Source organism: Epinephelus lanceolatus, chromosome 3 (genome assembly GCF_041903045.1).
Source record: "Epinephelus lanceolatus isolate andai-2023 chromosome 3, ASM4190304v1, whole genome shotgun sequence".
In the NCBI taxonomy this organism is placed as follows: Eukaryota; Metazoa; Chordata; class Actinopteri; order Perciformes; family Serranidae; genus Epinephelus; species Epinephelus lanceolatus.
In genome coordinates, this window is record NC_135736.1 from 10705302 (window position 1) to 10776619 (window position 71318).

Sequence of the window (71318 nt, forward strand, 5' to 3'; positions counted from 1 at the left end):
AAAATAAATGTAGAAGAAATGTCATCACTTTTACAGTCAAAAGAATTCACAAGATGTTCTCGTTGAAATGGACCAGCACTGAGATCAGTGTTTACACTAAAGCAATCGGCCGAAAGAGACTGTGGTTCACAATGATTTTAGAACAGCTAAGGGGTGTTGTTAGGCACGACATGGAGTAATACTGTAATTGAAATGCAGTCACAACTGTGTGTTTACAGAATGTTTCACAGTGGTTTTGAACTGAGCTCAGCCAGTCATAATCAATTACTGGAACTGTCTGTATCACAGTATTATGATACAAAACGTTTTCTGGAAACTCGGTTGAGATTATTTAGATAAAACAAGCAGACATTTTATAATCCAGTGAATTAAATAAATAACAAATCAAGATATTTAATCACACTGATGCAAGAACTCCTGTAAGTACAATAATGTCATTAAACAATGGTGGCCTAATTCAACCTTAGATATTAAGCTACAAAATCTCTCCACAAGTCTTTTAAGGCCCTGACACATCAAGCCGACAGTCAGCCGTCGGTTAGCATCTGTCACCCTAGTCTTTGCAGTGTGTCCTGCACTGTATTGTACTTGAATATTTCTATTTTATGGTACTTTATTCTTATTTTACTATAGTTGTACTTTTTACTCCACTACATTTATGTGACAATATTTGATGCTCTAAGCAATGGTCGTGGTATAAAAAGCAAGAAAGTCCATGTATGGAGGTGGTGGACGGGACAGACAAACACAGGACTTTCCCCCAGGAGACCACTGTTTGTGTTCTGTGTGAAAACAAAAGTCATTGTTGACTTATTTTAATGTAATGTTAAGTATGCTACATAGATACATCACATAATTATGTTGTGTCATGTTACACCCATAGACTGTATAAAAATAATGGAGGCAGCCACTGTGACATCACCCACTGGTTTGTGGACTCCCGTTTTAAAGCCTTTTGGCTGTTACCATCTTGGGTAGCCAGAGGTGACAATATTTGGACAAGAGGTTGCAGCTGTAGAGAAGCAAAGAATGGATCTGACTCACAGACTATGGTGAAGCCTCGCAGACAGCCTGTTACTCAAAGCAGCCTGCCCTAAATTATGCAAAGCTTTAATAAAATGGAAACGGGTGAGTTATATAAAGATTCACCTGTCGCACAGTTGTCATAAATGTTCAAGTTAGCCATCAAGACGGTAACTGTTTTTGTACCAGGCTGTAAACATGTTTACTTCTGCTGTAAAGTTGGACATTTTAACATGGGGGTCTATGGGGAGTGACTCACTCTTGGAGCCAGCCTCGTGGCCATTAGAGGAACTGCAGTTTTGGGTACTTAGGTACTGTATTCCAAAATGTTTGCTGAATTTTCGAGTCCGGCTTCAGACTTCAGTGTTCGTTTGAATTTTCCCAGTGAGCAATTGGAGATTATGCCAACACCACATTAATGCAGGGTTAATAGGAAAACAAGACCAACAGTATACAGCCATGCCAGCAGGTCTGTAATGCTGTGCTTAGACACAACAGTGCTTTATGCTATGTAAAATTATATTATTTTTTAATTTACAAAGTATACATTATTTATACGTATCTTAAAATATTTGATTTCATTATATATTGAATAAAATAACATTGAGTCCATTTTCTTGTGTTTAAATCTCTGAAGTTACTTGACTGACCCTGCGTACACCCAGAGCACTGTATAGCTCCTTTGCATACACCTGTTTGTTTCTCAGGCAGGAGAAAAAGTGTGACTGCTGCTGAGCTGGCTGACTTTAAAAAGCAGGTCGAGTGTCTGAACTTACCAGCACCTGCTGTCCTGGACTCAGAAAAAGGTATGAACATTCACACATAATCAAGCTGCAAGGCCGTAAAACCAAAGCTACATATGTTATTCAGCAGTATGTCCCCTGAGGTTGTGAATATGCTCAGTTTTCACTTTTTTTTATGAAGAAATGTTGAATGCTTAATGTTTTATCCTCTGAGCTGTGAGTTAAAGTCTATGGGCTCTAGTTTTGCAGACTGGGTGCGGCAGAGGCGCAGCGCACCTGCGCTTTGCCAACTGGGTGTGGCCAGGCGGATTTTGCAAGTTTGACACGCCCTGCGCCCTGGCACAGCTACTCCTCTATCCCACCTCCGTCCCTCCTACCGGCGCAAGTCGGAAAGAGGGATGAGAGAAGGCGTGGAGTGGGTTTTACACACATCACACCAATCAAATGAGCCCCTCTCCTCGCCCTTAAATGCGCTGCACGAAGGCGTAATGAGAGTTTACTCAATTCGCCATGGCAGAAGAGAGCGGCGGCGTCAGACGGCCAAACTTCTCCCAGGAGGAAACTGATGTCTTGGTCCGGGAGGTCCAAGCTCACAGTGTCCGAATATACGGAACTGCGAGCAGACCTCCACGGGCTGATGATGCAAAGGTAGCCTGGGAGGAGGTCACCACAATTGTAAATCAATGTTGCATTTCTCTTGTGCGCATGCGCGCTCTCTCTTTCTCTCTCGCAGTCTCACTCTGTTTCTTTTCTTTTGACTTTTCTAAGATGACAGATGCTGAATATATACTCCCTATCTGATGCTGTGGCTGTTTGTGGTTGGCTGAGAGGGATGTGAACTCATTAGTTTGCAGCTGTGTTAATCAAATCAGGTTGGAATTCCATTATGCGTGCCAAACGTACCAAACGGTGCCAATCCCCTTTGATCTGACATCAGATGTGACGGGACAGTCGATAGAGAGATACATTTATGTGCTGATTGCAGATAGTTGCACTGAATAGTGTTTTTGTGGGTATTTATGTTATTATTAATGTGCCTGACATTCTGGAAACCTGCCTGTGAGGTTTTGGTGACGTGTGCGCACTGTCCGCCGGTCAGCCAAACTTCGGCTTACACTGGCTGCGCTCCGCCTGCGCTGACAGTAGACCTGGTTTCAGCTGGCGAGCTTTTGGCGCACCTTCTGCGAAGCCTTTTGGCCGAAACTGTCGCCGCGCCAAGCTGGATCTGTCAACACCTCCCCCTGCTGCGCTGCCACACCCATCTCAGCGCACCTCGGTCTGCCAAACTACCAAACAGAGCGCACCTCAGGTTGCGCTGCTCGAAACTAGCTCTGCGCGGGGTTCGCACCCTGCGCCACCCTGCGCTGCGCCGGGAAACTAGAGCCCTATGTCTCTGCCTTTATTCTGTTCAGCAGCTACAATGGTCGAAAGGCTGTGCATTCATGAATCCTTCTACCCTGGAATAAATACTATTAATTCACAATTGCTTACCTCATAGGTTTTTGCCCAGATGAGTCTGCCTCCCCAGGGACAGAAACCACTGATCTAACCAGTGCCATGAAAAGCATAAATCCTCAGATTTTCAGCATGATTGAGAGAATCACTGACACTGAAGGTGGAATGCAGATGCTTTCCGATATTATCACCAGTAGCCTTACTGAAACAGACGACTATTAACATCTTCAAGAATGTGATGACATGCTCACATAATGAAGAGGCCATGTTGTCTGCAGAGAATTCAGCCAATAAAAATAATAATCACAAAGTATGACTGTTGTTCTTCTGTCTTTTACTATTTGTTTTAGAGTAATTATCAACAAAGTCATTTAGATTTCTTCTATTTTTCTGTATTGTAACTGACAGGTAAAATCGTATCTTTGTATTGTATTCTGAAATTGAACTCCCAGTTACCAAAAGGGGCCCCCGTTCAATTTGCATAATTCATCACCAGGAAAGTATTAAAGGTCCAGTGTGTAGGATTTAGGGTGAAATATTGGCAGAAGTGGAATATAATATAATATAATGAGTATATTTTCTTTAATGTAGTCATCTTGAAATAGGAATCTGCCAGTTTTTGTTACCTTAGCCCTTTCATGCATGAATTATTATAACATCAGTCAAGATTTTTTTCTCCAGTGTTTTATTCATCTTTAGGCAGGAAAAAAATAATTATGAAGTTCATTTTTTAAAACATGCATTTTTAAAGGAGTTTTTCACATGTCCACTCAGGTGGACAGCATGCGTTTAAAGTTTTTAACTGAAGAAATATAAACCAATGAAAAAAAAGATATATATATATATATATATATATATATATATATATATATGTATGTATATACATATATATATACACATATACCCATTTTCAGTGGGTGTTGGCATCCGCCAGGGTTGTCTCTTGTCACTGATTCTGTTTGTGATATTCATGGACAAGATCTCAAGGCACAGCTAGGGGGAGGAAGGGGTCCAGTTTGGTGACCTCAGAATTGCATCTCTGCTTTTTACAGATGATATGGTTCTGTTGGCTCCATCCCACCATGACCGTCAGCTGGCATTGGGCGGTTTGCAGCCTATTGTGAAGCGGTCAGGATGAGAGTCAGCAACCCCAAATCTGAGGCCATGGCTCTCTGCCGGAAACCAATGGATTGCCCCCTCTTGGTTGGGAGAGTTACTGCCTCAAGCAAGGGAGTTCAAATATCTCGGGGTGTTGTTCACAAGTGAGGGGTAAAATGGAGTGTGAGATGGATCGGCAGTTTGGTGCTGCTTCTGCAGTGATGCTGGCGCTGTACCGGATCGTCGTGGTGAAGAGGGAGCTGAGCCGGAAGGCAAAGTTTTTGATTTACTGGTCCATCTATGTCCCAACCCTCACCTATGGTCATGAGCTCTGGGTAGTGACTGAAAGAATGAGATAGTGGATACAAGCAGTGGAAATGACTTTTCTCCGTGGCTCAGCCTTAGAGATAGGGCAAGGAGCTCGGACATCTGGAGGGAGCTCAGAGTAGAGCTGCTGCTCCTTCACGTCAAAAGGGTTCAGTTGAGGTGGTTCGGGCATCTGATCAGGATGCCTCCTGGGCGACTCCCGCTGGTAGGAGGCCCTGTCCCTGCAACCTGGCTCTGGACAACCTGAATTAATGAATACCAGTCTCCTGGGTCAAAGTTGCGGTTTGTATACTATGTCCATTGCTCTGAATAACTTATAATGACACAGATGGGTTTACATTGGAATTGGTTGAAAGCCCGATGTGTTTCATGCAGACACACATCAGGATGTCGCTGTCATCATTATAGTGATGACAGGGACAATGTTCAAGCAACATATTTGGATGCCTTGGGTCTAAGATTGGCCACCCCCTCTGCCCCCTCATATAACCAGCTATAGCTTATGAGGCTATATGCTTATGGTTATATCTCCAAACTTTTTGTCATGATGGCAACAATAAGCTGCTGTAGGAAAGCAGGTGCCAACAATAGATTTAAACCCTGATCTTTGAGCATAGATTATATAAAATGTTGGCTGTAGTCACTGTGACATCACCCACTGGTTTGTGGACTCCCATTTTGAGGCCTCAAATTTGGCATTTTTGGCCGTTGCCATCTGGTTTTGTTTTTTTGGATGCAGAAGTGAGCATATTTGGACAAGAGGGTAGAGCTGTAGAGGAGTGAAAGGTGGATCTGACTGAGAGCATTCTGTCACTCAAAGCGACAAACCACTGATTATGTGTAACTTTAAGCCTTAATAAAATGTAAACAGGTGAGTTATAAAAAAATTCACCCCGCACAGTTGTCATGATTGTTGAAATTATCTATGTAAGCCAAAATCGTTTTTTGCTCTAGGCCGTAAATATGTTTATTTCTACTGCAGGGTCTATAAGGACTAGTCTGAGTGGGCAGAAGGTCGCTGCATAGATCAGCCTCTCATTGGGCGCAACAAGCCACCCGCTGAAGTCCCGCCCTACCACCTCCGGGTGTGTAGCAGTTTTCAAGTGCACCGTTGCTGTGGCACTGCCAAGAATGATTGTGATTGGTTGAAAGAAATAAAAACAGCCAGGGCGTTTTTTTCTCCAATCTTAAAGTGAGAGTCGGCGCAGCCAGACCTTTCTTTTCTTCGTCTGGTGAGCGAGACTAATAAGGACTGACTGGCTTTTGAAGCCTCGAGTGACCATTCAAGGAACTGCAGTTTTTGGCACTTCTGCTTTGGCTTCATTTTTCAGCCTCACAGATTGCCACTTGTCTTTGAGGCACATTGGGGAAATCCAAATTATTAGACTGAGCAAAGTGATGACCCTGATAATATCATTTAGGTTTGAATACAGGGGATTGAATTTTGTAAATTTAATGTTGATTTCTGTGAGTGAAAGCTTTAGCGTCCTTGATACAGCCGCAGCCAGCATGAACCTGAATCAAACCGACCAGCTAGGTGAGTACGGTAATTTATTATTGAAAATGCTGTGCAAATATTTTGTCTGGCATACTATGTTCAAACTTTGCTTCTAGCATTGCAACAGCACTGTGTGTGTGTGTGACCCATTAGTGCCCCTGCAGGCAAAAACACATGCGTGCAGCAGGGGCACTAATGGCTCTTCTCTTCCTGAGTAAGTTAATGTTCATTTGTGTGGCAGTTTTCAAAACTAATGTTATTAAGTATTCATAAACCATTATGAACTCCTCATTGTAAACACAGAAATGTATAGCTGCTTAAAAACAACATTAGAATGTGCTACAGGGTGTTATGAATAATTAATATATTGTTAATATTCTGTTTGTAAATACTAATTGGCAGGTTACAATAAAGTGTTACCAAGATTATGTTAAAATAGCTTTGGTGATGTCTGTTGAGACATAAACGAGTCAAGAGGCAGAACTATCACATACGAAGTCAACAGGAAGACACGATTAGATGCGAATTGATGCAAAGTGTAATAGAAAATGTTCCAACTTGAGCTACGAAAAAAAGTGTGTATTAAGTGCTTAAAGGAAAACTTAACCCCGTAAATGATCATATATCAATTACTCACATCGTGTTACATTGAATTCATAAATCAAACTTCTTGCATGATGCAAGGTGAATAAAGAATCCCAAAATTCTTCATCAACTGAGAAAACAAGGGGGACTGCGTTTAATGATAACAAAAAAATATCAAAACATTTATAAACTGTGACACAACTCCTGCAGTACAATCCAAGTCTCATTTATCCAGTCATATGCTCAGCACCTCCAATACACATTTCTTTTGTTACTAAAACTTAACAATTTAAAAGACCTCTGCATATTCACTCTCACACGTAGCCAGTAGCCCTATGTGTGTGAATGCCACACATATCTCCATGCTCAGGTGGTGTTAAATTTAAATGTGGGATATCTGAACAATTTAAATGATATACTGTGAAATTCAGTTATTCATATTTTTTTCATATTTTTCAGGCAGAGTGTCTTAATCTTCAACAACCTTTTAGCCTGAAACAGTAAGGAGGTATGGATATGCCTGCAGTATTTTGTACCTTAAATCATATAGAAGCTGAACTGTGGTAAGTATGCAGAATTATGTTAGAAATGATCTCCACAACATCTACTATAAGATTGATTGAATGCATTCACACTGTCCATGTCTTATAGATGTTTGCCCAGAGACTTACTCTACAGATCCAACATGCTTTTCCGTTGATGGAACGATGGCCAATCTTCTAAAATTAGCTGAGCAGATTACCAAAAGTGTAGGTGGATCAGACTATTTCCTAAAAAATGTCTCAGTTAGTTTCAAAAAAGGACTGACTCTACAGATTCTGTGTTTGAGAGAATTCTGTCAATAAAAAAGATATGACATGAATGGATATGCAGCATGACTGTAGCTTCAATTTGTGGAGGTGTCCTCCCTCCCACAGTTCTTTTGAAGAAAAAAAAAACACAAGCAAGTGGCTGCTCGTTTGGCTCAGTTGTCTGGCAGATCATCGCTCATTCAGCTGACAGCCAGTGGCAAACTTACGCTTTCATAGGGGCGTGGGCAAAAAAACATGAAAAGGGCAAAGGCACTTGGCTTGTGGTGCCCAAAGTGCCAGAAAACCCAAAACAAACATTTGATAAACTCAGCAGAAATACCACTTTCCAAATTACTGTACCTCAATGTAATCCACAGACCTTGCTGTGAGCAGTTTCATGTAGGAACTATTTTCTTTCTACCAAACTACACCTGCCAACAGAAACACTGCGCAGACAGAAGCATTTATCTACTTTGCATTATCTAAATGCACAGAGAACTGGATTCAATGTTGGAGGCAGGGCCCTGTTCAGTTCTATGAAAGTTGCTCAGTGGCACATGAAAATTACCCAGCTATTCTACATCACCAGGCCCAGAGTACCCAGAATGCAGAGACTTGGATAAATTGTTTACCTCCAGTTCAGCTGTATTTTTTGCTTTGTTGCTGTTAAGCAAATGATGCATGCTTGCATGCTAAACTGAGATGGAGATCATGGAAAACACCCTCTCTAAACATCAGCCTGTTAGCGTTGTCATTGTGAGCATGGTAACAAGTTGAAGTTAGCATTTCAGTGTAAATTGCCATTGTGCCAAAGTGCAGTGTCACAGAGACGCTTGCATGGCTGATGATAGACTTCTTGTTTTGGGCTATGAACTCAGTGTGTCACAAGTAGTTCCCCATCTATAGCTATGAGACCCTGATCGTGGGAACTGCTCACTTGTCAGAGTTGATGAAACCACTGTGCTTAACATCTTCCAGATTAAAACAGCAATGCCTTTGACTTAGTGCTTCTAGATTCTGTGACCTCACATGACTGATAATCTTCATGGAGACTTTATGTCAATAAGCAGGAAAAAAAAATCACACTGATGTACAGAGGAGGATGCCCATAGCCTTGTTTATTGGTAGTTTATTACTGTACATCTGCTCATGAGTCATATGTACATATATCTTTCTCTCCCTTGTACACACACACACACACACACGCAGACCACCCAAGATTATATAAAAAAGGACTCATTTTCTGTGCAGGGTTCAATCACAGTCTGAGATCTACGAAGAACATTTGCATTTGCATACACCGTGCACATACACACACACACACACACACACACACACGCACCCACACCACAAATATCTGCATATGGCCTTATGCCTCGACTTACACAGAACAGACCACAATCAAAAATATAGAAAAGTGACTGATGAACCAATAGGCAACCCAGTGATAATCAAGTGACTTTGGGTCTTTAAACATATAAACCAACACAACGTCTGAGCTTTGTGGGTCCATGGGATATGTGCTTCCTTTACCATCTTAACAGGAAGGGCAATTTTCAATTTCAAAACAAACTCCAAAAGCATCATTTTACAATTGATCTATAGTACACCTAACCCTCTGGTGTAACTTTGGGACATTTCCAATTCTACATTTAGTTTGTTTGAAGTATAATCCCCTGAGTACGACCCGTACAATCACTGGAGCTGAAATAAAATGACTTTGTTTGATCTCAGTCTCTGGATGATTTCATAAATCATAAGGTGTACTGAGCGGACAAAGCTAAATCTATACCATCGTCTTTGTGCTGGCAAGTGGTTGTATCATGTCTATCAAGTCATCATGTGACTTACAACATGTTGACAGTTTTAAAAAATAGTCTTATGCCTTGTTAGATAGCTAGATAACTGAACAAAGGAACAATCTGTTTGCAGTTGCCTTTTTGCACATCCAGAAGACACTGAGCAACACTAGCATTCCAAGGGCCCAGGCACCGAACGTTGCGAGGACCCTATTGAAACAGGAGGGGTTATTTATGCAGATGAATCAGATTTTTGAGGGGCTAGAGGTGCTCTTTGCAGACACATCAGAACCGGTGAAAATTTTGATATTTTATGGGTTTCGTTATCGGTTATGATAAAATATGATACAACGTTTCGCCTACATGTACGAAAATTGATACAAAAAAAGTCTTTCCCCCTTTCGCGATTCTGACTATCCTGTCATTTAAAGCCAAAAAGCCCCTGAAATAATCTTTACAAAAAAAAAAAAAAAAAGCCTTGAAGCCATACTGGACTCAGCAGGAAGTCTGTCACTTTGAAGTTAATATGCTAGTTTTGTGCATTTTTTTTTGGTTATTCCTAGAATTATAGTCCAACTGACTAAATTTTGTCTGCTCTGTCAAAAGACCCGTTACATAAGAACTTGTAAAAAGCTTGAGTTTTAGTCAAACCATGTGACTTTAAAGAGGCATCAATTTTCAATGTTCAGCTACGGAAAAGTAAGTGGTTTGTCACTCCTGTGTAGATGGTCTAATCTGCCCCTAACTTTATGTTTGATAAAAGTCACGGCCTGAAGACAGCTACATACCAACATGTAGTTACAGTCATGGTGTCACTGACTAGCAACAGGAAATAACATGTACAATACTTTTACGTATTCTTCCTAGCATGTTGACCAGATCCACCTCAAATTTGTTTTGAAAGACCTTGATGATGCTTTCTGAAAAAAAAAAAAAAAAGAAAAAAAAAGAAGGGAGTTTTCAATGAAAAGTGTTGCTGTGTTGTGGCAGCCATTTTGCATGTTTCACCATAAAACAGGAAGTTGTTTTACCTTATGCACACTTTGTCAAATCTGCCCAAAATTTGTCATGCTTGACAACAGTCCCAGCCTCAGGAAATAGACATGCCAATACTGAGTTATTGTTATAGCGCCACCTACAGGCAGCAGAAAATGACGTTTCATACTCTGATGTACTTCTATCGGGTTAACCACGTCAGCCTCAAGTGGGGTCAGATGAGCCTTAAGACTTTGATGATGCCATCTTGTGGAGATTGTGAGTTTTCATTGAACATGACAACGTATTATTCGTCATAAAAAAGGTTGTTTTAACTTCAGTGTACATTGTCCAATCTGAACCACATCTCATGTTTCATCAGGCCTGACGACATCAACATGTCAATAAGATGTCATAGTTATTGTGCCACCTACCGACAACAAAAAGTAAGCATTGTGTGACAATTTTCATTTACATGAAATTTACATGTGTGGTCTACAATAGATATACAGCTGTGTGTCTTCTCCTGCACCACATAGTTGTCACAAGAAGTGGTACAAAATTTGCAATAGGTCATGTCCACTTAGGAAATACGACTCCTGCGTGCAGTGTCTGACTTTCACAGAAATAAACAGCAGCATCAACGGTGTGCCACCTCTACCCTTGACATACACAAAGGTGCGAGGGCCCATTCATCGCTGCTTGCAGCTTTAATTTGGAGTTGTGTTTCCAGTTACCTGATGAATACAAGGTTAAGATTCGCTCACCCTGAAGTTCTTTCATTCATTTCTCTTAACTCTCGTGCGAATTACCTGGCTCTTTAGCTGCTAAATGCTCCACTATGTTCACCAGCTGGTTGCTCTGTGTCTGTCTGTCTGTCTGTGCTGAGCAGGTAGAGTACATTGAGTTTTTAACAGAGCCTTTTCTCTGAAAACATCTGCCTGCTGTTGCTGGATGCAGGCCAGAAAATTAAAACAAGCTGAAAGACACTAAAACACCCTGTAGAGCTGAGGGGAACTGCAGAGTCAAGTGCTAATTCTCTGAAGACACATTATTGTAAGTAACCCCTTTCACATTGCAGTTATTTTTCCATTGTTAATATAAAAATACTGATTAATGCAGCGTTAAGTCTGCGTTCCTGGTGTGGGAACACTCTGGTTTTACTCAGTAAAGTTATCAGGCTAACTTCAATGATGCTGTCTCATGATACCAAACTCTGGTATTACCTAACACCTAATAAAGAGGACCTAATACTCTTGGTCACCCCAGACCTCTGAAAGCAAGGAGTCAGATTATATCTAAAACAGAGGAATATTCTCAGAAGAACCACATCCTTAACTTGAGCACTCATTTAAGTAAGCCAAGGTCAGCAGATAAGGAAGAGAGGCCATGTGAAGGTGTTAAGGACAAAGCGATTGTGTGCTTTAGTGTTGACACATGACCATAAAAACAATGGGAAATAACCATGACATAACTTTGCAAAAAAAAAAAAAAAACCCACCAAGAAACAAAAATACCAACTGAGGCCTATTTCACGAATGCACAGATTTCATGCGCACTCAACCATTTATAAATTATTACAACAAAAGTAACAAAGATTGGTTATGGCAAAGAAATGTGTCAAAGACAGAACCCTGCATGACAGAGTAAAGAGTATCACTTCATGTCTGATTTGTCTTTTTTGCTTTTGTTCTCTCTCTCTCTCTCAGAAAGACACACACACACACACACACACACACAAACAGTGAAACATTTTGCAAGCATTAACTGCTTTTCTTTCACCAAAATAGTAAACAAAACTTGAAAAAAAGAAAGAAAAAAAGGTTCCTTCTCTTCATCACTAGTGGCTTTCTTTTCAGCTTACTTGTTCCACTGCGATTCAGAAGCAGTTGCTTGGCAGCCAGCCCATCACCTGGACTAACAAAATGTTGAAGACAAATTGTTCCAGGTAAACTGTGCAGCATGAAGACCCAATCATACTATGGAGAGTACAGTCAGAATGTGTGATTGTCACTGGGTTAGGGGTGACGCAGAGTGGAGTGTGCAGAGATATGAAAGGAGGCGAGAGGATGTCTGGTATTTGATAAGAAGAGTGACATTATTGAGTTCAGCTGTTCTGGCCACTGGCCCAGCATGCTCCTGTAAGACTAGTCTGTCTGCTACAGAGTTGATTTGGATAAAGTTTCCTTTGAAGTTCCATGTTCTGTTGCCTTCACAGCCTCTGGTGACGATCTAGAGCACCAAACCAACTGTTACAAAAGCACTGGGGTGTATTTTTTGCAGGTGAAGTTGGCGGTGTGACACTAGGTAACATGTTAAAGTGTTTCTTTTATCATGGTCTGACTGTGCCATGTGCTTAGGTTAGGGAAAATACAAGTGACAAAATTCCAGTCGTAGCTCAGAGAACTCAGTTTGAGAGTCCAGTCTCCAGCTGTAGCTCCAAAATCCATAGTGCTGCCCATGGCTGGTTCACTCTGACATTCCACAGGCTGGTGCCGGTTAGCGTGGCTCAACAGTGTGCCAGCTTGCCCCATAGGTTATAGTTCAATGGTGAATTCACTCCAAAAAAACAAGTGTTGGGATGCTGGATTTGTAAACAAGGGTGAAGAGAAGGTATGTGTGGGAGAGCGGGTCAAATAGACAGACAGGAGGATTGATGCTACCCTGTAAACAAAAATATTGGGGTATTTATTCAGCCATTGTGGTTCTGTGGCAGAGCTGGGCAGCAGTGGAGGTCTGAGATCTGCCGCAGTCAGGCTAGTCCGGTCTGAAGATGGGGATCTTAGGTAAGAACTCTATTAAGATTACCTGCAGGGGGAAAGAGGAAAAAGGTGTTACTGTGAGACAAAACAGATTTTTCAAGTGGTAGACATTTTGATACAGCCTTTTTTTGTTTTGTTTTGTTATTTTGTTTTTACCAAAGTAGCCCTTACTGTACTATCTAAGGACTGCTTCATGGCAATATTGGATTTATAGACTTTTTTTGCTTCGATGTGATGAAGTAGATTGATATGTCGCAACTTTTCCATCTGACGCTATTATCTTTAAACAGTTCCTGAATTTTAGTTCACATAACATACTCTGGCGCAATACACATCACAGTAGGGCTGCTCGATATTGGCAAAAATCTTAATTACAATTATTTCGGTCAAAATGTGATCATGGTTATGTTGTATAAAAACTCATTGACTTTGGAAACATCATGCATTTGGTGATCTTCAAAGTATGCAGTGTTCTTTTACTGTAACAGTGAAGGCACTCAAAAACGGACATATTGTCCATAAGAATAAATAAATAAAATAAATAACACAAATGTGAGTAATGTAATATAATTCTCCATCATAAGACTGACCTGTTAATAATTCCTGAACATTTACACAGAGCACGCACAATGGACAAATTGTGTATGTACACATGAAGATACATTGTAGCGTGGCTAAAACTCCTCAACCATATGCTTTAACATGCTATTACATATAGTATATGCGCGTGTTGTCAGACATCTGCAGCGATTAACACTGTATAGCATTAGTAATTACTCTGGCACGGCCTAAATCTGTAGTGAGAAGCCGCCTGAATGCCGTGGGGAGAAGGACTGTCCTTCTCGTCTGCTTTTTCTCATTTGGCTCATTGACACATTCAGGTGATGCCACTGTGAATGAAATATTGGCAGGTACCCTGAGAGCCCCAACTTAATATATATGAAAACTCAAAAGGCTGCATCTGCAGAGGTCACAGTAGCAGAGGGTGATTTATTGAAATTTAGTTAGTTAAGGATCTGAAAAGTCGCTAAATCTCGTGAAAAAGTTGCCAAGTCGGCAACACTGAGCACGGCTGTCAGGGACAGGGGGGCCCTGAATTTATAATACAAGACAAAACGAGAGCATTATTAAAAAACAGAATGTGACACAATTATCGTTTTGTCTCTTATCTTGTTTGCATAGTTTTTGGTAGCCAAAACTGAAAATAAAATTTGATTAGCCCTACATCACTGTCTGGATATAAAAACTCATACACTGTGATAAAAGATTCATCACCCACCCCTATGTTGAGTGAATCAGCAATGGTAAGAGTTTACTAACATTACCACTGTGGGATCAAGCAAAAAAACTAACGAGCTTAAACTAGCTTAACTTAACTGCACTGCATTAAACAGTAGGGATGTCCTGTGTTTTGGCGTCTGATAAGCCTTTAAACTCATCAATCAGCAATTCAATCCAGTATTCCTGTATTGTATATTATCAACAGATACTTACATATTCCATCATGTTGTTAGTTTCACACTTCCTTTTGCTCAGCCTCCAATGCAAACACAACTGCAGAAAGAGTGCAACAGTGATCAGACGGTTTTTATAACATGTCCTAGCAAGGTACACTATCAATACACACATATCCATTCATGCCTTCACTGCTCACCTTGTGGTAAAGTCTGCTGTTCTCCCACTCCAGAAGTTTCTCTATAGATCTTCTTGTCTGGAAGGCAACAATGACGTTAGATGACATTCTTTTAGATACAGTGTTATGTTGTTGCAAATGCAACAGGGATGGGTATCTCACCCTCTTGCTGAGGCAGATGACAGGCCACAAACTGAAGCCCAGTGTGCAACAGCAGCAGAGGCAGCCACACAGGAGCCACCTCACATTCACTGGCAGAGTCTTCCTCAGGCAGCTGTTTACACGGTTGATACTGGCTTTGAATTCCTCTGGTGCCACCTGAAGAAGAGCACATACACAATATAGTTTAGTGCAATAACTTCGAATTTTGGCACGTTGAAATGCTTTACTTACACCACTTTCCCACCAAAATTAGTGTATGTAAGCAGGCTTTTGAAACACAGGTAAACCCACTAAAATAGTTAAAAGACTCATTTCCTATTGACAGTAGACCACAGCTGTGTACATGGCTCTGCAGCAGACAAGCATGCATTTCTCTGTGTGAGTGTGTCTTTTTTTTGGTGTGTCATGTCCGACGTCACCGACTTGACAGTAAACAGTAGAAAGCTGCATGGAGGCCTGTGAAAACTTTGTGGTGGTTACTTCTTTTTATATCTCTCTTACTTATTCAGTCAGTCTTTCAAACTCGGTGCAGACTAATCAAAATCAATGTTTGAGCGCTGCTTGGGCAAAGACAGACAGTATTTTGTGGAGACGCGTCATTGCATCTCGCCACTTAAGGGGTTAAAAGTAGCGCGCTTACCTGGGTGTTGTGTTTCCATCAATAGTGATAAGAGCTGGAGGCAATAAATACCCATGACTACTGCAAAGTAATTTGACCCGGAGTGCCGACTGACACCTTTACCAATAAATTCAAAGGACAGATGTTAGCAGCTAGGGATGCTGCGATCCAACTTTTTCACTTTCGATCCGATACTGATACTACAGCTCCAGTACTGATCCGACACCAATACCAATCCGATGCCAGCGCATATTTCTATCTCTCTGTACTGACCAATGGGTTTACTTTTTTTAGTACTGATTTTGTAATGTGGAATAATAGAAAAGGCTTGATCAAGTGCTATTACTCAAAATGAGAATAACATACTTCCTGAGATGAACAGTCCACAACGGTAGGTTATTATGACAAAACTTGAGCCATTTATTAGATATTTAAATTTTTAACATAAAATAGGCAGTAGCATTAAATAAAATAAATAAAATAACATCTCTGTAGTGACTCTGAAACAAGTTAGAAAAAGCCAATATAAAAAAATCAAACAAATTTAAAAGAAGGCTTTGTTTGACATCTGTTACATAAATAAAAAAGTCTACTACTACTGCCAGTGACAGCCTGGTGCTGCTGCTGTGTGTGAAACATACAACTGCAGGGACCAAAGTTCACCAAACACAGAACCACTCTCCTCTCTTCTTCGTGTGTTACAATGAAGTGCTGGATGGAAACGCTGGAGCGGATTTGTGGAATGGAGTGCTAATATCGCAATGCTAGTATTGCACTTTTCCCCTGCAGTGCAATCCGATCCGATCCACGTTTTTTGGCTGGATCGCAGCATATTTTCGATCCGTGATCCGGATCGCAGCATCCCTAGTTAGCGTGTTTTTTGTGCAGGGGATAAAGGGCTGTAGTGTTTGCACTAATATAATATATGCAACAAAAAATGTAATCTGCTTTTTGTAATTGTGATCAGATGAATGCATGCAGCATTGGTGCCAACAGAGAAACATACTGCACTACAGAAATCATAACATTTGGTATCATAAGTTGGCTGGCTGCTAGAATACATGGTTAATCTTGTAGAATGTCAGATGAGCTAATGTTATTTTTCCATATTTAATATGCATTACTAAACAACAAGACACTCACCTTTCCTGTAAGTGCTGAAGGAAATTCTGACTCGAATTTGTTACTCAGCCCAAACCTGTGGGGGAGAGGGAAAACAACAGACTGTTAGACATAAGCAGACCTACAATGTTTGATTATTCACCTTAATCAAATAAACAAACGTTCACCAAGTGGCATCAAGTCTGCCACAACTTTACATTCCAAGCCTCTTGATTACTCCACTCATCCATAGTTAAAACTACTGAGTCCAGCAGGTATCAGGGGTAAATTATTGATCACTGAATATGCATCATGAGAAACCTCCTGTGCTGCACTCTCATTTTAAGGGAGTCCCATAACACAAACACACATTATTATGACATTAAAACAGAAGCTACCATATTTATCATGTAAAACATTTTAGGGATGTCAAAATTGTTGTTGTGTTAGACACACAAACCCCCAGTACATCCATGTCCAATCAACTAAAAGTGATTGCCCACAACTTTACACATTTTTCTATTTATACTAGGTTGCACCTCTGCACTTAAGATTGGTGAGGGGAAACAATGTGATTAGTCAGCACTGTTAATTTAAGTGAATTAATTGGTAGTTTGATCCCCAATACCTGATACTGTCTGCACTCTGTGTGCTCCTCCAGACCTGACCAGACCCGACACAACATCCAGTAACTTCAGTTCCTGCTGCTACAACAACTTTGTGCTGGGCATAGTCACTGAGAGTAGTTTAGTCATTCAGAGTCCATAAAATTAATCAATATTCAATTCATGTGCCCTGGTTATAATATACAGGTTAAAAGTACCAATCTGAGTGCAAGACTTAACACTATCTCTAACGTTACACTTTGAACCTACAACCAGGCTCAATACACAGCACTGCGAGTTGGTTCCCGAGTTCAAGTGCCTAAGTAGTGGAACACAAAACGTTAACGGGAACAAACTGCCTTGTCATGACAATAGCAGACACGACAGCATATCACATTACGTGGCAGAAACAGACAAAGATACATATTTATTGGGCCATGTAGCTACATCAGCTAAAAACGAAAGCTCAATCTTATCAGCCACTCCTCGCCAGAGTTAGCTCGAAGCTAATTTAGTAGCTAACGCTAGCTGGCTACGCTAGGTCACCAGCGGTAGCTAACACAGCTACCAGCCAGTTATCCACGGATACCGCGGTTGCTGGTCGTTTAACGGTGACGGTAAACTCCTCTCTCGGTGTCCGTTAGTGTCGCCGGTTGCTTACACAGTGACGTGGCCGGACCCTCGCACCACCACCGGGTCCGGAGCGTACTTGAGGAGCTGCTCCTCCGCGGCCCTGTCCTCGTCCTCCTCTTCCTCCTCCTCCTCCTCGTAGATCTCATCAAAGTCCTCCATCATCGCACGACTCAGGCTCGCGCTTCCCGGGAGAGACACCGGGACAGACACGATGCCGACGAACAGCGGAACCTTACCGAGAGAAGAGTACAAGAAGAACCGTGAAGACGACTACAGAAAAATATCAACCCGTCCCGGAGACGATACAGTTCACATCGCTCAGCCAGCTCCGAAACAAAACATCAACATCCGCCGCAGTAACCGTACGACACCGGAAGGGGGACAGACGTGCTGACGTCTCTCTTTTTTTCGTTTTTAACAAAAAGACACTAGAGAAAAAATGTTTTTGTATCATGCAGACTGTCATGTTTTTTTTTCACTCAAACGGTATAATGTGTTAGATGTGTCAATAAGGACCTAATCTACCTGATACATTTTGTTATTAATATTATTTTCATGAATGTAAATACTCCAGCAAACTCTTTTTTTCTGCTCAGTAAACCTAAAAAAGGCCTGTGTTTAATATAACTATCTGGGAAAATACAATAGCCTTGAATATGTACTAGTACGTCACTTCTGTATGTACAAACAAATCAGGGTAACCTACCCCCAGGCTCTATTTAACTCTCGAGCTTGTTTGTATAGATGTATTCTTTTTTTTTAAAGTTACGTACTTAATGAACTATATATGTATATGTTTATGAACTGACAAACTATATATTGTTCTGTATTCATAAATAGCTAATAAAAAAACATAAAGAGGGGAAGCTGATTGATTTGAACAAAAGCAAATTGGATAGACTGCAAAACTATACATAAAAAAGTAGTAACACCTATGCAACCATTTGTCTCCATTCATTTTAGTTTGGCATATGTGTGTTTTATTGGTGGAGAAATTATTCAGATCCAAGTAGCAATAATATGAAGAAAAAGAAACCTCATGAACAGGTTTAAAAGGTCCTGCATTCAACATTTTTCTTAAATAAAAGCACAGCAGTAAAAAAAAAGTATTATCACCAAAGTGTACTCAAGTATCAAAAGAAGTTTTCTTTATGAAAAATGGCACTTTTAGAGTGCTATTATAGTTTATTATATAATTGCATTACTGATGCATTGAGATGACAACATTGTAGTGTTGTTAGTCAATAAGTAGCATACACTAACTACTTTGATTAGTTTAATCTGATCAATGCACTTCCAAGTAATGTGACCCAGTGACTCAGATTGAGGAGCAAAGTGCATCATTACATTGAACACACAGGACACATCTCCTCATATGGGACTCTAGTGCTTTTTCTATTTTACATAAAGATTTTGGTGGAAAATCTATGACTTCTATAACCCCTATTCCAAAAAGGTTGGGACACTGTTTAAAGTGTAAATAGAAACTAAATGCATGATTTGCAAATCTTTTTGACCTTTATCCAACTGATTACAGTGTAGAGAGAAGATATTTAATGTTCAAACTGAAAACCAACACTGAATGGCCATTACCTTTGACCCCTCAGACAACACTGCATTGAAAACCAATATGACAGTATAAAGGACATTACTATATGGGCTCCATGCTTTGGAAAATTATTATCAGTAAACACAGTTTGTCGCTGCATCTACAATTGCAATTACAATTGACTCTATCATGCAAGGTGAAAGATATATATCAGCAACATCCAGAAACACCCCAGCTTCTCTGGACCTGAGCTCATCTGAGACGGACTGACACAAAGTGAAAAAGTGTGCTGTGGTCCAATGAGTCCACATTTCAGATTATTTTTGGAAATTATGGACATCTGCATTTGTGATGGTATGGGGGGGTGTTAGTGCCCATGGCATCATGAAAACTTGTTCACCTGTGATGGCCCCATAAATAAAATAACCTCCAAGTAATGTGACCCAGTGACTCAACTGAATAACAAGATGTATCACTACATTGGACACATAGAACACACCTCTTCATATGGGATTTTGGGATTCATAGTTTATATAAATATTTTATGGAAAATTCATGATTGATGAGACACTTCTTCATATGGGAGTTTAGTGCTTTTTCTGTTTTATATACTAGCATGATCTATGAGATGATATGTTCTACATAAAGGTCTTCACAAATCAGATAAATATTGTGTAGTAAAAAGTACATTTCACACTGATAACTCTCCAGTTAAATAAAATAGGATACATCAAATTATATATAAAGGACAGCACTTGAGTTAATGTACCTGGTTACCTCTCACTGATGTTGAACGCAGCCGCGTGCAGGTGGATTAAAGCCTGCACTGCTTTGCCATACAATAATAAAAAGATATAACTTAAAAAAATAAATAAATTCAACTTCACTGAATACATTCACATTACATGGAGTATGTATGTTGCAAAGTGAGTCATCATACAAGTTGTAGAAAATATATTTTATAATATAAAAATAATGTGAAAATAAATTCAATCAAATTCATATCGAAACCAAGCCAAAGCGGAAGTTAAGAAATTATCTTTCAAAATACGATATGTACGTTGGTAAGAAGTTACATTTAGCCTACCTTTTAACCCTACAGGCTTTGCATATTTGAGTTTTGAAGCCCAGACTCACATACAAATTAGATGCTTTAATTTACTTTCACACGTGCGACTGTTTATCAGTACATGTTTTATTTTGAAAGGCTTGACCAGAAGTGGTCTTTTCACGCTCCCCATCCTGCTTCTACAACTAGCTTACTTACCGGAACTGCGACTGAACGACGGTCATGTAAGAGATAATCCAATTTTACTGTTGTTATCAGGAAGTTAATCGATAAATGTAAGTTACACGTTTGGTTATCCATCACGGTATACATCAGCTCAAGATGTTTACAGCAGACATCGACTCAATGCAGTTTAGATGTGACAAGTAACGTTACTTCCGGTTAAGGATAAACTTTTGCTTTAGCTCATCTGCAGCGGACATCCTGAGTTATTTTTCAAGATGATACAAACTGAGCACTTTAAAATGATCTTTCAGGTGTTCAGAGACTCGGTTCCTGTCATCACGAGCGGGATTCTAACCGTGGTACTTGGGTCGTGTATTTTGTTTGGCACCCAAACATACTTTAACTTCACTGAGGGGGTCCTCAGTGTTGGCGCCCCTGTGTTTCAAAATGGACACTTGCACAGGCTCTTGGCGTACCCTTTTTACCACAGAACCTTTGCTCAGCTTCTCCTGAGCATCGCAACCCTGGTGTTTCTCTGTGGCAGTTTGGAGAAAGGTGTTGGCACTGTCCGCTTCCTGTTCTTCTTCGTCTTGCTGTCGACCACCACAGGCTTGTTTTACAGCTTCCTGGATCTCATGCAGAGTGACAGCAGCCGGAGCCACACAGAGGGGTTGGTTCCTGTGATCCTAGCATGTGTGGCTCTAACTACCATGCACACAAAAATGACCAAAGGATTCCTGTGTGGAGTCAGTTTCCCCACCATGGCTCTCCCTTGGGTGCTTCTCATGATCACCACTGCCCTCATTCCTCACTGTGTGCTCCCCTGTAACGTTGTTGCCGTCCTGGTTGGGTGGATGTATGGGAAAGGATGGCCTCCTTTTCTGAACATGTCTGAAGCCAGGGCTAGCACTTTGGAGAGGATGATACCTTTCAGGTTGTTGAGGAGCGTCAGGGGTGTTAAGTTTGTTCCTGCTTCAACAGAGGAGAGGAGGAAGACCCTTCTTCCACAAATCAATCCAACACCTGGCTCCTACCCGGTCCAGGCTTACGCTCCATTGTCCAGCGTCAGCACTGCCAATACTGCAGCCAGGATTTACGAAGGCTGGCCGAATTCAACCAGTCCTCTGTCCAGTCCCACACCACCTCTCAATCCTCATGGACATAGCTCTGCACATAGCTTTGGTCTAAGTCATGGACATGGTTCAGAGCAGAGTTTTGGCCAAAGCTGCAACCACAGTCATAATCATGGTCATAGTCATAGTCATAGTCATGGTCATGGTCACGATCATGGTCATGGGCATGGTCATAGCCATGGTCATCTATAGTTATGGTTATTTATTTGACTGCTTTACTCCAGCCATACAGATGAGCCTTTTTCTGCCAATACTGCAATATTTTCCCTGTAAAACACATGTGGAGGTCTGCAGCATCTTTTGTAAGTGGATTGTGTCATCTACAATGTCAAATGCTTGGACACATTGTTAAGCTGAGTTTACAGTAGGCTGCTACCGTATTTGTAGAGTGTTTGTTTGCCTGGCAATGACATTTCTCTGAACTTTTTATTGTTATGGGTGACTTTTGTACATAAACTTATAAATGTACTTATTTTGTACTATTTCCCTCATTTCTACAAAAAAAAGTTGGCAAAACATAAAAAGTCTCTGGGAAATACACCCAACTCATTTGACTCGTGGCATTCTTTTTAAGGGTTGTGTGCACATCCTGTCTTAGATTTACAGGACAAGATTAAGTGTTGTTTTCAGTGCAATAAAATGTGAGTGTAAAGAATGGACTAAAGTTACCAAAACTTTATTGAACTAAAAAAAAGGCAATGTTTTGAGTCCACCCTTTATCAGGCATAACAGTGGACAATGTATACCTGCACATGGGCACAAAACTTAATGCGCCTGGCTGTCATCAAGTGATCAAACAAAAATCGCGTGTTTAAACAGAAACAAAAAACATACTAAGTGTCTGGATATAATAACGGGGGAGTCTGGGGATGGTTGTAATACTTGATGTTACAGCACATAAAACTTGCTGAATATTTGTCAGAGCTCTCAAATTTTGACACAAAGTACCCCTATTTGTCCACTACAGATAGCAGCTTCTCCAACATCTCCAACTATATCACACAATACAGTAGGTGATGTCTGCTGTTACTTGTGAACTACACATATAGCCTGTGTCCCAGTAAGAAAGGGAAAACAACGATTTTAGCACTAAGTTTATACTATACACTAAGTTTTTATAAATTGATGTTTTTTATAACAACTCGTTTTAGGAGATCCTATGTCCTGCTTCCATGCGATAAGCATAAATCATAATAAGTAGCCTAAAGATATCGAAACGTCTGCATTTTTTCAGTACTACAGTCAGGTCCATAATTATTTGGACAATGATACAGTTGTCATCATTTTGGCTCTGTACACCACCACAATGGGTTTTAAATGAAACAATGAATACCTGCTTAAAGTGCAGACTCTCAGCTTTCATTTAAGGCTTTTTTCAAAAATGTAGTATGAACCGTGTAGGAATGACAACCATTTCTTCACACAGTCCCCCAACTTTAAGGGCTCATAAGTATTTGGACAAACTAACATAATCATCAATTAAACGGTCAGTTTTAATACTTGGTTGCAAATCCTTTACAGTCAATGACTGCCTGAAGTGTTGGACACATAGGCATCACCAGATGCTGGGTTTCTTCCCTGGTGATGCTCTGCCAGCCCTTTACTGCAGCCGTCTGCACTTCCTGCTTGTGTTTTGGGTGTTTTGCCCTCAGTTTTGGCTTCAGCAAGAGAAACGCATGCTCAGTTAGATTCAGGTCAGATGATATGACTTGGCCGTTGCAGAACATTCCACTTCTTTGCCTTAAAAATGTCTTTGGTTGCTTTTGCAATATGCTTCAGGTCAATGTCCATCTGCACTGTGAAGCATCGTCTAATGAGTTTTGAAGCATTTGGTTGAATCTGAGCAGATAATGTAGCCCCAAACACTTCAGAATTCACCCAGAATTCAAATCTGCTTAGAATGTGTCTGATATAGTTTTTTCTCTTAAAAAAACATGTTAAGAATTCTTGAATTTACACCTACTCTCCCCTCCCACAGTTTTGTCTTTTAAGCCTATAGCAGTGATATTCAACTCACAGCCTGTGGGCCAAATCTGGCCTGCGACAGTGCCAGGTACCCCCAAAACCATTTTCTATTTCACGATGGAAATAAATTAATTTAAATGAGAATTTTTTTTCTTTCAATGAGTTCATAAGAAGCATCAATAGAGCTTGTTTTTCAAAAAAGGGCCAGGGGAGGATACTCTGAACTCCCCAACAGAGGTCCCAGCTAAACCCCAAATTTCCTCAAATCGTACAAACTCCTCTGCGTACACCTGAATCATGATGCTATGTGGCCCCTGGCCTCCTGTCATTTTGCAAAACTGGCCCCTGGGCAAAGCAAATTGAGTATCTCTGGCTTATACTGTAATGTCTCGCTGGCCAATTTCTGGATTTAGCCAAAGAAATGAAAACACTGACTTTTCTTCTCAGGTTAAATTTTGGGAGCTTTAATCCATTTTTGTGTTCACCATCTTATATTCTTCTCAGTTTTCCCAACGATAAATCTTGTTGGTATATATGCCCCTAAAACTAATGATTTTATTTGAGACTAGCAAAAAATAACATTCTCTTTCACAAAAAAACTCAACAAACACCATTACCAGACCTGTGTCCTTAGTGGACAAAAACAAAATCCAACCAGTGCTGTCTTGCATGCATTTAATTTGTGCTCTAATAGCAGTAAAATGTAACTTCAATATTATTTTTCCTTTAGTTACTTAAATGTTGCGTGGGTAAAGATAAAAAAGGAACACAATAAATTTCATTCAATATGAAAGCACAGACAGAGGCAGTTTTAGTCCTGTATTTTGGTTTAATTGACGCTCTTGCAAAGACATATCTATCAGGAACTCACAACTTTATGACACCTGAATCACACTGGAGCAAAATGGCCACTGGGCTGCCTACTGTACTGCAGGATCAGTAATGCCAGCGCACAGATTACTTTAAAACAAGAACTCAGTCCTCCCAGGTATCTCCATAGATGTTCTTCTTCACTGTAACAAAAGAGACGTGCAAGGAGAATGAGTTAAGTCAGTCTTTCTTTCATTCAAAGACAACAGATGTACCTGAATATTAACCCCTCTACTTTTTATAAACCAGCAAGTGTACACATCTCTCAAATATAATCTTACCGTCTTTCTTGGGTCTCCCTGGCTCCTTCTCAGGTGGTGTTTTGAGCAGTGTCTCGGCCTTCTGAGTGAGCGTGACCTCGTAGTTCTCTCTGTTCTTGAGCCTTAGGTCTTCATACAAGATAGCCTTCTTTCTGGGCTCCTCATCTTCCACTGGAAGTAGTGGGGATAAGGAAAGGGACAGAGAGGGTTATCTAGGACAGCTGACAGAAAGGTTACTTACTGAGATAGTAAAATTCTGTACAAAAACATTTTATAATAGGGCCGATTTGATGAAACAGTGGAGCACCAGAATGAGCTCTTTTCTGGCACCTCCAGTCAGCAAAAAACATCTTTAGACTTGATAAAATTTAATTTGTATTTCAGGTATGCATTTCCTCTGTGAGAGAGCATTTTCAACTCATATTTTATTGTTTCTGCATGCATCATTGTTGTTACATTTCTGATTTCAGGACGTAAAATAAAAGAGTTTGCATATTATAATCCAAGTAATGCTCTTATATTGATTATGTGTCTCTTTTCAGCACTGGAAGGCCTTTCACCATACAGTAGCTGCACACAGCTCTCTTTTTGTCTTTGGTTGAGTGCAATGTTTTCCCACCAACTTCATACACCAATGCTTGGCCACCATTGTATGCCACATGAAAGCTTTATAACTAACAATGGTTTGGCTGTTATCATCCAAATTATGATTAATAAACTGTTACACTGTATTCGAGAAACATAAACAGTAGCATTTTGTGTTACCTGGAGCATTGTAGTCATCTGCTTTGCCCATTGGCATGAATGAATCTGAACTGTAGCCATAATCTTTGGTGTTTGTGGGCATCTGGCCGGGGGCCTCCGCTGGTTGGAACATGGCCTCAAATGATGGTGTGTCTGGATCACTCATCTCTGACTGAGGAGCCTTAGAACTGGTGACGAGAACAGAAAAATGGTCATGGAGCGGTTGGTGGATGATAACATAGTGTCAAAATCAAGTGTGTGTGTGTGTGTGTGTGTGTGGGGTACTCACTGCGGAGGCAGCCCTGTCCTCTGTCTGAGGGCCTCTCCCAGAGGGGAGTTCTCCAACCTCTTAAACTTCTCCTGGCACGTCTTCATGTACGACATTTTCCCAGCTAGGTAGCCACAGAAGCCGGCAACTGGAGAGACAAACATGCTCAAAGCTTTTTTTTTATACTTTAATACCTCAGGAACGATTGTAAGACAACATCTTGGCCATAACTATTTCCTTTAACATATGATATTAAATTTCAACTAATGGCAGGTGACATCATCACTGAGAAAAGTATTGTTGGTGATGTGAATATGATACTGCTACAAACAGGTATAGGCATCGACTGTTCACTGGTAATGTGTGTTCAGAAATGTGCATCACATTACTGTAATGCAGCCTTTAAGAGGATGTCTGGTCTTATATCACACTAATGACAACATGTACATTTAGCTGCCAGTTTATTAGGTACACCCAGTCAAAGGAACAGTGTGAAAGATTTAGGGGGCATGTTAGGATTGGAGATTGCATCCAGCTGTAGCTTCTTCTAGTTAGGTTGTCTTCAGTGTTTTTTGTTCAGGAGTTTTTTTCCCAGGAGCTGTATTATCCACAGAGGTCTCTCTCTCTCTTCGAAACAAATGGACCGGGTGATTAAACCAGTAAAAACACTGAATAAAGTTGTTTCACAATACAAATCAGTGTTTCGCTGACGCTGTTCAACACATTGCAGACGGGCCACCAGCCCAGCATCTGCTTATGTGTGCTCACCTAATTTCTGATCCAGAGGTTCAGGAGGTTTATACCAGGAGCTGAAATATCCACAGAGGTCTCTCTCTCTCTCTCTCTCTCTCTCCAAAACATACAGACGGGGTAATTTAAACTGATAACACTAAATAAAGCAGTTTCACGTTAAAAATCTGTGTTTTTCCAATGCTCTCGTCGCAGAGGCTTTCTTACTTCAGCGGCTGACAAGAAAGTGCAAATGGCTCTGTCTATAGCCAGTGTTTGGTATGTCCATTCTGGGCTACCGTACAAACATGGTAATCTCCATAGACGCTCCCTCTATAGATATAATCGGCTCATTCTAAGGTAACACAAAGATAACATTTCTTATTTTCAGGTGGTTATACACTAAAGAAAACATAGTTATTCAATTATATCCCCTTGCTGCCAACATATCCCCCTAAATCCTACACACTGAGCCTTTAAAAGGAATGCACTCAAATACATCAGTTCTACAATAAATCCTACCTTCATAAAGATTATAATGTTTATGATGTTGTTGAAACTGTTTTAGAAATGTGTCGATTCAGCATTATGGTCTTTAGAGAGGCTGTAGTTTGTGTTGTTGTTGAACATCATTTCAATATAGCAACAGGTGTTTTTTAATATTCAGTCTACTCATCAGTATGGGATGGCAGGTGTCATCTCCCAGCTTTAACAAAAATGAACTTACAGGCCACTTTGGGTAGTGATCCAAACCTTGGCGATGCAGACAGAGTCCCTGCAAATAAACAGAACAAGATCAATTCAAAGTTCAAGGTGTGTTTATAGTTAGCTCACAGGTACGTTGCTCATTCCTCTAGATTATGACAAATATATACATTACCTTTAGCAACTAGGGCTTGAGTGAGAGCCATGCTGACCACAGAGAAGGGCACCGCTGTGAAGGAAGCATGTTGGTGTCAGACTCAATACACACGTGTCAAAGGAGAAACATGTTGTTTTTACACAACCTAACATCATTAGTCTGACCTGTGTGTGAGAGACAGAAACTTACACCTGTACCAAAAGCTCTCCTCGTTGCACTCTCTGAACACCTTCCTCTCTTCATCTGTGGGGATGTACTCCATACCCATTGGCGCCTGCACATTAACACACACACACACACACACACACACACACACAAACACAGCACCAGCGTTACCTTTAATTTACTTACTTAATTAACTATAGGCGTGTTGGCAGGCAACACAGACAGTCCCACCTCACAAACTAATGAGATTGAAACAACAGACAGAGCTGGTGTCTGCAGTTCATCCAAAGTTAACGTAACGCTAGCCAGCTAGCATGTTAGCATCCCATTTGATACTGCGTGTGTATCGGTGTGCTTACCTGTGCTCCCCTCTGCTGCCGCTCCTCTGTATATCCTGTGGTGGTGGAGGACATGTTGACGGCAATGTCAATGCTAATTTAAATTTTCATAGCATGTGAAAAACCAAACTGTGAGCCACTCAGCACTCTGACTTCTTCTCTGTTTGGTACAATGTCATTTCTCCTGACATAACCCGGAAGTTGAAATAAAGTGGGTTGTTGGCTCAAGCGACAAAAATGTTGTTGTGATAACAATACAAAGAGCAAATTGTTTTATAATAAAGACACATTACTGTTTCATTAGCGCACACAATCCTAAAACATTATATTAGTCACACAATTGAGATTTAAACTGGGGCTTTTATTTTGAAAATTAGGAGTCATTACAATGGTATTAAAATATCGACTACGTCATCTAGTGGCTGTCGAAATAATAGCATAATAATATTGTAATTGACCATTATATTAGTTATATAACTGTGTATTAACATTGTGTTACTGGTATATCATTTTTTATTGTCTTTTAAAATTTGATTATACGGTATATCATGGTAGTACTCTTTCCCACTTTTATTTTATACATAGGCTATATCATTTTTTATTGTAAGCAGTGTTAACTGTAACATTATATACTTTGATATATTATCGTGTTTATTGTATTTAATGCTCATACTTAGACCTATATACCATTAGGCCTACACACACATCATAGATGCTAGAGTTACACAATTGACTTATTATGACTTATTTTATGAAAATCTATGGTATATGCATAAACTGCATATAGCTTTTTAAAACCATTACACTTACTTTCTTTGATTAAATAAATAAGTAAGTAAACAAATTCATTAAACTGCTGTAACATGTGTGATTCATGTTTTTAATTGGTTGTGTCCACATAGTTTTGACTACAATAACCCATGTTTCTTTTTTTCTTTTCTTTTTTTTTTTAAGAAATGAACTAACTTCTCTCTTCCTTATCTGGTCTAAGAAAGCTCATACGTTTAAGAGAAAATTGCTGCACTACCTCATATAGAGGGAGACCTAAACCTTCCCAATTTTGAGTTTTATCACAACGTGGCTCAAATGTTTTATATCAACCATATCATCAACATTACAAATAATGAACCGTGGATTGATATTGAAAACCATCAGTTACAACTTCACACTTTACTTCTAGCTCTTTTCTCCAAGAAAAAAAATGAAAACATTAAATGTTGTCATAAATAGAATATTAAATGCTTGAGAAAAAATGAATAAAATATTAGGCTAGAAATAGATAGAAATAGAAATTCCCAAACATGTATAACAATAACTTTTTAAAACTCTGGGAGATATGAATAAACTGTGGGATTCAGAAATTATCTGCATTAATTACCGTAATTCGGTATTTTAATGTCAGGAGCTAAAGAATAAACATTAACTAAAAGATTTGGAATTTTTACGTACTTGCAACTGAAAAACTTCACAGAAAACTTAAATCTTGGAGTAAAATCTCAACTGAGACAGGGGAAATTCTAAAGAAAGGGGAAAATAAAGAGACTAATCTGTGCTGTATACAATATTGTTACTAAAGCTGAGAACAGTGAAGAACTACTGTAAAACAAGCATAACAAATGGAATGGGGATTTTGTTATAGAAGCAAAAGAAAAGTGTCAGGAACATTTACAACTCTCATAAAATTACCATTAATGAAAATGTAAATTTAATTAAGTAGAAATTAATGACAAGAGTACACTATAGAGATAAAATTCAGACATTTGACACTACCATCTCAGATAACTGTTTAAAATGTGATACCCAGAGTGACCCCCTCATAAACACTTTTTGGTACTGTCAGTAAACTAGAAAGACTTGGGATAATATTGACAGATGGATTTTAAGAACTTGCAATTAGTTTTTTTCACCAGCAATTTTTCTCTTTTAAAATGTGGAAAATAAGATACTCAACAGAATGGCAAATTATTTTTCTGTCTTTAATTTATAAGAAGCTCATATTGCATAAACAGTTTGACAAGATATGGAGCTCACCTGAACAGGGTTCACTCTTGAAGTTGGATTTCTTGAAAAAGTGATTCAGGACCTCAATCACTTGATAAAGGAAAAAAAATTATACGTTTTAAAAAAACAACAACCCATGTTTCTTTATATGTAAAAAAAAAAAAGAAAAAATACAGTAAATTGAGTTTTCTTTATTTTTGAGAAATGTCAAGAAGATGCCAATAAGAATGGCACAATGTTGTAATGGCAGTGTACAGTGTCTAGGTGATGCTGTTGCACTTGTGCAGTCTGAGAGAAGACTCTGATTGCCTCTTGTACAGTATGTGGTGGCATGAAGCACTGGTTTATATATATATATATATATATATATATATATATGGGCCAATATGTCAGCATTTCATTCATTTCTATGAAGAAAACTAAATTAATTTGCTATGACTATAGTTGACACATAGTTTACAATATAAACATAGTTAAAGATATAAACTTTAAAACACACACACACACACAGGGCACAGTGGATCCCTGAAGCTATAGGCCTATATAGAGCCATTGCTCTCTGGTAATCAGCCTTGTGTGCACTTAAAAACCAAAGAGCTTTTCAAACAATAGCCAAGTGTGAGGAAGAATACTCTGAATTTGTTTAAAAAAGAAGCCTATATGATCATATAAAAAATATTTATAAGTTACTTTTCAGGAAAACTCATCTCTGATGAAATTCACAGGAAATGTTTATAATCTGCCCCACTTGTTTTACACACTTTGCATTCACTATTTGGGTTAATTGAACAGTTTATCAGTTGCTCTGTACTCTTGTTATGGATCAAATATAATAAAAAAAATATCTATAAAATATGTCACTTAGTCAGGGGCCATCTGTTTAGTCAATGATAGAAAAAAGGGTCCCTTACAGAAAAAGGTTGGAAACCACTGACATGAAATAAAATAAATTAAATCTTTGATGTTGGCACTCAAAGCTAGAGGTAGAGCACATCTGTCTTTCCAGAGCAGATCCAGAGAGGAAGAGACAGAGGGGAGAAGAAGAGTGACTAGATCATAATCAATAGCCTAACATTTATTGATAAAACTAAAAATAGAGGTGTATTGTTTCCTTTGTTGTCCCAGTTATGATCCATTCAGTTACTGGCAACATGACATGACAGGAAGCACCAGTCCTAAATTCATTTGGGCTGCAGAGGGGCACCTGAGGGTCAGCTGGGTCACTGTGGGGTCACTTGAGCGAACCAAATGGGAACTTGGGCCGCTCAAGCACGTTTCTGGTGTGACATGGGTGCACTGTGGGTGCAAATTACCTACTGGCACCTACTGGCACATTTAACATTAATGTTTTCAATGCTGTGCAATGGATTCTGTCATTTGCGGTGCCGTTTAATTGTGCTGCATTACTGTTCCTCTCTGTATAGACGAATTCGGCGAGTGATTTGTGTATGCCGCCATCTTGCGGCGGTGACATGTGTCAGTCATTAATTCATTATGCTGTCATTGTGAACTGACTCTCTACAGTGACAGCATCATGAATAGCTGGATTGATGATGTTAGACAGTGGCCTCCGGTAACCGATGAAGGTATCTTAAATTAGTACTGATATTAATATAGAAATTAATCATTTGTTTGAGCGATAAGCAGGAAAGATTAGAGTAATAGGGAGATAATAGACTGTATCATTAAACACTGTGTAATATAACGTCAGCATACGTTACGTGTGTTGACGTTAGCTAGCAGCGTGACATTGAATCATTATGGACAGGCTACGTGACTAAAAACAACAACAACACGTGTTTGTGTTTTGTTTTAGGTATTCAAGAATATTTTATTGATCGCCTGGCCTCCGATGACCAGAAACACGGCAATTACAGGTCTCTGATTGAGGGTCAAAATTACCTGAGCTCCGGATGGGTCGGACAAATTTTACACCGCCTTTTAGACGACCATCACATCATATTGAAAGCGATCAATATTGATCGCCTTCAATATGATGTGATGGTCACGTAGCCTGTCCACAATGATTAAATGTCACGCTGCTAGCTAACGTCAGCACACGTAACGTATGCTGACGTTATATTACACAGTGTTTAGTGATACAGTCTATTATCTCCCTATTACTCTAATCTTTCCTGCTTATCGCTCAAACAATTGATTAATTTCTATATTAATATCAGTACTCATTTAAGATATCTTCATCAGTTACCGGAGGCCACTGTCTAACATCATCAATCCAGCTATTCATGATTTAATACAAGTCTGTTGTGTTAGACTGCATTAGTTTTGAGCTAGAGTTACCTAACAAACTGGCAACTGAAATTAAGCATGAGTGTGTTTCATTAGGACATGCCCTGGATACATTAAGTGTACGTGTCGTGTGCATTCAGGTGTAAACGTGCAGTGGTGACTGTAAGTGTGTGCACGGCTGAGAGAAAAAGAGATAGAGGCTGTAAAAGAGGATGCCCTCACTTAACATTGTGAGTTCACAGCTTCCATGGAAATTCAATGCATCAGTGTGGCCTAAGCTGACTTAGTCTCCTCTAAGTTCTCTCAGCCATCATCAATAGTTTTATAAGCCTCATTGATATGTTGGAGTATTGAACAATGGGGAGCTGTATTAAGAGAATCAATAGATTGCGACAAAAAAATCTCAGTGTGCCAAAAATAGAACATCCCCACATACACAAACTCTGTAGGACACAGTGCACATCCGGCAACCCCCCCACCCCCATGTGGTCTATCTGTTAGTGGGATAAACCTTTGCCAGGGGTGCCATTCTCTCTGCCACTCCTCTCCCATGGGTCCACCAGCAGGAGCTATCATCACTCTGAGGGCTGTGGAGTACTTTAATTGAGGCGATACAGGAATTCTTCTGCAAGACTTTCTACTTCAAATGGATGGACACAATTGCAAAACAGACAGAACTTCACATGAATCTTAGGCGTAAAACCAGTAAGGTATTTCGGTGAAGCATACAGGTTGATAACAGCAGGTGTAGGTGCGGGTGAAGGTGGTCACCATCCACTCAAGACTTATCAGGTACCATGTGAGGTGGATTGCACAAGTTGCAGAGATTACAGCAGCGTCAGTTAAGACGAATCAAGGTTTGAAAGGTGTGTTCAGCTTATCTATGACACGAAAGTGTCCCCGGTGATGTGAACGCTGCACATCATACCTCATCTGCCCTCCACGGACCCTCCCGCCCCCGTGGAGAAAGCACTTCTAAACCTGAAGCTCAGGTGAGCTCAGCACACACACAGGGAGCATGGACTCGCTGCGCCTGCCACAGGTGAGGACAAGCATGGCTTCTATTGATCTGTACGCTTTGTTACTGATGTCACCTTGAAAAATCTTGGAATATCATGTTGTGTTTTTTAGTTTGAATGATGATAAAATAAGAAATGAAATAAAAAGCCCACATGCCTTAATGGTGAGATTTATACATTATGATGTTAACATACTTTACCACTAGTTTGGTAAGAAGGGTTGATGTACAAAGTCATACTTCTAAGTTAAAAAAGGATTAATGCCAATGACAGACTAGTAGAAACAATTTATCAATACTGCTATAAAAATGTTTTATTGAATGACAACAGAACACACTGACCAATGACATGTGAAATTAATGTTTATCAAAAATTATTCAATGATACTATTGTCAATATAACCCATTATTTAAAAAACACACTGGTAAATCATACATAAAAGAGAATAATATGATACAATATGAATACATTTATATGTAAGAGAATTTATCACTGGTTAATGAAGACATTCAAATAGCAAACCGATTAAACATATCTCAGTCCAAGTGTAACACATTTTTTAATATTGATTTAGTTGGTAGCTTTCTCTTTGTGTCATACTGTTGTCTGAATGGAATTTTACTGCAGCTGGACCATGTGATGATAAGATCAATACCCTGGCATGTGAGGGAAAGTGTGTGTGTGTGTGTGTGTGTGTGTGTGTGTGTGTCTGTATGTGTTATTTCTCTGAACCTGATGCCCCGACAGTCAAAATGTAATGGTGATTTGTTACTTAGATAGACTTGGCCGATAGTCAATGAGGAATTAAAGGGAAACTACACCCATTTTCAAAATTGTCATAGGGTGTAAGGTCTGTAGCCGCTCCACAGACAATGAATGGGAAAGAGTTTCTACATGACAGTGAGAGCACCCTGGGGAACGTTGTGATTTTATCGGTACATTTTATGTTTCAGAAGTGAGAACACTACAATAGAATAGAGCTCATAAAGAAAACGAATATTCTGTGGATCCACAAAATCAGTCTCCTGTCCATTGTCCATGGAGCAGCTCCAGACTTTATACCTTATGACATCACAAGTTTGAGACATACTTCCCTGTCTTTAAGAGAGAGTAGCTCATGGTCACAAATATTGTTTGAACTTATCTTGGCCTTGGAAATAACGCATGGGAATTCTTAAATTAGGTACTGTTCTCAAAGTGACGCAAGGAAGTATTATGATGGGCCCTGGTGCGAGCTATCATGCATGTACTGACACAAATAGAGACTTGACATTGGACAAAATGACATACATATGACCCAGCAATCATCATTGCATATCAGACAAAAATATCAAAGAAAATGAATCATTTAATTGAATAGTCATATCATCTTGTTTTAGACAGCTACTGAGTATCTAAAAGAATACAAAAGTAAACCATGGCGTAGATGGCTTTGCCTTTTTGAGGACATATTTAGCAAATGGCACAAATTAGGAACATTCTTTTTTTGTCAATTCTCTGTGACCTTCAAATAGTGACACACAAAATTGAAGAAGCAAACATTGTCCATGATGGATATACATCATTTTGGATTTAAATCCTCATAATTTTTGCTTTTTTTTCTTTCTTTCAGCCAATGGCTGCTCAAAACAATTGCAACAAAGACCCCAATGAGAAACAAGGGAATAAGGGCAAAGGTAGGTCTCATTTTTTATATGTAACAGAAGGCTATTCACAAATTAAGATAACAGGTACATGTTTTATAATTTGATTTATAAAGTTGTACAAGGAAATGATAGCTTTTTCTTTTGCGTTAGAGGTCAAAGCGAGCCCTGCACACTCCACTGTGGCTTTGATTGAGGAAGAGCAGGAGGACACAGACCCATGGGATCTGCCAGAGCTGAAGGACACAGGGGTCCCATGGTCAGGTAAGGAGCTGTAACATTATTAGCAATTAAGCCCACAGTGTTGTCTTATCCTTGCATTTTAAAGGGCGACCAGATTAGATATGAATGGTGAGTAAGTAATACATTTACATGCCTACTGATGGATCACATATAGCCTACTGTAGATGTGATAAAGCGTCCCACATAACATTGTTACATAACCACAGAGGAGCTGTTTTTTTTAACAGTACATAGCTGTGCATCAAATATGAATACATTCAGGGAGAGTGGGGACAGTTGGGACGATGTCTTTTTAGCAAGTTAGAAAGCAACCACGCCTAAGCCATTCACCATACTCACACTCAGTCACACCCTCTTTACTTTCAATTTCAAAGTGAAGGTTTTCTAAGTAGGCTATTCCTCACATTTTATTCACAGCTCTGAAATCTAGAGTTTAAGTACATTTTTGGCTCTTTTGTTAACATTTTTTTGTTACATACAAAAACAAAAACATAGTTGAAAAGCTGATTATCTGCCCTATCTGTCGCTGCTAGTGTTAGCTATCTTTGTAAGTAGCTAGGACAGGAGTCCAAAGTGTGCTTGCTCTCCTGGGGGCATTTGGGTCCGTATCATTTATAGTTCCTACCATGGTACAAGTCAACATGAAACAGATAAAAACAAGACAAAGGCTTTTCCTGACTGAATAATTCAACCTATAGCTCATGTTTACTATGATTTGAGTCATGTTCATGCTGAGATCTAGACTGCTGAGATGTATAAGTATATTTTGAATTTGCAGAGTTTAACTATTTTACTTTTTAAAACTCTCAAGTTGTATTTATTTATATTTAAATGAAACAACCCCAATAGTCTCCATAAATCTACAGGCTACATTTAGCCTAAGGCAACCACGTTGAGCTGATAGGTACCACTGAGATGAAGACTCAGGAGACAGCCTTTCATATCTCAGTAATTCTTGAACATATAATAACTTTACAAATGTTTATTATTTATAAGAATGTGTGAACAAGTAATATTGTCAATATAAGGTGCTTAGATTTAGACTGCATTTTTTTTTTTCACTTTAAATTGTTATTATTATTATTTTTTTTTTTTTAAGCCTAGAACAAGGTGTCCCAACCGTTCCAGAGTGGAATTTTTGGAAAATTAAAACTTGAATGTTAGCAGACACTGGTATCAGTTCAAGGATCATATTATTTTTGTTACTGTTTAAGTAGTCTGTGAGTAATGGAGGGTAATTTGGTGTTGATATATAAGTGTTCCAATCAACCCCGTTCTCCCCCGACATGTCTGGAGGAACTCCTTTTTTCAGTGCCCATAAAAAGGTATTCACACTCCTTAGGACATGCTTGTCTTTTAACATCTAACAACATCTTACCAAAGTAGATTTAATGTGACTTTTTCTGTTGATCAGTGTCAAAAAAAGCCACAAATAATCAGTTTTAATTCGATGTTGTTAAACAATGAAACATTAAAACTTGCGGTGAATACTTCTTGTAAGTGCTCTTGTTGGCTGAACTCCAAGACATAATTGCCTCATTAAATCCAATCAGTATTATTGCTCAGATTATTTAGAAAGACTAGAGGTCATAAATAGTAATGGATGTGATAAAGTCAGGAGCCATGCAGACAGCTGAGCTGCTGACACACTGCAGGCACAGATTGTTTTCTATGACTCTCAGCTCTGTGGGCTGTGCAATACGTATTTTACACAGCTGATATGTTAACATGTCATAGCAGGAAAACCACAGATGCGATTACTATTATTTATAAGGGCTACGCTCCATCTAGCTGTCAGTCTCAGGGTTGTATTGCTTTGCATGCTGGCTCAACAAATGGCCTACCGACACAATTAAATAGATCAGGGCCATTGTTAACTAATATTAATATTAATGACAAATGTGAATGTCTGCCATGAAAAAAAGGCCCATAAAGGAAATGTTGGAGAAACCTCTAAATAAAAAGTGTTTTCTCTTTTTATTCTGTGTTTAATCCCATTCACGTTTTGTCTTTGTCCCAGCTCTGGATACCAAGGGGAAGGTGTTGAGAGTGTTGGTGTCAGTGGGGAAGTTGGTCCTGCTGCTGGGTTTCCTCTACATGTTCATCTGCTCTCTGGACATCCTCAGCTCAGCGTTCCAGCTTGTTGGAGGTAACACTTAATGTAATGATGACCCATGAACTTTGTAACTTCTGAACATTTTGACTTGTCATAGTAGGACAACTTGTTTCTGATAACATTAATTGCTTAATGTTTTCTGCTGTGACTTGTCATATTGTCTTCTGTGAGGAAGTCTTTGTCTTAGCCACAAGAGCACAGCATTACACTGGGATTTATATTCTATCACTCTTCACAGCACTCATTTCTTAAATATGCTCCTATGTTCATCCTGTCTAGGTAAAGCAGCAGGTGACATCTTCCAGGACAACAAAGTTCTGTCCAACCCTCTGGCTGGACTTGTCATTGGTGTCCTGGTTACTCTGCTGGTCCAGAGCTCGTCCACTTCCTCCTCCATAGTAGTCAGCATGGTCTCCTCTGGACGTGAGTACAGGCCTCCACACTTTACACAAACACAAATATGCATTTGCAGAATACATACAGTATGTATGAAAGATGATGCTGGAGGTGAGAAGGAGGACTGATGATGAAGGGGTCCTGTGTTGTTTTGGCAGTGCTTACGGTCCAGCTGGCTGTTCCTATCATCATGGGCACCAACATCGGCACCTCTGTCACCAACACACTTGTTGCCATGACGCAGGCAGGTGACCGCAGCACCTTTCGCAGGTAATCATTTTTCAGGTCACGGATGGCTACCTTTCACTGCCTGTCTTTGCAATTCTCATGAACACTGTGTTCTGCTGTGAACAAGAAGAATATGCAGACATAATCAGGACAAATCCTACACTCACATGCAACATGATGCATGACCTTGATGAATTATTTTATTGTAACACACTGACCTGTTATAAAAATAGACACAGAAATTCTTAATTTAAAAAAAAAAAAAAAAATTAAAAATTTGTACACTGGTGACAAAGTCCTAGATTCATCAGAACAGCACATGCAAGTTTTGCATTTTACAGATCAAACATAATTCGCAGTCTGAAAAAAAGTATGGCACATACATAATGGCAAAAACTAAGAAAAAAAGCCTTTTGTAAGGTTTTATTTGAAGTAGATGAAATTTACAATCCATTAGACTGTCATTATTTAACCTACATAATTAAATCCTTGCCCTAAAATATACAGATTTGTCATGTTTAATCTTTCATTTCTGATCCTTAATTTGATCTGAAAAATTGCAAAACCACAAAATTTGGAGACACCTTACCATTATCATATAGTTTTGCTTACCTGCTTGCTGAATATGACTTTTTTCTGGAAAGCAACAATATGTAGCTCATATTACTTTGCATTAATCTACTGCCTCTCACTCTGTACCCAGGGCGTTTGCAGGGGCCACAGTGCACGATTTCTTCAACTGGCTCTCTGTGCTGGTGCTACTGCCTCTGGAGGTTGCCACTGGTTATTTGTACGTGGTCACCAAGCTGATCATTGACTCTTTCAAAATTGAGAGCGGAGAGGCCCCGGACCTGTTGAATGTGATCACTGATGTCCTCACTGAGTCAATTATAGAGGTACTACGTCATTTCTGATGGTGTTAACTGTGCAAACTACCTTTATTGTTCAAATCTGAAGAAAATGTATCCTTCAGGACTGCAACTGTCGTTGGGTTTAAAAATTTCAAAACTTAGCTTTGCAAATTTATGAGGAAGAAAATAGACCTTAAGGACACACAATCTAACCATAACCTTTGTTTGTTTTACATGAAAAAAACTCCACAGAGCACCTTTAATATCATCAGACATGATTGTTTTTTTTTACAAATATCTGAAAGACTTTATCTCAACACCATTATAATTTTGAAATTCAGCGGTCAATACCATCCAGAGTGAATTACAATGAGCTGTAATGTTGTTTAAGGAGCCTCAGTTGGCAATGCAGTCAGTGCATCTAATGCCTGGATCAAATCTCTAACCTTTCACTAGCAGATCAAAGATGCAAAGTGCAAACTGTAAATCACTTTTTTGTTTTTTGCAAAATATCAGAACAGCCTACAAAATCCGAAAAAAGAAAAAAAGAACTGCTTTATGCAACACTGTGTTTAATCCATCGTATTGTCACTGGTAGAAAAAAAACTTTGTACTGAACCAAAGACAGAATGAAAGCTAATGTCCAGCCAGTACAAAAGCACAGCTAGTAGTCTGCGAGTAGTCATTTAGCTTCAGGGTTAAGTCTATAAACCTGTCACCACTGATTACCAATCAGTTCCTCCCTGCAGGTGTATGAAATAACCTCCTCTGGGTAGATGGTGTCTTTTAGCAGCAGTAACTGTGTGGTAAACAGATTGTATAATTGCCATCCTCTTTAGTTTGCCCTTGAGCTCAAGACAGAAGGTGAACATACTGTAACAGTAGTCGTATTGATAGAGCAGATACTGCACTGTTGTTGGGGTTATCTATATGGGCCACTACTGAACTCCAAAGTACCTTCTTCTAACTTAAAACTTATCTTAAAGGGGACCTATTATGTAATTTATTAGGGTTCATGTTTGTGAACATGTTTACATGCTTGAATGTTCAAAAGGCAATTTATTCCTTCATACTTTCTGTGCTGGAACACCTGTATTCACCCTCTGAGACACTCTGTTTTAGTGTCTGTCTCTTTAAGTCCCCATCCCGAAAAAGCCCAGTCTGTTCTGATTGGTCAGTCATTGGGAATTACTTTTACATATGTTTAATTTACTTCTATTTTTAAAACTTTGGCCACATTTAATAAGAACATGCAACATATCCTCATACATTAGTTTGTATAAAATCAAACGTATGGGCGTCCTATGAATGATGTTAATAATAAAATGTAAAGTTACTTTCCATAAAGTTACTTTGGGTAGGTTTAGGAAAAAAGACATGGTGATGACAGACCCTAAAATGAAGTTCACTTGGTTTCACATGGTTCTGAAAAGTGGTGTCATCCACCACCCCAACCTGCTACTTTACATGTACTACTTCTTTATACATTCCCGTCAACGCACTGGCCACATGATCGCAGCCTTCCCAATTATGTGGGTTATACGCAAATTACTGGCTTGGTGTACATATGAATTGTGATGCATTGACACTCTAAAATTATATATACATATGTATCTCTCTCTCTCTCTCTCTCTCTCTCTATATATATATATATAATAAGGAAATGCATAAAAGGTCCCCTTTAATGAAATCACCAGTGCATTGGAAAGATGAAATGCCATTATTCAGCATCATTATCTTCATCATGGTTTTGTATTTCTGTACATTTGTTCTCTTTCTCTCCGACTCAGTTGGATCAGTCTGTTATTAGTGGGATTGCCACTGGAGACCCAGAAGCCAGGAACAAAAGTCTCATCAAGATATGGTGCCAAACCTTCTCCAACACAGTAAGAACAAAACATGTCAGCCACAAACCAAATATCCAAAAATATCCGGAAGATTATAATCTTTGTCAAACTGCCACTGTTTTTTTTTTTTTTTTTTAGACTTTAATGAACGTCACAGTGCCTGGTCCAGAGAACTGTACGTCTCCGTCTCTCTGCTGGGTCGATGGCAACTACACCTTCACACTGAAGAACATTTCTAAAACGTACAATGTCAAGAAATGTAAGACCAGTTTTCACAGAATTAATGAATTTTTTCAATGCAAAAACAGTAATCTATGCATTTAATCAACTAAGCATCTTAACTATGCAGCTTCAGTGTATTGCAGATTCAATGTATTGAGTTCATTTACAAGAGAAGCAGACAGCTGTTTCAAGCAAAAAATATTGAGCATCTACCAACACATCAACTATAACTACTTTATTAGTGATAAAGTATATGAATGTATGTTTTTCAGATTGTTGTGGAGTTCTTTTGCCCCCTAGTGACCAGAAAAAAACATTATTGCAGCTTTAAAACGAAGAGGATACAAATCATTGTCTGTTATAGAGTCATTTCATTTTCATTTCAGAACTTCCGTGTGTGTTTTTGTCTGTGTGTCCACAGGTAAGCATCTCTTTGTGAACGTGAATCTGCCTGACCTGGCTGTGGGTCTGATCCTGTTGGCTCTGTCTCTGCTGGTGCTCTGCTCCTGCCTCATCCTGATAGTCAAGCTGCTCAACTCCATGCTGAAGGGACAGGTTGCTTCAGTCATCAAGAGGATCCTTAACACTGGTGAGCAGCACTGCACACTGTTTCTTTTAAATAAAAATGCATTGAATGTGATTGCTTTGGTTAGTCATACATGAATGTCGTGTGTCTGTTTGTGTGTGTGTGTGTGTGTGTGTGCAGATTTCCCATTTCCATTTGGCTGGGTCACAGGTTACATTGCTATTTTAGTTGGAGCTGGCATGACCTTCATTGTGCAGAGCAGTTCGGTTTTCACTTCTGCTATTACTCCACTTGTTGGTGAGGTCATTCATTCATCCGTCCTTCCATCCATCCATCCAATTCATTTATCTCTATGTGTTTTTCATTTTAAAAATCTGTACCCTGTTTTGTACTTGAACTTACCATAAATTGATGATTGTGCCTTATTAATGTTTCTGTATCTTGTTGTTTAGTCTGTGTGACATCTTAGCAGTAAAAGAATGTAAAAGATAGGTTGAATGCAGTAGGGTGATCTACGGAGCACACAGGGAGCAAGATTTAAAGCTGATAAATGTGACTAATTCCTGGTAAAACAGGAAAGACATAGGAAGTGATGGTAGTGATAGTAGACCAAGAGAGGGTGTTAAAATATGTATCTTAATCTGTGTCCCATTTCTTTCGATAGGTATTGGTGTCATCAGCATAGAAAGAGCATACCCATTGTCTCTGGGTTCAAATATTGGCACAACCACCACAGCCATCCTGGCAGCTATGGCTAGTCCTGGAGACACACTGGCTAATGCTCTACAGGTCAGTAATTCACACAAACAACACAAAGTGCACACATGTAGAATAACCACATTCACGGTTTTATTAGGTTTTATATTAACTGATTTTGAGTTATCAGGGATATGAGAATGATCAGGTAGAGTAAGCTTGTTTTTTTTCCTACTTTGTATTTCTGTAAATATCATTCTAAACATACTTACTTTTAAGGGAATTTAAGCTGTTATCATTTTCATACATGAATAAAGTGTAGTGTTAATGTTGTAATGTTATAATGTTTCCCTACCACCTTGGTGGCTGATCTCATCTTCTTTTTCCTCTGCTACTTCTGCTGCCTCTATTGGTTAATGGCAGGTAGCAACTGGTATTTAAGGTACATTGCTGCCCCCTTCTACAGCCCTATTTGTGGTTTTATTATTTCAAAGATTTAAAAAAGATTTACTATATTTCTATCAGGGCAGATTATATCAAGATAGTTATTAGTATGGCTTCATCACCCAGCCCAAGGACACCATGTTAGTTCAGTTCCAAAAGTCACACAATAACTAACTAACAGCAATGGACCAGCATCTCCTTGTGTTCTGGGAGGTAAAATTACTGTTTTTGTTAAAGGAGTCTTTTGGCTATGTATGGGGCCAACAGCAAAATTTATTTTGACCATCTAAAAAAAGGACCACCTAAAAAAATCAGTATGAGTTTGTATCCGTCAGATAGCTCTGATGTAGAACCAAAGCTGTTCTTTTACCCTCTTTAAAGCCACCAGACTCCATTGAGAGAAACAGTTATTCTAACTCACAGCACACAGGTCTACAGCCAACTTGGATGTAGTTTGTTTGTATTATTTTCTTATTATGTGACTTTTTTAATAAAATAGTATGTATGTAGTATCAACAATAATGACTGAAGCATATCAATAAAGCCTGTCCACATTATTTGCAGATTGCCCTTGTGCACTTCCTGTTCAACATCTCTGGCATAATTCTGTGGTATCCAGTCCCCTTCACCCGCATCCCTATCCGGCTGGCTAAAAGCCTGGGCAACATCACGGCCTCCTACCGCTGGTTCGCTGCTGTCTACATCATCTGCTGCTTCTTCATTCTACCGCTCTTTGTCTTCAGCCTGTCGCTGGCCGGTTGGCAGGTATTGGTGGGTGTTGGAGTACCTCTGGTGGTCATGTTGATCACCATCATGGTCATTAACATGTTGCAGAAACGGAAACCCGGGTGTCTGCCTGCAGTACTGAGATCCTGGGACTTCCTCCCTCTCTGGGCCCATTCCCTGGCTCCCTGGGACAAAGTGGTTGGTGTGATTACCGCCAAATGCTGTTGCTGCTGCAAATGCTGCCAGGTTGCTGCTGATGACCAAGAATACAGAGACAAAGAATCTGTGAACAATGACAAGAAATCACACCCAGCAGTGTACGATAACCCTGCAATGAGTGCAGAGAAGGAGATGGAGAATGAGATAAATTTAGAGCTAAAGATTCTGAAAATGACCCGGCTTTGAGATTTCATATATATTTGTGTGACTGTTTGTGTATGATGCAAAGAAGTGCATTGGTTATGGACCAAATCAATTTAGGCAAAACTCTGAAATTCAAGTAATATTTATGTCATTCCTCCAGTGTAAGACTGGAAATTCTATGTAAGAAATTCTAACTCTCAGCGAATCAAGAGCCAGACAGAACTGATAAAAACTGAAGTGGCCTTCAAAGGATAAGGCTGGCAATATTCTTTTTTTTGTTTGTTCTTATTTTCAACAAATTCCACAATGCATTAGTCCATTTCTCAGTTTATCTCATCCTCTGCTTGGAGGGGAGGGAAGTTCGGGACCTCATTGTTTTCCCGATTTGTGGACATTTTTGGTTGCTTGTCTTATTCTTTGAATTAGCTGCTAACTGCTAACTGCTTTTTTTTAGGGTTGGGTGGCACCCATAAAACATTGTCAAAATGTTATACTCATCCTTTCCCATCCCCACCAGCTTCAAGGCGAGACGACTCTGTTCCCCCATTCCGCAACTGTACCTTTTATATGGCAAGGCGGAATAATGGCACCAAAATGGCAGTGTATAAGGGGCTAATGTCATCATGTTAGCATGCTAATGTTAGCATTTAGCCTTTCAAAGCTGACTGTAGACTCCTAAAGCCCTATCTTACACATAGCACAGCCCTACTGTCACTGCTACTTTCAGACCAATGCAGCTGTCATTTTTACAGTGAGCGCCCACATTGTGTAAGAAGCAAATGTACTTGTGACCATCTGTGCACTCATGGGTGTGTAGGTCTTAAAATGAGGTGTGGTCAGGTGCAATGTTGGCATCTTGCTATTATGAGGCAGCAAAGTAATTAGTCATTAACCAACAAATACATGGTCTAAAGTCAATAGTGCAGTATTTTCCCGCTATTTAAAGGGCGTATTATTCAGATAGTAAGATGTGTCTACCTGGTTCACCGGGTTCACAATGCACGTACACTTGTTACATACACACAGACACACAGATGTATTGCACAGGTGGGTGAAATAATACATCATTAATGAAGAAAACATTCAGTATATGTTCAGATTATGCACTGCTTAACTAGCAAATCTGGAGTTGGACACACCATAAATGCACTTGCACCATGCACTTTAGACAATGCACTACATTTAAAACGGCCCTTTAGTCTTCTTGGACACAGAGATCTATGCCATGTGGAGATGTATTCAGGCTTTGGCACCACCATCAGTGCTTGTTAGCTCAATTAATTGTAATATTTGGTCTTTTAATGGGATTTGTGGACAATAAAAAAAAAAAAAGTATTTGAGTTTCTAACTTTTGCTCTAATAGGCTGAAGAAACTGCCACGTAGATGGCATTAAATAATTATTATCCAAATTGGTTACTGGATTTTATCTTATAATGATAATACTAAAATGATGAAATACAAATTGTTTGTATGTATTCTAAAATTGAATAAAGTCAATAACTTGCATTCATAATAAACAGTTATTAAAAGAACAGAGGCAAGCTACTCCAGGTTGTAAAAATGTGAAAACCCTTGAGGTTGCCATGGCCTCTGTGCACTTACAAACACATCTGCAGAAAACCTTCTAGACAGAGAGCAGGCTTGGTTTGACAGACACAGACTTTGAAAATAATGAACAGATATGTTGATAATGTTTCCACATTTCTGTCAGGTGTAATTGTTTTTTTTTCTTTGTTTTTTTTGTTTTGTTTTTATATATATAGATATATATAGAGAGAGAGGGAGAGAGAGAAAACTGTGTATAAAAGACACATTGAGATCCTTACCACATCGTTTTATGGTGTAAAAATTATTTTGTAATTAAGAGGGATAATTGTATTCAAGGAATATGGAGATTGAAATTTGATGGATGTGCATCTTACTAAATGTTTTTAACTCTCAATGTTTAATAATGGATTGTATATTGTGTCTCCATAATACCTTTATGAACATTTAAAAATAAAAGATTTTACCTAACTGAAAGATTAATTTTTTTTTCTGCTCACCTGGCAAAAACAACTACACCTGTTGTTTTAAATGTCCCCTCATTAGCAAAACTTCTATCTGACTCTGTGTAATGGGTATGATAAGAGACTATTTATTGCTCTTCTATCTCTGTTATCTGAATATTTTTCTGAGTAAAGCATGTCAGGAATGAACAATTATAATAAAAGGGAGGAGGTCTGGGGAAACACAGCCAGTGTCCAGGAAAACTGCTATGCTGACCGCTATACTGTCACATGTCACTAAACCATGTGCAAACAACAGGAGATGGATTATCAATATGTCAATATGGAGGGTGCACAAGTGTGCTAAAGCGCACGAACAACCACGAGACACTTTCCACATGGTCAACTGACACTCAAAGTAAATATGTACATTTACTCAAGTATTGTATTTCAAGCACAGTACTTCCTGCTGAAATGTAGTGAAATAGAAAAAAAATACCTCAAAATATACTTTAATGTACATTTAATGTAACTTTATACTTTAACTCCACTACAACTACATTTCTGAAGGAAATACTGTGCTTTTGCCTTTACTACATTTATATATTTACTAGTTACTTTGCAGACTAAGATTTGACATAAAACAACATATGATGACTTTATATAACACAGTGTATCATTATAAATTAAACCCATTGTTCCCAACCTCTTTAGTTTGTGACCACTCACAAAAAAGCAGTGTAGTCAGGGCCCCTTGCTTCAGATGTCCCTAAGTTGTTAGCAGTTCCACCTCTGAAACTTGGAACATAGTTTTATTTAAATAACTGTTCAATGCTCAAATAGATAAAAGTAGGGATATTTCACAAAAAAGCAAATGTCAGAAAAGTGTCAAAAAATGTGTTTGTGTGGCAGAACTTTGTCTTTTTCTTCTTTTCACTCCCATTAATCATCTCATGACCCCTCAAATTTCTCATGTGACCCTTTGGAGGCAGCCCGACCCCTAGATTGGGAACCACTAGACTAAAATATCTACTGCTGGCTACTGTATATAAAGCAGTTAAAGCCAGCTCCACATAGCTGCAACTACTATATAATAATATATGAGAGTAATTTTACTTTTGACACTTTAACTACATGTTACTGGTAGGATTATAAATATAAAACTTTTTATTTTTACATTGTTGCATATGTATGAAACCAAAATTCTTCCAATACCGCTAATTTCAAATGAGTGTTTTACTAAACCAGGTTGCACCATCGAGTCTTTTTTCCGATGCTTGAGGAAATTCAGGGTATCCCCTTAAATTACTGAGAAATTTCTACCTCTGCTATTGAGAATGTCCTGACAGGGACAAAGACAGCACCGAGCAGGACCGCAAGACCCTGCAAGGAGTGGTCAGTTCAGATGAATGTACAACAGCCTCTGCTCTACACTGCCAAAAGGATGTTTACACCAGGCACTGCAAGAATAAGGCAAGGAGAATCATTAACAAGGATCTCAGCCAACCAGATAACAATTTTTTTCTGCATGTTTAGGTTGGGAAGAAGTGCTTCTACCCTCAGGCCACAATTAATTACTAATTATTCCTATGCAACACATTTACACTCCCAACTCATCAAATACCGACACTTGGGCAGTGACCTACATGTCAAACTATGACTCTCTAGGCATCCCTCTAGTGTCAGTTAGCATGCTACTTTGGACCCACCTTTGCAGTCTTTCTCACTCTTTATACTTCAGCTAAGTGTCAAAAAATGAGGCAGCCCAGTGTTTCTCATACCAATGCTAAAGGTGCCTCGGTGTGTGTCTGACGTAAAGGGGCACTGCACAAATGTAGGTGTTTGATGTGTTGGGAGAGACACCAGGTTGTCCTTTTCTATTTAAACTCCCTTTAATGCACAAATTAAAGGAAGTGGTGGGATTACATTTCCCTGGAACTGTAGGGTTACATGTGACAAATGAAATTGATTGACTGAATGATTAATTCATTGTTTTATTTAGTAATTAAGAAATGTTTAATCCATCCAATCAAAAAGCTAAGTAAACTCGAAGTCACTGTAGTAATACAAGCTGTACTTCCAAAAATTACAGTTTTAGGGTTCTTTTTGAGTGTATTACTTTGTTTTATTGTGCATAAATGGAGCAATATGTATGTTTCACAAGTTTAACATCAGTGGGAAGTATTTGATATGCTACTCTAGCTGATGTTATTCAAACATTACTGATGTTGGGATTCACTGGACCACAGATGATTTGTCATTTGTTAAAATCTAAACTGGACATGTGAAGACCTTTCTCTTTGAGTCTTGCCATCTGAAATAGTAAGACCTCATGTTCTTTGTTCTTCAAACAAAGGAAAGTTATTTGACCCTTATCTCCACAGGATCCCCCATTCTGTCACCTAAGTGAGAGAACAGTTATCAAACCTGATTGGACAGTACTTTCACAGTGACATGTGACTCTGTGATGTCACGAGGCAAACAGAATCTTGCTCTCTTTCTCCTGGACCACAACCTGCATGCTCACAACAGGAGCAAAACCTGGAGACCAGAGAAGTTAGTGTGCCAAACATAAGGTTTGCAATTAACTTTCCAGCAACAAGGAGAACCAAGTTGAGTTAGCATCCCAACATCTAACTCTGCAAGGACCCGAAGTGACCAGCTTCCTCGGATCTTCACCTTCAGAACAAGGACACAGAAAAGACTGCACCTTCCTCTGCTGGCTAGCAGCACACCACAAAGCAACAACTGGGCATAGCATTATTACAGTTAAACGAGCTAAGCAAGACTGTTTAACTTTGCCAATTATGATTTAATGCTGTTTATTGAGTTATTGTTGTGATTGTTTGCAGTTAGGTCATTGTTTAGTTGGCTTTGCCAAAGCTAAGTGATGTTAGTTTGCCAATGCTTTTCACAGGGTCAGGGTCTTGCATACAACCAGACATCCTCTGCACTAATCCAGACCCTTTGCAACACAAATCGTATTCACCTAGACTCACTTACAAATAGGCTTTCAACAGAGCTAATCCCAATGAGGCAACTCAAACTTCACGCTTCTTTTCCTTTGTCTTTGTCCTCCTGACCACACCGTCAGGCAGACCTCCACCGATCTGAAGCCAGCTTTGATATGGCCATCTTGTAGTTCTCTGTTGTCAGCCATTTTGTTTTGTAGGTCAAACAGCCCATTGTTTCACATACCTGCCTTGTCTGCTATGTCAAGAACTCCAAAATCCCTAAGGCTTTACTATTAATTTTGGTTATAATTATTAATTTGATTATTAATCAGAATTCCAAATTGATAATTGATCGAGACTGATATCATTAACTTGCTATCATTTTTTTCCTTTTTGGGAATGGTGCCCCATGAGGTGATTCAATGTATATGAAGTCACATTATTTAACATAATTAATAATTATTATTAATAATTATTAAGATCTTCTCAGTATACATCATTAGTAAACTACAATTTATCGAGTGTCAGGTCAGATGTGTTTTTCATACGACCTTACTCTGACAGGATTATCTATAAGCATTATGTTACTTTGTCAGTAAGCTTTGCCAGTTACATCTGGCAGGGACTCACTGTAAATACAAAGTAACAACTAATCTTTGTGGGGGAAACAGTATGTTTGATGCAGCCTGTTTTAATATCCGGATGTGTAAATCTCCACTTGGTAAACATTATTGTAACTGGGACAGTGTTGAGTTTAAGAATAAAGCAGGTACTATTAGCTCCTCAACTCTCAATCTACAGAGAAGATCAAAAGAGTGTGGTCTTTCTCTGTTAATGATAAAACAGTGCACTCACCCACGGTGTCATGGCATCTCAGCACGTGACAGGGTGTGTCGTTGCTACTGTATGGTATTACCAGTCGCAATGACTGTGCAGATGGCGCACCTATTGATAGGGCCTACACACTGATAATCTTATCTGTCCCTTAAACTGTAACAGTTTTCATGCTTGGGCATTGCTGGGGCATATTTTTAAGTCTTCAACATCTAGTTTAAGTAATCATATGAACTAAAATGATGAAACTTTTTTGTTACTTCACTTTGATGTATGAGATTCACTGTGCAGAATTAGGTGAGAAAGCTGTTTTCACATTCATCTGTACTCGCCTAATATTGGTTCCAGTGATGGCAGTGTCAGCAGACCTAATTGAGACGAGTTGGCAACCAGTCATGGCCCAAATTATTTCTTACAACATGCCGAGTTTGGGCCAACGCTGGGCCAAGTCATTATTTAATAACGGCCAGTGATCACAATGCTGGCAGACAGAATTGGACCAGTTTAATTAGCTTGATTCTGGGCCGCTAGTCATGCCAAGTCTCAGCCAAGTCAGGCAACCGGACATGGCACAACTTACTTGTTCCAGGGTGCAGGGTTTGGGCCAATGCTGGGCCATGCTCCCCCTTGGTAACATATTTCGCAGCCATGTTCTCAAATTCCACTGCTACGCCGATGACATCCGGCTTTACATCAACGCTGAATCCATCACCACTGAAAATCACTCCATTCTGTCCACCTACCCCAATGAAATTAGATCCTGGATGTAAGCCAACTTTCTCCAACTGAACTGTGAAAAATCTGACATGATCATCATTGGTCCCAAGTCCCTCACCAAAACCATTCACAACTTCTGCCTCACCACTGATAACTCCACTCTGCATTCGTCCCCACACACCCGCAACCTCTGTGTTATTTTCCTTTTGCTTTCTTCCACTTACAAAACATAGCTCATCTCTCCCCATCACTCTCCCCCTCTGCTGCCGAAACTCTCATCCACACCTTCATCACATCCAGAATTTGCTACTGTAACAGCATTCTTTATGGTATATCATCCAAAGTCCTAAATAAACCCCAATATATCCAGAACTCTGTTGCTCATCTGCTTACCCATGACCGCTCCGGTGATCACATCACCCCTGTCCTCCAGAACCTCCAGTGACTCCCAGTCCCATAATGCATCCAATTCAAAGTCCTTCTCTTCACTCATAAAGCCCTCCATGACCAGACCCTCTCCTACCTCACTGACATGCTCTACCCACAGTACTTCGCGCAGTCTCTGCTACTCTGAGACCAACCTCCTGATTCCACTACCCAGGACCGGACCTAGGTCCTGACCCAGGACCGGACCTAGGGTGACAGAGCCTTCTCCATAGCTGCCCCCTCCCTCTGGAACTCTCTCCCCAAACACACTCAAGACTGCACCGACCTCTTCCAGTTCAAGTCATTCATCAATACAAAACTGCTTTTAATGTGTGACTAGTGATGTGTGTATTTTAGTGCATTCTATTTCATGATCGTTTCTAACTTATGCAAAGTGTCTTTGAGTACCATGAAAAGTGATCTCTGAATAAATGTATTATTATTTTTCAGTGACTGCAGTGTCGGAAGACGGAAGTGGACGAGTAGATGTGGCTTGATTCTAAGTTGCTATCATGCCAAGTCTTAGCAAAGTCAGGCAACCAGATGCAGCATGACTTATTTCTTCCATTGTGCCATTTTGGGGCCAATGCTGGGCCAAGTCAAGTTTTTTAATAACGGCTGGTGATTGCAGTGTCAGCAGACTGCAAATAGACGAGTTTATTTTGCTTTATTCTGGGGCGTCATTCATGTGAAGTGTCAGTGGGGCAGCCAGAATCAGGCCAGTTTATCGCACACTATTCTGAGGCGTCATTCATCCCAAGTCTCAACCGAGGTGGGCAACCAGTAATGGCACTAATTATTTCTTATTTGCCAAGTTTGGGTCGATGCTGGGCCAGGTCACTTTGGCTATCTGGGATGTAATTGTACGTTCCTTTTAAACAACATGCAATTTGATTTTTCCCAAATATTTATTTTCAGTCATGGGTGCATGGGCAAGATATCTGTAACCATAATGAAGTTTCAAAGGAGACATCCATGAAATTTTGAGTGAATACATTTAATTCTTACACTGCTTTCTGTTGGCAGTGCGATTTGATTAGCATTTTATTTTATTCATTCAGAGTGCGAAAGGGTTTTCGTGTATTCCCATTAAAGACAAGAGAGATTAAATAAAAAGTCCAGATTTGTGGACATTAGACATCAGAACATCAAACCTGTTTGACTGACCAACACTGTCATCTAGTGTGCAACAATGAGAACAACATCACTGCTGACTGAGGGAGAGTTAGAGACGATGAGGATGATGCCAGTTGTATTGTGCATGTATAGAGTTTAATACCAATCCACAACAGAATTCATCTTAGTCAGCATTAAAGCAGCTGTAATTGATATTTGTATATTGACAGCAGATTACATGACCACAATGTAGAAAGTGTCATTCGTATGGGAAAACCAATCGATCCCGCAGTTCATTTTAGTCATTGAGGACAAAACAACAATTCGACAAAACAAAATAATTTATTACTTTCAAACCCAGAGGCAATTTGTGGTTACAGTCATTACAGATAACTGATGTGCATTTCACACACACTGTACACTACCACTACTAAAACTACAGTACCTCATTACTACATCCACTACTCACTAGAACTACCACTTCTAGTTAAAGTAAGACTAAAGTACGACATACAGTGAAAACATCAATACATTAACAAACAATACATCTGCACTCGTAGCACCATTCATTGCATTATACTATAGACGTGAAGAATAATTTAATCTAGTGTGGGCTACTGCATACTTCACAGGCTTGTGTTTCCATGTGCCTCTCTCTGAAAGCCTGGAAGAGGCCATTTCATACAGGACCACTAAAGCTGGTCACTTGTGCAAGGATTTGTGCCTTAATAACTTCGGCCAGACTTTTTGATCGTCGCCTCCTTTTCTGGATTCAGGGGAGTTGTTGCACCATTCTAAAACAAAATGAAAGAGAAAACTGTTCTTATGTGGATGACAGAGGAGTCTTTATCTTAGAAAGGGACGGGTCCATAGTAGGCGACGTATGCGGCGACGATGCCTGCAGTTTCAGCCATCTCGTCACAGGCGATGTTCAGCTCACACACCTCTCTCAGGCTGGATGGTAGAGGAGAGAAAAGAGGTTAGAAAGGTTGTAAATGTAAAATGTTTTTTGACTCTAGGTAGGAACAATGGGTAGGAATTTATGTTAATATTAATTTGTACAACTGACTGAATTGCAGCAAATCTCAAGTCATACTATAGCTGTGCAGCATGTATTGTCTGCTTCATCTAATTTGAATAAATGATGTACCTCTCCAGCTGCAGAGGGGTGAGGTCTCCTGCAGGTGCAGCTCTCCTTCTCCTCAGGAGGACAGCAGCCAAGTCTCTCTTCATGACTGGAGCAGCTGAGGAGACAAACAACATAAACTCAGACTTTCTTGGATTTTCTTGTTTTACAGTCACACTTTAAGTAATTTTGAAACCATGCAAAAACTCTTTCTGGAGACAAAAATGTTGCTTACCCTCAGCTGACTCTGATGAAGAGGAAGAGGAAGAATCGGAGGCAGGGGAGTCGGACTCAGAGGACTTGGACTCAGAGGATGAAGAGGAGGAGGAGGAGGAGGAGGAGGAGGAATTAGATTCAGAGGATTCAGAAGATTCAGAGGAAGAGGAGGAGGAGGAGGAGGAGGAGGAGGAGGAGGAGGAGGAGGAAGAAGACGAGGAGGAGGAGGAAGACTCGGAGGACTCAGAGGAGGAGGATGAGGAGGATGAGGAGGAGGAGTCGGAGCTGGAGTTAGAATCGGATGCTGAGTCTGAGGAAGAGTTGGAGTCGGACTCGGAGGACTCGGAAGAGGAGGAAGAAGAGGATGAGGAGGATGAGGAGGATGAATCAGGGGCGGCAGGGGCGGCAGGGTCAGCAGCGGCAGGGTCAGCAGGTGCAGCATCAGCAGCTGTGTCGGCAGCAGGGTCCACAACAACCTCTGGTTCAACAGCTGAGGATCACAGAAAATAACACTTTACTATACACAGTCAGTCAGTGCCTGCATTGGTGGAAATATAGAGGTCAATATCAGAAATCACAGCAATGATGAGAGGACTTTGTCCTTACCTCCCATGGACCAGCACACTGACAGAAGAGCGCAGATGGCGAGGAGAGTGAGAGTCTTCATGGTGCCTTGTAGTTAGGGTCTCGCTGCAGACGAGTTGCTTTCTTGGTTGCTCGCTTTTCTTAGCTTTCCTTCGATGGCTTGTTCTGCTTCTTTCCCCCAAGTCGAGGTCAATATATACTGAAGTCCACCTCCTATGTCAGACCAGTGATAACCCTCTGATTGGTTGGGGAGTCAAATGTCACCGTTTCCGCTTCCACTTGTCATGACAGCTCCCCGAAAACACCCACGCGGCCCCGGCACACATAGTCCAAAAACTCACTCTCCCGCACACACACTTACATGGCCACAAACATTCCTGGTATTCAACTGTACGCACAGTGCATGTAAACCTATATGTATGCATATGGCCTCCACTTGACATTAAAGCCAGTCCAAGACAAACAGATTTACATGAGGAAAGAGGGATTAACTAAAGGGTATTCCCCTTTTCCATGATGCACATGCACAAATATCATCACTCATAAATATGATAACCTTTATTTCTGAAGAACTCCTGTTTTCCATAGATAAATGGCAAATTTAAATAATGAACTGACATCTTGAAATAGTTTCTTTCTCTGGCTTTTGGGTAAAGTGAAGAGTAGTTTTCTTATATTTTCCCCAACAAAAATGCCATCATTTCCCTGTCAATCATTTTCTGAGGTCAAACCAAATCATTTTTATACCCGTTGTGTTTACGAATCCTGTAAATCCCCTTCAAGTTCCCTCTCACCCCTCATCATTTGAGTATAAAAATACTACTACAAAACCCAGAAAGTCTAAACCAGTGGTGTTACTGATCTCTATAAAATACCCCTCAGATGTGATTGCATTTTAATGCAAGACCCGTTGCAGAGTTGCCTCTTTAACATCAAGTTTACCAGTTCTCCCATTGCTGTTATGTTGCTACACTCCTTGCCCCATATGTGATCTCCCACCCCCACAAACCCCAAACTATAGCCTGAGCCAACCACAAGCTACTAATCGAGTGACACGGAACAGCAGTGAGCCTCGTTACGCGACAGAGCTTAATTAGAGTGTTGCAGAGTCCCACCAGAACCACAGTCAGTCACTATTTACAGATGCATCTCGCTCCAGCTCCCGCCAGATCCAGGCACGGTCACGGCTTACCAATGCCAACCAGCATCGGCCCGATGCACGGCCTGACTTGATGTATTTCAGCAGATATACAGCTAAATATAAGCAGCCCCTCATGCTTTGGATGCACAGCGTTATGCATGCGGGTTTGGATGCAGCTTTCTGTTTGTGTGATACAGTTTAAGCGTGGCTTCAGCTGTGGTTTATGATAAAAAAGAAATGGTATTTGGAGTTTGCTGCTCGATCCTAGACCATATTGCAAGTTAAACACTGCCTAGATAACCAAAAGTTTATGCACACATATCACTTCACGTATATATATCTCAGAGGGCCCCCAAACAGCTCCATCTATCATACAGTGAGAACTTCAGTGCTGCTGCAGGGTGACCTTGGTGTCCTTCGTGTTTCATACAGTCTAGCGTTATTCCTGGTGTCAGGGATTTGTCTTGGACTGCATGCCATGTAATTTCAATGTCTAGTCCAGTGTCCATTTTTGTGGATGCATTTCGGTGCGTGGGGGAGGCACATTTGAAGAAAACAATTGCCACAGCATGTCTGGTGCATTTCTGCTTTTTTCTGTTTTTTTTGCATCTTGGCTCTGAAATCATTTCATCTAGACAGTGAGTAATGCTCCCGTTTATATTTACTGTTGTTCTGGGTTTACACATTTCCGGTTTGTCTGGCAGAAACGGAATCACTTACAAGCACAGGTGCACATGTGATAAATATACTGTGTATGATCTTGGCAGTCAACTTATATCAGTAAAAAACATCTTATGTTCTATATTAGATGATGTGTTATCCTCACAGGTCAGATATACTACTATGTTGATTAGCGAGTAGGCCTGTGTATTGGCACTCCATAACTTAACTAAACTTAACAGCTGCTAGCTGCTTTGCTAGCTGCAGCAGGTGCTCCATGCCCACCAAGCCCTTTGTGTCCGTCCTAAGGGTGTGCTGGTGTTGGACAGTGGGTTGATGCTGCTGCTTACTGTAGGAACTTATGATGATATACTGTTTAGTTGTATTGGTGTGAACTGGCAGGTTTTTAGAATGTTGTAGAAAGGCACATTGCAAGTAGTTGCCTGTCTCAACTCGTCTCGTCGCGAATCTTTGGTCTGAACTGGGCTTTAGACCCTAGGAATTATATGTATTAAATCTAAAAAAATGGCTCAGTTCCCTTAGATATTGACTGAAATAACCCAGTACCAAGTACTACTGAAACTTCTCCAGTCAAATCATACCTGCATTTGATCCTTTTTGGATCCAGATCTAGAAGAGATAACTAATGGTATGGTTTATCTCACAGCCAATCACCACAGGCCAGGGGCAGGTTAATCAGACGATGAGTCCTTAGACACACACACACACACACACACACACACACACACACACACACACACACACACTTTGTAGTTGTTTGGCCCTGTTTTGTGTCATTTGCATCTCTTTGTGGTTGTAATGCACCTTTTTGTGGTTTTGTATCCCTTTTTTGTTGTATTGCATATATTGTATTTTAAGGACCCAAAGGAGACCACATTACACCTGTTTTAAAGTCATTACCTTGGTCATGTGTCAGTTTCTGTATTCATTTTAAATTTCTTTTACTTGTTTTTACTTCCCCAGAGGCCATCTTTTTGGCTCCACTAGTCTTTTGGTTGTTCCAATGTCCAGCAGGACAAAAACATTTGTTTGGGCAACTTTTCATTTTTATGTCCCAAGCCATTGAGACAGCCTGCCAGGGGTCATGAGAGAGCCTTAAACTGTTTTGAAATAATAAATTTTAAACCTGTTTAGCCTGACTTGTGATTAGAATGTTTAATGGCCCTTACTTTAATGATGTATTTTATTGTATGAATATTTTAAAATGTTTTATTGCCTCTAATCTATCTCATTTGTTATTGTCTTTTATCCTGTTTTATGGTTTATCGAGATCAAGATCAAGAAAATTACAAATACTCAGACTCAAAAGAAAAATGGATGTATTTCTTATGTATTTATTCCATATCTCTTCCCTTCCTTCCAGTCCTTTAAGAACATACGCACTGGAATTATTACATCAAAATAATTCCATTTGGGAATTTAATTTACCTTAAACTAACACATCTTGACATTACCCTGAAGCTCACATCTAACAGACCAGGGCTCCAACAAGTATGTATTCAAGCTTTTAAACAACAACAACAAAAAAAATCCCACCATTAATAACCGTACTCCCACATTAAACCTAAGAGACCCGCTGGATCGCTGGCAATCTCAGCCGATATCATTGTCTTTCAAAGGCTAGCAATTCAAGGAAATCCCCTTATCGACAAGCTAGCATAACAGCTTGTCGACAAATAATGTCCCAAAGTTAGGCTAAATTTTGGCAAGGGCAAAACTGACATGGCTACTTTCACAGGGGTGCCTTGACCTCTCACCTCAAAATATCTAAATGACAATTACTTCTATGGGAACCCATGAGGCTCCCCCTTAAAGACATACCTACTCTATGCTAATCTCATGCAGAATGGGGCAAAAACCAAGCAGATTTTTGCATGCAGTACAGATATGTTATTTTTACCAGCTGAATAATTCTGCAAACAGTTTTGGAATTGCATCAATTGAGTGACTGGAAAGCTGAGACTCGACAAGGGACTCAGGTTGATCGCCTGAGGGTCACTGCTTCAAGTCCCCGTCCGGACCAAGTATAGAGCACGGACTGGTAGCTGGAGAGGTGCCATTAAACCTCCTGGGCACTGTCGAGGTGCCCTTGAGCAAGGCACCAAAACCCCAACTGCTCGGGGTGACTGTCCATGGGCAGCTCCCTCACTCTGACATCTCTCCATGTAATGTATATATAGGTCCTGTTTGTGCATGTGTGTGTATTTGCAGGCCTGTATGTGAAACAACAGAGTGAAAAATATTTGATTTGATTGATAAAGTATATCTTCTTCTTCTTCTTCTTCTTCTTCTTCTAGTAGATACAGTGAAGTCAGACACTTGTTTTGAAACTCTACTGTATAAAATGATTTACTGTGACCTCTAGGATAATCACAGTCTCATGAAACTTTACAACCACAAACTAGAGACCTCGGACGTTCAATTGGATGGCTTCCCTAGGGATATTGCCAATAAGGGGGTTTCCCAGCATTTTCCAGAACAGAAGTGCTTGCCATTCAATCGCTTAAAAATTCTTACAGAACTCTAAATGTCAAAGGTTTTTGATAACAAATCAAAGCATAGAATTTTCTCTGGTGTTCTCAAGTTCTTGGTTCCTTTGGAAGGATTTTTGAGCATGCTTGAGTGGTCCGAAAAAGCTTTAATTTAGCACCAAATCTGTGTAATATATGGTGTCTGTGACTAAATGTCTGCAACAACTTATGACACATAACTGATATAGCTCACCAAGATATCTAAAGGAAAGATGAGTGTTAACAGCAGGTTTGTCTTTGAAAGCAGTGATTCTCATAGTGGGGTCCAGGGCACTCTTCCGGGTCTGTGAAAAGCTTTTAGATTCATTAATTTAAATTATCATCATGATATAATATCTTTTTGTTTGTTTGTTTGTTTGAAAAGTTTTTAAATCTAAAATATTTCATAGTTTATGTTTTAATCTTACAAAATGTATATTTAAAATGATCAGAATCTCTTTTATTTAGCCTATGTATGCAAAAAGAATGAAACACTTCACTTCAAATTCCCTGTTGTCTTGAGTGTGTGTGTGTGTGTGTATGTGTGTGTGCGCCCTGGAAAGCACTTCAAATGAGCCCTTTTCTCATGATTTGCCTTTGTTAACCTGACATTTTTAATACATGGCAAATAACTTTGTAGTGCACTCCTCTTGTGCTGTTCTTTCACATTACTAAAATGATGGAGGTGTAAAAAAAAAAAAAAAAGGCTATATTAAATTATTACAAGAGACATACATGGGGGTCCGTGACTGAAATATCAGTGTTCTAAAGTGTACGACACAGCACAGTCTGTGGTCTGGGTAACAAGAGCAATTTAAAATGTTATGTCATATCTTCATTGTAAATTTCCTTTTTTTGTCCCTGCCAGCTTTGTTCCACTTGCATGATACACGCATCATATCGTTTTAACAAACAGCCTTTAAATGACCAGTTACAGGAGTGCTTTTAGTCTTTTCCATTACCTCACTATGCATGTGGATGCCCATAACTGAGAGAGAACATTGTCTGGCGTAGGTAAGTGCATGTGCAACCACAGCAAGGTGCCAAGGACTTCAGGGAAACATGCTGAAATATAACTGGGTGTGATTTTGAATATTGGTATGTGAATAAAAGAACATTTAAATTCAATTAAAGACAGAGATATTTAATGCAGTATCCATGGTTCCTCATGTTTGGACGTACAGAAGAGTACAGACGTGTTGAGGGACACTAGACCTAAATGTGGCCTTTATATTTTTGCATTTGGTAATACTTAACGAGGTGTCTTTGGGACTGCAAGAGCCAAGTTATTGCTCAGTTTAGAGCAACAGGACCGAAATCTGCTGGATTTACTGTGTTTTGGAGATTTTGTGTATTGAATGAGTAGGAGACGAAGGAGTAGAATTACTTCATATATACGATAAAAGAAGGCTTGTTTTTAGATCCTTACTTACATTAGCAAGTGGTACAAATAGCAGTCTCATACTGTGAAAATACTCCACTACGATTAAAAATCCTGCATTCAAAATGTTACTTTATTATTATTTATTATTATCGTTGTTAACAAATGAGAGCATTTTACACAGTGGTACATGAGACAGATAATCAGTGGAAAAAAAACATGTTCCTCCTCCTCGTAGTGCTTCTAATGGCATTTGCTATAATCTACTGCAGCTGACAGAAAACAACCAATCACTAATTCTGCTGTCGATCATGTCAATCAGTGGGAAAATGACAATGTTTTTTCCAACCGTTGGAACAACATATTGACTGGAATGTTTTCAGCATGACAGGTGGTTGACAAACTTTTTACAGCTAAACAGTACACTGAACTACAGTGTATGTTTCTGAAAACATATGAGGCAATGCAGTAACAGAATCTTGATTCATGTTTGATCAGCGCTACCTAGTTTGACAGTTTGACCACAGTTCACAAACAGTGATTGACATGACTGACAGCTGTGTCAGAGACTCCTCGGCTCTGATTGGTTGTTCTTCTTCAGGTGCAGTGCATTCTTGCAAATGCTTTTTGAAGCATTTTGAGGAGGAGGAGGAGGAGGAGGAGGAGGAATAAAACATTTTTACAGATTACATGTCTCATATACTGCTAGGTGGATAAAGTGACAGTTTCAGCAAATATGACAAAAGTACTTTTAATAAACATAGTGTCAGCTTTAATGTTTGTATCATCACTTTTCATCACTCTTTCTGGAAGTGTTTTATCTATGAGTACTAACTTGGACATGGAAAAAGAAATATAATAAATGGCTTATTTCTGATTACAAACTTTTATCAATTAATGTTTACTAAGTTGAAAATAAAGTAGTTGTTTTTTTGTAATTTTTAGAGCAGTTGGAATCAAACAGGATTTGAGATCAGAAGAAACCATACTTATTCATTAAGATAACCATTGAAACATCAAGTAAACATCATGTAAACACCATGCAAACATGTAAACATTATGGAAACATCAAGTAAACTTCATGTAAACATTAAGTAGGTGTAATGTAAACATCATGTAAACATCAAGTAAATATCATGTAAACATCATGTAAACATGTAAACATTAAGTAAGTTTACTGTAAACATCCTGCAAATATGAAAACATCATGTAAACATCAAGTACATATCATGTACCTATCCTGTTATCATGTAAACATTATATAAAGATCAAGTAAACTTCATGTAAACATGTAAACATCAAGTAAATGCTATATAAACATCATGTAAACATGTAAACATTAGGTAAATACTATGTAAACAACATGGAAACATCACATAAACTTTGTGTAAACAACATGTAAACATTAAGTAAGCATAATGTAAACATCATGTAAACATGTAAACATCAAGTAAACGTCATTAAACATCATGTAAACAGGTAAACATTAAGTAAGCATAATATAAACATCATATCAACAGGTAAACTTTATCAGAACATCATGTAAACATATAAACATCAAACAAATGTTATGTAAACATTATGTAAATGTATAAATGTTAAGTAAACATCATGTAAACATCATGTTGACATGTAAACATTATGTAAATGGGTAAATATTAAGTAAACATCATGTAAACATCATGTTGACATGTAAACATTATTAGAACATCCTGAAAATCATGTAAACATCAATATTGTCTCTGGTATGAGCTAATAATATTATTTAAAATCAATCATTATGGGACTAACTATTCAATGAAGAAACATTATCTTACAGTTTGCCTGTTGATGGTATAAAGTCACCTCACTTCCACCCAGAGACCTCCATCAGTGCTTTATGTAACACTGTCTCATCTGTGCACTGTCTCGATCGCAGCCGTAAACAAACTCAGATGGCAGGCGACACACGCTGTATATTTCCATCTGGTCTCTGAGAAACGTCCACCTGCCAGGCTTTCCCAATTCCGGCGGATGCATCCGCTTGGCAGTGCAACACCACTAATTACACTGATCCCAGTCTGGGCCTTGAAATTCCCTTCTTGCTTGAGAGAATATTTCTGGGACAAGCCCAAACATTTTCACTCTTGATGTCTGCAGCCCATCTGTTATTCCTTTATAGAGCTTTTACTGCTAAATACTCTCTCTTTTATCCACATTTAGAGCCCGATATGTCTTAGAGTCAAATCCCTCTAACTTCTTTTTGAGTTTGATGCCCTGCTCCCTTTAGCTGTGTGAGACTGCTGTCTGATTCCCTGACACTCACATTCTTCACTTTTATGTTAGTTTATCATGACAGATGATGTTTTTCACCTTATTCACACACTTTCAGTCCAGGATGAATCATATGAGAAACTTTACTGCCTTTGTGCCTTGGTAGTCTGCTCTCTGTCAGTCTCTTTGAGGTCGATGTGTTGTGGTCCTGACAATAACAACAGACTGACATACTGCCAGATCTCTGCGACTTGTGGCCAGCGACCTGTGGTCCGCTAACCAGACCGCAGACGGGCTCGCACTCGTGTAAGGCACAAAACATAACACACACAGGGAAATGAATGAGGACACATGATACACACATGCACAGATGCAAATGTTCATTTTGCATAGTTTCCTTTGTGTTGGAGGGACGAAATTGCAGGGCTTGACAGTCCAACACAGTCATACTGTTTTTATGGAAGAAAGAATTCACATCAGACGCTCCTTTTCTGTTTAGTCTTTTATTGAATACATATTCATTCATTTACATTTGAGTCCTACAGCTCTGTTTTGGCCTCTGCTCCTGCCTGTTTCACCTCCTGAAAAACATAATAGCATGATAAGTGAAATACAGCAGGGAGGCGATGTGTGACACGAGATTACCCCGAGTGTATTTATGTAGCGTTTCACAGACAGACATAATAAGTCTACTGTTGGACTGAATTCCCCTCAGAGGAAAGCTCAAAGAAATGCCTCCATTAATGTCAATACTGCTGTGCATTATGAGACGCTTTTTAATCTATTTTGGCTTGGCTGCCAAGAATTTTAAGTTATTCTGTTCAGAAGAATATAACAATTTAAAGATTTAACAAGAGAGAGAAAAGAAAAAATACAGGCTTCTAAAGATAGAGGCTCTACAGACAGTAAAGCCCCTTGAGGCCAATTTATGATTTGGGGATATATGAATAAAATTGACTATCCATGTAGGTAAAGGTCCAGGCATTATAAAAAAAATAGAAAGCAGCAGTCAGCAGCACCATTTCTTCCTAAGCAATAAACCTATAGAAAGTTTAAAGGGGAACATCACCTAAATAAAAAACTCCAGTATGCTATTTCCACTTTCCCAGGAAAGTTCAATCAATATATGTAGACATTGCTTCCTCTCTCTCAAAGCCAGAAACCAGAGTTCGACATACTTTTCTACATACTTTTTGCATACAGTAGTATATATCCTTTGGGATGCACTGAGCTGTAATTACCACACCACTTCCTGAGAGCCTCCTTGCCAGCTGAAGACGCATAACCATGGTAATGCTTGCAACCTCAGCGTGTAGTCTGCAAGTATGATGAACCTTTTGGCTTTTATTCACGTCTGTAGAAGTAACGTGACTTCAGCTGTTAGGTAATATGGTTCACAGGCGAACTCGTTGTGTAATGTTATGTCATGGGCATCTTTGTTGCCAGAAAATGCTTAAATTAGCTATATGTTAACATTAGCATGCGAACAAGTTGGTGTGTAGCAGGTATAATGTCTATGTGTGTACCAATTTCATGGCATGCCACCCAAATAGTTTTTGCGGTATTTCAGTCTGGATTAAAGTGGTGGAGTGACCGACCGACATCCCTGGAGCTACACCACTAGCATAGCTAACACTAAGCCCAAACCATGTTGTCCCCATATGTAGTAGTAGTAGTAGGACAGGCATAAAGCCCAGTTCAGACCAAAGATTCACATCAAGACGAGTTGAAACAGGCAACTACTTGCAATGCTCTCTTCTGCAACATCGTAAAAATGCAAAATGCAACTAGATGAGATGTTGTATCATGTCTATGCAACAGCTCTCTGTACTTCCATTCTGATTTCCAGCTTTTCAGTGTTATTTTGTGGCTGAATATAATTTGTGGCTTCTTGAAATATGATTGAGGGTAGTGATAGTGAAATACTGGCTACAGTTGGATTTGTAGTGATGAAACAATGAAAAACAGAAACAAAACAAGCATCAGATGGACTGTACGACATAAAATGTATTTGTAAATACCTTATTTTGAAGCTTTTCTGTGTCTTAAAAAGCGGTTGCTAACTGGTGGCTGCATGAGACGACAGAACGTCATCATGCTGAATAAGTCTTTAAGCCTACGCTCTTATTGTAGTGGTGTAGATCATTTACAGCCCAACATTGCTTTTCACTACTGGCAATTGCATTTAGACTTCAAAAATCATAAATGGTGTTAATTCCTGACAATTGTCTTACTGAACACGACACTAACTTCTGCATCAGCCAACAAGTATACATCATCATTGCAGCACTCTATGATATCCCATCTGCAATAGTATCCCTACCACACTACTTAATATGGTGTTTCCTAAACTGCACATCAGTCAGCAGACTTGGTAGCTGTCCACTGTTATGAACATTGTCTTCACTACTGCATTGCATTGTGGGATATTTTTGCCAGTGCAGTATCTAGTGTTTGCATACTGTAATATGTCACCAGAAATAGTATGCAACTCATGTACTATTCATATACAAAGGTTTCAGACATATTAAAATATCTCACATAGTTTTTTAGCATGCTAATTAGCATGTTAGCATGGACTTTCAGATGCAGCCAGTGAATGGGAGACTGATTTTGTGGACCCACAGAATGTTTGTTTTCTTTTAATACCTAAATGAGCATTATTCTTTCATTGTGTTTTCAGGTCTGAAACAGGTCTGGATGATCTCAGTGATGACATCGAAGATTTGAGTTTTAGCACTCTAGTTTTTGGATTTGGGAAAGAGTTGCTCATGTTTACTAATATGTTTGCTGTGTCTTAGGCCATAGCAATAACGTATGAATTTAAAAAATTAGTGTAGTTCACCTTTAAATCTGTCTGTTAATTCCTTTCTTGTAAATGACACCTGCTTTGCAGCGCATGGTGCATTACAATCTGATTTATATCACTGAAGTTTGTTTTAGTTCCAATTTAAATGTCATCGATTGGCCACCTAATTTGATTGATATCATATGATTTAAATCTTTTTAGTGCCGCAGTTTGTTGTTGCTGGCTTTAATTCTGGTCCTTCTGTCTTGTAGCAGAGCCTCAGACTCTGCGTCACACCCAGCTGGAGTGCTCTGTGGTGTAAGACAGCAAATTAGCGCACAGAGTGAGGTTAGCGCACAGAGTGAGGTTTCCTGTCTTTTGTGTGGCGCACATACTTTACAGTGACAGCAAGAAGTGCTTTCATTCTTGTTGTACATTAGTGGTGTGCTCCCAACTCACTGCCACTTTTCTTTCTGTCACTTGATGAGTGAATGAGCGCTTCTGTTTTGTTCATTGTACTTCTTATTTTAAAGCACTAAAGTCCGCCGCTCTTTTTAATTTTATATTGTTCTGGAGTCAGTTTACACGTCACAAGAAAAAAGATCTGCTGAGTACAATGACCAACATCTAAATCTTAACCAGTTTTTGCAGCTACCAGGTAATAATACATCTAACCATCAGCAGTGACTGATTGTAGGTAAGCCATAACGGCCACTCACCTTCAGTTCCCCCCGCAGGAAGGACTGGCAGAACTCTTGTACTCGCTCAGTAGAGATCTCTCCCTCAGGCAGCAGCCACTTCATGTCAGAGTTACCATCATAAATACCAACTCGAGGGAGGTCCTTAGACTTGAGGCCGAAGTAGCCCAGCGATCGGAAGTTGGACTTCACTGCTCCGTTAACCAGCACAAACAAGAACTGGAACACAGTTTTTATGACTTCATTTAGCTCATTAAATATTAGATCAAGTAACCACAGAATTTTGTACGTGAAGAAAGAATATTCTCACCTTGCCTGTGAACTCGGGGGCCAGAGCTCCCAGTTTCTCCTTCAACTCAGTATATTCTTTACTCCCCCTGTTGGCAAAGAGCAGGAGGTGGGTCTTCACCTCTGAATTGAACAAGCCCACTGCTGTCTGAGGAGAAAAAAAAAGCAGAGATGCAGAGAATAAGGGGTTAAAGAGATTTTAAACCGGGTTGTATAAGGTATTTATCCATAGTCAATGTATCATCTACAGTAGTTGGCGGTCAGCACACTCCCAGTTTGGAGAAGCAGGCAGGAGTACTGTAACAGAAGCTAAGCTGCTATGGCTCAGAGGTAGAGTGGGTCATACATTAATCCGAAGATCTCCAGTTCGACCCCCAGGCTCCTCAAGTCCACATGTCGAAGTTTCTTTGGGCCAAATACTGAACCCCAAATAGCTCCCGATGGCTGTTCCATCGGTGTGTGAGAGCGTGTGAATGGTTACTGAGCAGTAGGTGGCACCTTGTAAGGTAGCCTCAGCCACCAGTGTGTGACTGTGTGTGTGTGAATGGTGAGTGTGTCATGTAGTGTAAAAGCGCCCTGAGTGGTTGGAAGACTAGAAAAGTGCTACGCAAGTGCAGTCCATTTACTACTGTGGACGAAGCCAGCAGCCAAACAGAAAAAAAGTCTACCTAAAAAAAATCAGTTGGCAAATCAATTTAGCTTCCTAAAAATAATCAGTTATTGTTATTTCCACTTTCTACATCTAAGTACTTTTTCCACCACTGTGGTGGGAAAGTGATGATGGAGTTCAGGGTGAGTTGGGGATGTCAGAAAGTGTTTCAACTCTTTCAATTTTGTACTTGTCTTCAATAAAAATGTATTTTTAAGATGAAAGCAGAAAAGCTTTAGGAGATAGATGACAGGAAATAACAGTCTGACAGACTGAGGCAGGCCTTTGGCTCCAGAAAAATATTTACCATATGACAGTGATGAGGACATGAGTTGGACCTACCACTTGGTTGTATTCTGTGATATATCGGACCTCGTTGATGGTGATGAAGTTCACAAGACCATCTGCTTCTAACTTCTTTGCCTCTGCGACAACAAGGTTCTCCTGGTGGTTATCTGCCTAAATTAAATGACAGACAACATCATCATCATTGTCATACAACTGGCAGTGCATATCACAATTATTCTTAAAAAATTCTTACATAGACAAATGGAGCAGAATATACCTTTCTGAAAAGGGTGATGGTGTCTGAGGAGAGGCCGTAGTCCGCCCACACCTCTTTCTCAGTGCAGATGGCTACAGGGACTGAGTCAACTCGCTTTGCAGCTGCAATGAGTTCCTTATAGCCGTGACTCTCCTCTCCCTGAGACACAGGAGGGAAAGAGAGAGAGAGAGAGTTACATCTCATCTCATCATATACATTCATATTTCAAAGATTTTTTGCCCACACTTTCATTGTTGCTCACTATGTAATGATTGTGAAACCATTTCTTGTCTTTTTCCTTAACATTTGTGTATGTATATACTTAAATTGTAAATCCTGAAGAGCCTTCTTTGGCAACACTGGCAAAACTGAAACTTTTAAAGAGGGAAACATATGCCTTAATCCATGGGTTGAGAGTGACAGAAAACATCCAAATCCAAACCAAAGCCTGCACTTTGAATCTCCCTGACGAGGGCAGACTTGCTGATATGCACAATTGAAGTACAGTCAGGTCCATAATTATTTGGACAATGATACAGTTGTCATCATTTTGGCTCTGTATACCACCACAATGGGTTTTAAATGAAACAATGAATACCTGCTTAAAGTGCAGACTCTCAGCTTTCATTTAAGGCTTTTTTCAAAAATGTAGTATGAACCGTGTAGTAATGACAACCATTTCTTCACACAGTCCCCCAACTTTAAGGGCTCATAAGTATTTGGACAAACTAACATAATCATCAATTAAACAGTCAGTTTTAATACTTGGTTGCAAATCCTTTACAGTCAATGACTGCCTCAAGTGTTGGACACATAGGCATCATCAGATGCTGGGTTTCTTCCCTGGTGATGCTCTGCCAGCCCTTTACTGTAGCCGTCTGCACTTCCTGCTTGTGTTTTGGGTGTTTTGCCCTCAGTTTTGGCTTCAGCAAGAGAAACGCATGCTCAGTTGGATTCAGGTCAGATGATATGACTTGGCCATTGCACAACATTCCACTTCTTTGCTTTAAAAATGTCTTTGGTTGCTTTTGCAATATGCTTTAGGTCATTGTCCAACTGCACTGTGAAGCATCGTCCAATGAGTTTTGAAGCATTTAGTTGAATCTGAGCAGATAATGTAGCCCCAAACACTTCAGCTTTCATCCTGCTGCTCTTGTCAGCAAGACAAGACTTCACTAGAATAAATACAGAGGGTTTATCACAAGATGCAAACCATTGGTTAGCCTTAAAAATGGAAGGCCAGATTAGAGTTTGTCAAAAACCATCTAAAAAGCCTGTACAGTTGTGGAACAGCATACTATGGACAGATAAAACAAAGATCAACTACCAGAATGATGGGAAGACAAGAGAAGGGAGAAGGGAAGGAACTGCTCATGATCCAAAGCACACCACCTCATCAGTGAAGCATGGTGGAGGTACTGTTATGTCATGGCCATGTATGGCTGCCAGTGGAACTGGTTCTCTTGTATTTATTGATGATGTGACTGCTGACAAGAGCAGCAGGATGAAAGCTGTTCGGGGCTACATTATCTGCTCAGATTCAACCAAATGCTTCAAAACTCATTAGACGATGCTTCACAGTGCAGTTGGACATTGACCTGAAGCATACTGCAAAAGCAACCAAAGACATTTTTAAGGCAAAGAAGTGGAATGTTCTGCAATGGCCAAGTCATATCATCTGACCTGAATCCAACTGAGCATGCGTTTCTCTTGCTGAAGCCAAAACTGAGGGCAAAACACCCAAAACACAAGCAGGAAGTGCAAACGGCTGCAGTAAAGGGCTGGCAGAGCATCACCAGGGAAGAAACCCAGCATCTGATGATGCCTATGTGTCCAACACTTGAGGCAGTCATTGACTGTAAAGGATTTGCAACCAAGTATTAAAACTGACTGTTTAATTGATGATTATGTTAGTTTGTCCAAATACTTATGAGCCCTTAAAGTTGGGGGACTGTGTGAAGAAATGGTTGTCATTACTACATGGTTCATACTACATTTTTGAAAAAAGCCTTAAATGAAAGCTGAGAGTCTGCACTTTAAGCAGGTATTCGTTGTTTCATTTAAAACCCACTGTGGTGGTGTACAGAGCCAAAATGATGACAACTGTATCATTGTCCAAATAATTATGGACCTGACTGTATATCTATTCTGTGAACTTTTTTACACTCCTACTCACATTTCAGAGGGAAATGTCACATTTTTTACTCAGACAACTCTAAAATGTGTGATTTTTTTTAAATTAAGATTCTAGATACAGAATAAAAGATGATCTTATTAAATGGACATATTGCCTTACATCAAAAGTACCTAAAAAGTAGTATAAGTCCAGCCAGGTACAACATTAGTATACTACTTACATTATCATGCATCAGTTGTAACTCAATTACATAACATATAAAAAATATAACATTGGCCAATCTAAAGTTTCAAAGTGCTTAAACAACCCAGAAAAAAAAACAATGAATAAGATTTTACAAGACTAAAACTCATTAAAAAAAGGTTAGAAATTAACAAATAAAAAGTCAATAGTAAATAGTACAAAAAAACAGGAAAGATAAAATAATGTAAAAAAACAAAAAAACAAAAAAACAAAAAACCCCAGTGATTAAATAAAGGATGTAACTTTACTCCAAATGAAAAACCAGATTTAAGCGACAGAGAAGAAATACAAAGAGAGCTTGTCATTGTAATATGGGACACATAGTTTTACTTCAATAACATTCTGAATGCAGGAAATGCACTTGGAGTCCCTTTACACTCCAGTATTGCTACCTTTACTTGAAAATTAAGGTGTAATGATTTAATGATTAATGTTTAATGTTAATGTTAATCTAATACAATTCTTACTCTAATAAATATATTATTACTATTTACACATGTGTATGGAGTATGTAAAATTATAAATTTAAAGGGGCTCTATGTTAAATTCAGAGTGTATGAGTTGCCTGTACATGGTTCTCAACATGGCGGTGGATGAGCAGGCTAGCAGCTAACGATGCTAAACAAGAGCAACCATGCTGACAGAGCTAACGGTGGGTGGGTAACTACTGTACGAGCTCAGTGCAAAGTGGAAGCAATTACCTAGCCACTGGGATACAAACATGTGTTCACAGCTAGACCAGCTTATCACGACAAATCACAGAGAAGCTTGGCTTACTACACACACACACACGCACGCACGCACGCACGCACACACACACACGCACGCACACACACACATACAGAGGGAGCGTGACTTCATTCTCTGCTCAGGATGCCACCATTGACACCATTAGCCACAATGTGCTCATTGCTAAGCTGTCTCGGTTTAATTTTTCTCTCGATGCTTTAAAATGGTTTAAATCCTACCTGGAAGGCAGAACACAATCCGTCAGAATTAAGGGTAAACAATCACCTTATCTAAAAAATGAAGTGGGGATCAATTCTGGGCCCTCTACTATTTAGTCTGTATATTAATGATTTGCCTTCTGTCTGTACCGGTTCTGAAATTCAAATGTATGCAGACGATACAGTAATCTATGTACATGGTAAAAACAAAGAAGAGGTGGCAAAAAAAACTTTCAACAACTATGGTGCAGGTATCCAAATGGCTCCACAATTCCTGTCTTCACCTTAATGTTAAAAAAAACTGTTTGCATGTTTTTCACAAAGAAAACATCTAATACACCTGACCCAAATGTGTATGTTGCAGGTGAAAGGCTTCAAGTGGTGACAGAATTCAAATATCTGAGAATTATTCTCGACTCAAACCTCACATTCAAAAAACAGGTAAAGAAAGTCACGCAAACAATCAAACACAACCTGGCCAACTTCAGATACATCAGAAATTGTTTAAACTTGGAAACCGCAAAATTATACTTCAATGCAATGATAATGCCCCACTTAACATACTGCCTCACCAGCTGGACCCAGACCTGCAAAACAACATTAAAACCAATTCAATCTGTGTATAAGCAAGCCCTAAAAGTCCTGGACAAGAAATCCTTCCGTTATCATCACTGCAGTATCCTGGACAAGCATGTCCTTTTAAGCTGGGATAACACTGTAAAATTTCACAACATAAATGTAGTTTTCAAAATTCTCCATGGTTTGGCTCCACCACCACTTGCCAACTTTTTTACATTGAGCAGCAGACTGACCAGATCGGCCTCAACAACTACTCTCATCGTACCACTGAGAAAAACTTCCTTCAGCCAGTCAGCCTTCTCAGTGTGAGCTGCCCAGTTCTGGAAGTCATTACCACCACACATTCGCAATATTGAAACACACAAAGCCTTCAAACACACTCTAAAAATATGGTTAAAAGATAATCAGGCCTGCGATCACAATCAGTATTCCATACTAATCCTATAATTCTGTCTACCTGCTTGCGTGCCTCTCTGCCTCCATATTGCCTGCTTAACTGCCTATCTGCTTGTCTGTTTCGCTTGCTTACATGTTGCTTAAATGTGCATTGCGTTTTGTTTTGTATTGTTCTGTATTGTTTGTTCCTGGTGTCCTGCCAATATGCTGCATTGCTACTATGTTTGTCTGTTTGCCTGATGTAACCTACCTGCCGGCCGAAGCTTATTTTCCTGTCTTTTAATATGCTTGATGTGCTTTCCATTGTGATTATGTGCCACTTCTTGTCTTTTACTGTGTGTGTTATGCCTTCTATTCTGATCCATGTGCTTTTATACGCGCTGTGCTGTATATTTTACTGTTATTACAAAATGTTGATTGTAATGTTTTTTTCTTTTAGCTGGCATTTAACACCTTGCCTGGGGACTGCAGTTGGAAACTAGCTACTCAGCTAAAACTGGCACATTTACAGAAATGTTCATTAATGTGCACTTTCCCTGTACAAATAAACAAATAAATGAAATGAAATGAAATGCCATTACTCCACTATGTCTTCACATAGTAAATAGTGCTTAGCTGCCATA

The 71318-nt window shown here is 39.5% G+C and overlaps 7 protein-coding genes across 7 annotated transcripts in view; 3 read left to right on the forward strand and 4 right to left on the reverse strand.

The window, feature by feature from the left end:
* Nucleotides 1-3531, forward strand: part of LOC117255739 (uncharacterized) — a 14216-nt gene extending 10685 nt beyond the window's left edge. The window contains exons 11-12 of the mRNA XM_033624892.2: nt 1731-1829; nt 3265-3531. Of these exons, the coding sequence (XP_033480783.2) occupies nt 1731-1829; nt 3265-3443 (278 nt within the window). The 3' untranslated portion in view covers nt 3444-3531. The remainder of the gene's footprint in view (nt 1-1730; nt 1830-3264) is intronic.
* A 5087-nt stretch (nt 3532-8618) lies between these two features.
* chic2 (cysteine-rich hydrophobic domain 2) lies at nt 8619-18160 on the reverse strand. The gene is made up of 6 exons (XM_033623866.2): nt 17838-18160; nt 16614-16668; nt 14852-15007; nt 14711-14767; nt 14551-14610; nt 8619-13102 (listed from the first exon to the last, which is right to left on the reverse strand). The coding sequence occupies exons 1-6, from the start codon at nt 17969-17971 to the stop codon at nt 13052-13054; spliced, it is 513 nt and encodes a 170-aa protein (XP_033479757.1). The 5' UTR covers nt 17972-18160; the 3' UTR covers nt 8619-13051.
* Nucleotides 18161-20609: 2449 nt separating this feature from the next.
* Nucleotides 20610-22268, forward strand: rhbdd2 (rhomboid domain containing 2). The gene has a single exon (XM_033623864.2). It carries the CDS (start codon nt 20868-20870, stop codon nt 21915-21917), a length of 1050 nt encoding a protein of 349 aa, XP_033479755.2. The 5' UTR covers nt 20610-20867; the 3' UTR covers nt 21918-22268.
* A 2231-nt stretch (nt 22269-24499) lies between these two features.
* On the reverse strand, nt 24500-28135 carry LOC117254950 (OCIA domain-containing protein 1). Its single transcript, XM_033623429.2, has 8 exons — nt 27948-28135; nt 27613-27697; nt 27442-27495; nt 27289-27336; nt 25854-25980; nt 25586-25752; nt 24842-24991; nt 24500-24703 (listed from the first exon to the last, which is right to left on the reverse strand). The coding sequence occupies exons 1-8, from the start codon at nt 27999-28001 to the stop codon at nt 24666-24668; spliced, it is 723 nt and encodes a 240-aa protein (XP_033479320.1). The 5' UTR covers nt 28002-28135; the 3' UTR covers nt 24500-24665.
* Nucleotides 28136-32710: 4575 nt separating this feature from the next.
* slc34a2a (solute carrier family 34 member 2a) lies at nt 32711-45514 on the forward strand. Its single transcript, XM_033623086.2, has 13 exons — nt 32711-33219; nt 34809-34872; nt 34993-35103; nt 37103-37231; nt 37478-37621; nt 37753-37864; nt 38526-38718; nt 40464-40559; nt 40659-40779; nt 41164-41331; nt 41449-41565; nt 41933-42057; nt 42973-45514. The coding sequence occupies exons 1-13, from the start codon at nt 33196-33198 to the stop codon at nt 43537-43539; spliced, it is 1971 nt and encodes a 656-aa protein (XP_033478977.1). The 5' UTR covers nt 32711-33195; the 3' UTR covers nt 43540-45514.
* A 6342-nt stretch (nt 45515-51856) lies between these two features.
* bglapl (bone gamma-carboxyglutamate (gla) protein, like) lies at nt 51857-53620 on the reverse strand. Its single transcript, XM_033625026.2, has 4 exons — nt 53482-53620; nt 52895-53365; nt 52684-52777; nt 51857-52487 (listed from the first exon to the last, which is right to left on the reverse strand). The coding sequence occupies exons 1-4, from the start codon at nt 53540-53542 to the stop codon at nt 52385-52387; spliced, it is 729 nt and encodes a 242-aa protein (XP_033480917.2). The 5' UTR covers nt 53543-53620; the 3' UTR covers nt 51857-52384.
* An 8293-nt stretch (nt 53621-61913) lies between these two features.
* erp27 (endoplasmic reticulum protein 27) overlaps nt 61914-71318 on the reverse strand; it is a 12438-nt gene continuing 3033 nt past the window's right edge. Inside the window, exons 3-7 of the mRNA XM_033625001.2 lie at nt 66415-66552; nt 66192-66308; nt 65223-65348; nt 64934-65131; nt 61914-62007 (exon numbers count right to left, since the gene is read on the reverse strand). Coding sequence (XP_033480892.1) covers nt 61966-62007; nt 64934-65131; nt 65223-65348; nt 66192-66308; nt 66415-66552 — 621 coding nt within the window. The 3' untranslated portion in view covers nt 61914-61965. The remainder of the gene's footprint in view (nt 62008-64933; nt 65132-65222; nt 65349-66191; nt 66309-66414; nt 66553-71318) is intronic.

Excerpts from the sequence above, each read along its gene's own strand:
- slc34a2a (XM_033623086.2), top strand. The coding sequence starts at position 33,196 with ATGGACTCGCTGCGCCTGCCACAG. Across the intron at positions 34,873-34,992 it reads ACAAGGGAATAAGGGCAAAG|AGGTCAAAGCGAGCCCTGCA; the intron begins GTAGGTCTCATT and ends CTTTTGCGTTAG. Across the intron at positions 35,104-37,102 it reads CACAGGGGTCCCATGGTCAG|CTCTGGATACCAAGGGGAAG; the intron begins GTAAGGAGCTGT and ends TCTTTGTCCCAG.
- chic2 (XM_033623866.2), bottom strand. The coding sequence starts at position 17,971 with ATGATGGAGGACTTTGATGAGATCTACGAGGAGGAGGAGGAGGAAGAG. Across the intron at positions 15,008-16,613 it reads CTTCAGCACTTACAGGAAAG|GTGGCACCAGAGGAATTCAA; the intron begins GTGAGTGTCTTG and ends GCTCTTCTTCAG. Across the intron at positions 14,611-14,710 it reads ACAGCAGACTTTACCACAAG|TTGTGTTTGCATTGGAGGCT; the intron begins GTGAGCAGTGAA and ends CTCTTTCTGCAG.
- rhbdd2 (XM_033623864.2), top strand. The coding sequence starts at position 20,868 with ATGATACAAACTGAGCACTTTAAAATGATCTTTCAGGTGTTCAGAGAC.
- bglapl (XM_033625026.2), bottom strand. The coding sequence starts at position 53,542 with ATGAAGACTCTCACTCTCCTCGCCATCTGCGCTCTTCTGTCAGTGTGC. Across the intron at positions 53,366-53,481 it reads AGTGTGCTGGTCCATGGGAG|CTGTTGAACCAGAGGTTGTT; the intron begins GTAAGGACAAAG and ends TGTGATCCTCAG. Across the intron at positions 52,778-52,894 it reads TTCATCAGAGTCAGCTGAGG|CTGCTCCAGTCATGAAGAGA; the intron begins GTAAGCAACATT and ends TTGTCTCCTCAG.
- LOC117254950 (XM_033623429.2), bottom strand. The coding sequence starts at position 28,001 with ATGTCCTCCACCACCACAGGATATACAGAGGAGCGGCAGCAGAGGGGA. Across the intron at positions 25,981-27,288 it reads ATCACTACCCAAAGTGGCCT|TTGCCGGCTTCTGTGGCTAC; the intron begins GTAAGTTCATTT and ends TTGTCTCTCCAG. Across the intron at positions 24,992-25,585 it reads AGATGACTACAATGCTCCAG|TGGAAGATGAGGAGCCCAGA; the intron begins GTAACACAAAAT and ends CACTACTTCCAG.